At 33.9% G+C, this 59,091-nt stretch overlaps 1 protein-coding gene across 3 annotated transcripts; it reads right to left on the bottom strand.

Moving 5' to 3' along the window:
- Positions 1 to 17,790: 17,790 nt before the first annotated feature.
- On the bottom strand, positions 17,791 to 58,773 carry LOC123532970 (serine palmitoyltransferase 2-like). 3 transcript variants are annotated; one of them, XM_045314617.2, is made up of 13 exons: positions 58,634 to 58,773; positions 43,713 to 43,889; positions 38,692 to 38,846; positions 37,530 to 37,675; positions 34,925 to 35,049; positions 33,560 to 33,653; positions 30,216 to 30,321; positions 28,699 to 28,918; positions 27,681 to 27,807; positions 23,921 to 24,056; positions 19,676 to 19,805; positions 18,899 to 19,012; positions 17,791 to 18,451 (listed from the first exon to the last, which is right to left on the bottom strand). In XM_045314617.2, the coding sequence occupies exons 1-12, from the start codon at positions 58,739 to 58,741 to the stop codon at positions 18,899 to 18,901; spliced, it is 1,638 nt and encodes a 545-aa protein (XP_045170552.2). In that variant the 5' UTR covers positions 58,742 to 58,773; the 3' UTR covers positions 17,791 to 18,451. The 3 variants fall into 3 exon arrangements, 2 of the variants coding, with proteins under 2 accessions (XP_045170552.2, XP_045170543.2); XM_045314608.2 differs by lacking the exon at positions 23,921 to 24,056 and adding an exon at positions 23,682 to 23,817; XR_006682785.2 differs by lacking the exons at positions 17,791 to 18,451; positions 18,899 to 19,012 and adding an exon at positions 23,682 to 23,817.
- Positions 58,774 to 59,091: the final 318 nt, after the last annotated feature.

Below are 59,091 nucleotides of genomic sequence, written 5' to 3'. Positions count from 1 at the left end.
CCAAAATAGTTTTTGGTTGTGTGCAACTAAGACGAATACATGGTTCTCATTTGAGAGTTGTGGGTTTTAGAGGTGGGGGGGGGGGGGGGGGGGGGGGGGGGGGGGGGGGGGGGGGGGAGGGGGGGGGGGGGGGGGGGGGGGGGGGGGGGGGGGGGGGGGGGGGAATTGCACGTCCATAAGCTGGTCCATTAAGGTGCATATATATACAGAATAACCGTGAAAATATTTACAGCACATAGTTTACATTATAAATTTACTTTGCCGATGAGTGTGATTTCTTTCTCCTTTATTAAAAAAATTAAAAATATCGTGTCCATGTGTAAAGTGGTAAAATTCCTGTAACATGCATCATCACCCACTCAGGTAGGTTGGTGATAAATTTTGTATTGACATTACTTATATATTAAAGATAAACAAACCATACTTTAGAATGACAAAAGCGACCTGAATGATATATGTAGCAAAATTTGTTTTGTGTGAAACCCAAACTTTAAGGTGAACATAAAATTCGCAACCTCATACACAGGTATTTATAATACATGGTTTAAAAAATTAAAGAAGAACTTTACCCAAACAGACAGAATAACTATGTACGCATCACGCAATAATTTCAGAAATAAACAATAAGCGGCGTTTGAACATGTTTACAAATTTCTTTTATTACGAATTAGAGTGTTCCTATTTTAAAAACACAATTTAGTGAATTTTTGAGAAGACCATAAAACATTTTAACTTAAAAAACCGGTATTAAGGTAGACATCAAAAACGTTCAGGAGGGCGCTGACAAATTCGTGATTTTCTTTGCTATCAAGTATTTTAAAATTTTCTGCTGGTTATTAAGACAGTTAGGTTTAGCTGAAGACAAACAGCGCAACTATTACCATCCAATGCTCGCTTCATATGGACGAATTTCTGCGAATCAACCATATGTTGCGAAATTTTTATTTTTTATTTATACGACTGTATATAAGTAGAACAGCCACACTGGAGTTATTTTATTCTTATAATTTATAATCCCGTTGAATAACACACAAACACAATTCAATTTACAAAACTTCACTTTTATTTTATTCCTTTTACAATATCACAAAACTTATTATTATTTTATTCCATTTATTTTCCGTATAACGCCTACACAGTCTTCTATTATAACCTTAATTCTTTTATAACCAAAACAACGCTTTTAAATATTACAGCTTCCCCGCCAAACAGACACAAAACGTGTGAAAATAATGATATACTCCGACGGGACTGAAATCCCGACGGACAAGACCAAACCTCCGGCGGATCCAAAACAACAATAATATGAATAACATAATACGCAATACGCGACACTATACGGTAGAATACCAACCCGTACGGCAGATAGGCAATACTGCTGTAATATATTTTTTTCTGCAATGTTTCATTTATATTTTTGCTGTATAGTTAACGAAATTAAGTAATTCTTAAGACAAACAGCGCAAATTTGATCTTAAAATGCATCCTGTAGACGATTAATCGCGTATCAACCCTATACGGAAGATATCAACCTATACGGTAGATGTGCTAAAAATACTGAACTAGTTTATTTATCTGCTATGTGTTTTGAAACGTGTTCCTACATGAATTAAGATATTTCAGTTTAACTGAAGACAAACAGCGCACATTTTTCCACTAAAGTCCCTTCATCTGGACGTGTTATGCTATCAACCAATACGGTAGACAACAACCTTTACTGAAGGCATCACCTATACGGTAATATGCCATAAAGACTCACACTAGTTATTTTTCTGCAATGTTTGCTGCGTTAGTTAAGAAATTAAGTTATTCCTTAAGACAAACACGCAAATACCACATAAAAATGCATCCTCTAGGACGAATAATCGCATATCAACCTATTAGGGGGGGGGGCGGAAGATATCAACCTATACGGTAGATGTGCTATAATACGGAACTAGTTATTTTTCTCTGCTATGTTTTAGAACGTTTTCCTACAATGAATTAAGATAGTTCAGTTAAACTGAAGACAAATAGCGCAAATTTTTTCCACTAAAATTCTTCATCCTGAACGTGTTAAGGTCTTATCACACCTATACGGTAGACATCAACCTTTACGGTAGGCATCAACTATACGTAGATATGCCATAAAGGGACCACATCGTTATTTTCTGCTATGTTTTGCTGCATAATTTAAGAAATTTTAGTTATTCTTAAAGACAAACAGGCAAATTTGAACCATAAAATGCATCCTCTAGACGCAAATAGCAAAATCTCAACCTATCCGGAAGATATAAACCTATACTGAGATGTGGCTATAAATACGGGAACTTAATTTTTTCTGCTATGTTTAAAAACGTTTTCCTACATGAATTAAGATAGATCAGTTAAACTGAAGACAAACAGCGCAAAATTTTCCACTAAAGTCTTCATCTGGACGTGCTATGGCTTATCAAACCTATACGTAGACATCAAACCTTTACGGTAGGCATCAACCTATACGGTATTAAAATCCAAAATGACCACACTAGTTATTTTTCAGCTTTGGTTTTGCTGCAATAAGTTAAGAAATTAAGTTATTCTTAGACAAACAGCGCGATTTTGACCATAAAATGCACTTCTAGACGTATAATCGCATATCAACCTATACGGTAGATGTGCTATAAATACGGTACTAGTTATTTTTCTGCTATGTTTAAAACGTTTTTCCCTACATTATTAAGATAGTTCAGTTAAACAAAAGACAAACAGCGCAATTTTTTCCACTATAGTCTTCATCTGGACGTTTATGGCTGTTATCAACCTAGACGGTAGACACAATCCTTTACGGTAGGCATCCAGACCTAAACGGTAGACAAAACACACTATTATTTTATTTTACATGTTTAACAAAGTTTTGGTGCATAAAGTAAGATATTTCACTTCAACTGGAGACAAACAGCGCAAATTAGTCACTAAAGGTCTTATCTTGACGTGTTATGGCTATCAACCTATACGCAGATATCAAACTTTTACGGAAGGTATCAACCTATACGGTAGATATGCTATAAAGACTAATACACTATTTATTTTCTGCTGAGTACGAATGTTTTGCAACCTAAATTAAGATATTTTTCAGTAAACGAAAGGCAAACAGACGAAAGTTGGTATGTTATTCTCATCTTGAGGGTTTAAGGCTTATCATCCTTACGCAGATTCAATTTTTACGGAAGGTATTCAACCTATACGGTAGATATGCTATAAAGACCATACACTATATATTTTCTCTATGTACGAAATGTTTTGCACATAATTAAGATATTTCAGTTAAACGAAATGCAAACAGCGAAAGTTTGGCTAAGTGTAGTCTTCATCTTGAGGTTTTATGGCGTAACAACCTATAAGGCAAGGTATCAATCTATACTGTAGAAATGCCTGACTAGATACTTTTCTCATGTTCAACCAACGTTTTGGATACAGAAATTATATATTTAAGTTAAACTGAATCAAAGAGCGCCTATTTTGCGTAATAAAAGTCTTCATCTGAACGTTTTTAGGTGTATAACCTTACGGTAGTATCAACCTTTACGGTAAAATGCCACACCAGTATATACTATGATTTTTTCTAAATGTTTAAACGTTTGTCTGCATAAAATATATAATTTTGTTTAAAATTAAGACAAACAGATGCAGAATTTGGCCTAAAAAAGTCATCATCTTGAGATTTATTATGGCGTATCAACCTATACGGTAGGTATCAACCTATACGTAAATTATGCAAAAACAGACAGTTTAACGTTGGCACTTGAACATGCATAATGCTTTTTCTGGCTATGGTTGAAGCGTTTTAACTGAGTATATCAAGATTGTTCTTTTAAAAAATGAATAAGAACGTGACACATTCCTGCTGGGAAACCCGTATTTTAATGCAAAAATGGCGAATGAACATTAAGGGAAATTTTGCGACAAACAATTTTAACGGTAAGTGTAAAATAAGTTTGAAATCATTTTGCTATTTAAATCAAGGTTGTTGAGCAGAACTTACACATTAAAACCGTAATAATATGCAATATGGCGTATCAACCTTCAAGTCCGATTGTTAAAAAGATTTCAGAAGAATTGAAAATTTTCGACATAATTAGACATTATGCTGATAAAAAAAATTCAGATTGTTGAGTAAAACAGAGAAACATTTATCCCCTACTTTCAACATAAAATGGATTTGCATAGTGACGTAACAACCATTAAGGCAATAAGCTGAACTGACTGTACACACGCTTGCATTTGTATTGAAGTCTACTATCTCCTTATCCAGTTATTTTCAGATTTAATGTTTTAATCAAGGCTGATGAGCGAACATGAAGAACGTGATAATTTTACAATTACAGCTATTGTACTTTAGTCAAATCTGCTACCAAGATTCATAACATATGGTGTGACAGTTTAAAAATAATTAACGTCCAAAGTTCTGTTAAAATCGCACATTTAAAGAGGAAATGAAGAAAATTAATTGTCAAGTTTTACCATTTTAGCCGGTAATATGAATGCAATATACAAACCACAGCATTTCAGCAGATACACACAAGACTGTCCAATATTTGATTTTGTCAAAATAGTTACTTTTAGTTAATAATTAGACATTTTACTTTGAAAATATAGATTGTTGAGCAAGACTATATAGGCAAACTAAATTTTACCTTTAAACACTAAACAATGGATGCATTATGGCGCATCAACCTTTAAAGCACTGCGTTACAACAAACTGTATGCAATGTAAGTCTTTAAAGGAATAAAAGCATTTTATTTCCCAACTTTAATATGTCGATTTCCAGTTAAAAAAAGCCATCTGGAACATATCTGTAACAGTACATAATCCCTTGTGTGAAACCAAAGTATTAGGTGGCACATACACACACGCACGCACGCTCCGCACGCACACACACCAACACCCCTTTTTATTTGATATCAACCTCTAGGCAGGTCCTGTCTCGTATTTTTAAACGTTTGGGTCTACTTGTGTCACACATAATTAATGCCTTACCTTTCAAATCAATTGAGTCTTCAAGGCTGTGGAGTGGAATTTGAGGACCAAATTAATATTTGATGTTTCAAATTGGTAAGACAAATGTATTTAAACAAAAAATAATATTCAATCTAATACAGTTGCAAATTTTTGTTTCTTTTATCAGATCCTTATATCAAATCATAACAAAATATGTATTTATAATTGTTTAACAAAGTACCGCAGAATGACATGAGGGCCGAAATATACCTCCGATCCTCATACGGCTAAAAGGCGAGCTTAAATGTACCCGACAATGACGAGCTACCTTATCAATTGATACTGTTATCTTCCTATAAGTTGATACAAAGCGATATCAGATCCTTGATTAAAGTATCTCAAAAAGTATTCGACTTAGAGACATAAAACAATGAGATGGTTATATAACATGTAGCTGTGCAACAGGACAGGATTTGGACTATTCTTCAATATTAGAATTGGACTTTACAGCTAGTTAAGGTAACTTGACAGAGAAAACCAAGATGGCGTCACGAAATTAGGGTTGTCACATTATTTACTCGTAATAGCCGATAAGCAGCTACAGGGTTCTAAAGAATGCATTTTAATCATATAAACACCATAAACACTTGTGAAAATGCACCTTTTAACTTATAAAAATATAAAATCCAATTTTACTGAACCACCATGAAATCTAGTCAATCTTTAGTGCGCCATTTGCAGAAAAGTTAATGTATCCAAACTGAAAAAAATATATATCCTCATATCTTAGAAATTGTCCATCAGTGCCCACCTATGTACAAAAGAACTTATCCACTGAGTTTTTATGCTATTTGAGCTCTGGAATTATAGAAAAATATAAATTTCTATATATTACACCCTAAAAAGTTGAAAACCTGCTTGCAGTATGAGGGTCGATAAAAAAATTCAAGTACTTGTAAGTTTACTTTGGTTCTTTTATTTCTGAGACTTTACATCCTCACATATCAAGAGTTATTGAGTGATGTGTTCATTACTTCGAAATTAACAAGTTTGTATTTACATTTAATAACCCGTTATACAATAATATATCAACCATTGACCTAGAATAGAAATGTGTTTGCAAGGGGGTTGGGCGGTTTTTTTTTGGGTGGTACTGAAAGAATACCCCTCAATGTCAAAACTTTACTGACTTGCCATGAAAACACATGGAAAGTGTGGAATCTTAGGTCATACTAAAATTAATGTATGTTTAATGTAAATGATAAAGTACATTTTTCTTGATTTGCTGTTGCCTCCAAAAAATTACAGGCAGTTATAAGAAATGATTTTTTTTCATATGCACATGAAAGGGTAAATAAAATTAATGTAAAATAACCTAAAACAGCTTATGTTTGGTTAATTATTTCATTCATAGGATGGGTGAATTTACAATAAACATATTTTTATTGGAATTGCATAGCCCCGTCTTGATACGAATATATTTGGCTATCAAAATATTGAAATTTATAATTTATGATGAAATTCAGAGCAAATAGCATAAAACTCAGGGATAAGTTCTTTTGTTCAATAGGTGTAGCACCTGAAGGACACATTCAAAGATATGAGGATATAATTATTTTCAGTTGATTGGATACATAACTTTTCTGCAAAATACGCTACAAAACAATGACATAGTTTTTTCATGGTGAGATTAAAGAACATTGATTCTATAATTTTATAAATAAAATGCATTATTTTAACAATTGTTCATGTGTGTGTAAATGAATAAAATGCATATTTAGACCTCTATAGCAGCATAGTTGTCTATAGGGATAAATAATGTGACCAACCCTAATTTGTGACGCCAATCTTGGTTGATCCTGTCAGATGACCTACATTTCAGTATTTGAGTTTATCGAACTTTTGAAAATAAACGTTGCTAATGTTATCAGTTGCTGTCTTGTTTTTGTTACCTTTAAGTAACCAGCAGTATTTTCCTTCAGACTTAACTATTGCAGTTCAACCATGGTTCATTCACCTGTTAGAACTTCTGCAGCTGTTACCCTGCCCATGGCTTCGTGATCTATGTTACGACAAAAAATAACAAGAGTGCCCTAGGTCGCTCACTTTGAGAAACACACCATGACAGTTTTGTAAACCATGTTTGAGGGATTCATTGAAACAAATATTCTTGGCCATTTTTCATTAGAATTGGACAAAAATGTGGTCTCTTGAGTTTAAAACAAGTTATTTTATTTGATATGAACCTAGTTTTTTGACGCCAGATGACCATATTCAAAATCTGACTTGGATTCATCAAGGCAATCATTCTGACCAAATTTTATTTTAATGAAGATCAATTGAAAAATACAGCTTTATATCGCAAAACACAGGGTTTAGTCCTTTGAGTTGAACCTAGTGACCTACTTTTTGACCAAAGGTGACCCATATACACATTGACCTAGATATCATCAAGGCAATCAATACTGACCACAATTCATGAAGAGCAATTAAAAAATACAGCCTCTATCGCATCCACAAGGTTTTTTTCTGATTTGGGACCAAGTGACTCTAGTTTTTTATTCCCCCAGATGACCGCATCATCTAACTTGACCTACATTTTCAACAAGGTAACCCCTCTGTCCAAAAATTCATGAAGGTTCAATAGAAAAATACAGCCTCTATCGCATACACAAGGTTTTTCTTTATTTGATCCTAGTGCCCTAGTTTTTGACCCCAGATGACCCATAAATAACCTGCCCAAGATTTTATCAAAGTTAATCATTCTGACCAAATTTCATGAAGATCAGATTGAAAAATACAGCCCTTGCATACACAAGGTTTTTCTTTGATTTGACCTAGTGCCCAGTTTTTGACTCCAGATGACCCTCTTTCGAACTCGCCTAGATTTTTAACAAGGTTACATTCTGACCAATTTCATGAAGAACAGTTGAAAAATCAGCCTTCTATCGGCATACACAAGGTTTATCTTTGATATGACCTAGTGACCTAGTATTTGATCCCAGATGACCCATTTATCGAACTTGGCCGAGATTATTAACAAGGTAATTCATTTTGACCAAATTTCATGAAGATCAGTTGAAAAATACAGCCTCTATCGCATACACAAGGTTTTTTCTTTGATTTATGACCTAGTGACCTGTTTTTTGACCCCAGAGACCCCATTTTCGAACTCGGGCTAGATTTCATCAAGGTAACCATACTGAACCATATTCATGAAGATCAATTGAAAAATACAGCCCCAATCGCGAACACAAGGTTTATCCTTGATTTGACTTAGTGACACAAGTTTTTTGACCCAGATGACTCCATTTCGAACTCGGCCTAGATTTCATCAAGGTACTCAACCGACCAAATTTCAGAAGATCATTGGAAAAATACAGTCCTTCTAACGCATACTCAACTAAATGTGACGGACGCAGACAGACGACAGACCCGGACATGAGCGAATCAGTAAAAACTTAAGAGAGCTAAAAAGAAGCTACAGCTGCTTTTGAGAAAAGCGCATGTCCCTTCCACCAACTGCCTAATCATCTGAAAAGTTATGTATCTGAGTCAACCATGCACCAATAGATGGTAACACTGCATGTGTGTACAGAAGTGATTTTCAGTAAATCAATGGCCATAAATTCTGAGTGCCTTGTGCTGATTTGGCTAGTTATCGAACTGGCCCGAGGACTCTATTATCAAACACTTTAGTTCAAGTTTGGTGAAGATCGGATAAGAAATGTTTCCGACTTAGAGTGCGACAAGTGTGTACAGATGCGATTTTCGGTAATTCAATGGCCAAAATTCCTGAAGCGCCCGCCCCTATTTGGCTAGTTGTCAAACTTTGCCGAGGACTTATAGGCAAACACATTTTGTGCAAATCTGGTGAAGATCGGATGAAAATGTTCGACTTAAGAAGCGACAATGTGTACAGAGTTATTTTTTCAGTAATTCAAGGGCCAAAATTTCCAAAGCGCCTGGCCGATTTGCTAGTTATCGAACTGGCTCAGGACTTATTTGGCAAACACATTTTTGATTCAAGTTTGGTGAAGATCGCTGAGAAATTGTACACAAGGCTTATTGCAGACAAGTGTGTACAGTGCAATTTTCGGTAATTCAAGGGCCGTAATTCTGAAGTGCCTGGGCCGCTTTGGCCAGTTTATCGAACTTACAAGAAGGACTTAATGGCAACACCCTAAAATGATCCAGATAGGTGCAGATACGGAAGAAAACATATATATCGTACTTAAGAGAGCCGACACGTGAGAAGCGAACGAGATTAATGTTACTACAAGGGCCATAAATTATAGAAGATGCCTGGCTAAGTTGACTAGTCTCGAACATGGCCAAGGGACTAATTGGCAAACACATTATGATCAAGTATGGATGAAGATCAATGATAAAACATATGACCTTGGAGAGCGGACAGAATAGTGACAGACCCCCACACAGACATGAGTAAATCAATATGTCTCCACACACCCATTGTGGGGAGGGATACATAAAAAGTTCAAGCTGTCACCAAGAGCAAACAAACACGATCATAATTAATATATCCTTTAAATGTATGCAACAGACCACCTATTGCTTGTGCTAATATTCCTAAAAAGAGTGTTAACAAAAATTTTAATAACAATTTAACAGATATGGAGAACAGCGTGTTAGTGCAAATTTTGCTCGGATGTATTGTGAACAAAATACAACACCCTATTTTAGCATGTCATAATTTATTAGAAACAGAGGTACAAACAATGGCAGGCGTGTGATATAACCGGCATATGTATGTGGCACAGTATCTGGACTAAAGTCCTCGCTTACAAACTCCCTACCCCTTCAAGCACAGGGAGACAAATTACAGTTTCTTTCTCAAGAATATATTCTATAAAGTATTAATTTCAAATGATCTTGTAATATTTTATTAAATAAAATGTAAGTTTTGTCCACCTTTGTAAAATCAAGCATGAAAATGGGGATTTTGTGCCAAGGACTTTGTCCAATAATCATGTGACATATACAAGACATAGTTCACAAGCAAAATACAAGATGGTGAAATAACATGTATACTGGGTGATAACAGATTGCAAAAGCTGTTTTAAGAGCATTCAACATAGGGGTGCATATCGATTCTGTTTTTTTTGGTGTTAAATGAGCCCTTAATAAAACATAGGCCAGATATTATGTGATAATATAATAACATACATATAGAATAATTGATGTACAAAAGGGCTAAATGTTGTGTATGATAGGAAGGATTCTAATTTGCTTTTCTCTGTTAAAACACTCTTACGCTAGAATGATGTCACGTTAACATGTGGTGACGTCAATGTTTTTGTTGCGACAAAGAAAGAGCTCAACATAATTTTTAACTACTGGTTTAAGAATAAGGGCATATTAGAATCGAAATAATTTATGCAAAACCGTGTTTTTAAACACTATTTATACACTCGGGCAGTAATACATCGTACAAATATTTTTTTACTTGGGCTGTGCCCTCGTGATATTATAACGCTTGACGTATAACCGCCCATCATGCATAAATAGTGTTAAAACACTCTTTTGCTATAAATTATTTCTTAGTTAATAGATACCCTTTTATTGACACACCTTGACAAATTTTTTTGTACTAACTGCAAAAATATTAACATTTCACCAGCAATATATTTTATTTTCAATAAACAAACAACTTCCTATACATGTTTAAACATGTTTTAATTAGTAAGGCTTCATCATGGTTAATATAACAAAACTTATCAATTCAAACTAATGATCTTTGTGCTTCTTGGGACTCAATTCAAAATCAGAATCTTTTATTTTGTTTAAGAGTCCAAAATTTCTTTTTGAAATAGGATTATAATGGGAAATTCTGGTAATTAAATGCTTGAAAAACAGGATCTGTACTGAAAAATGCTAGACCTGCAAGGATTTTAAGACAAAAATACCAACAAACTTTTATAAGAATTTACTTGAAAAATGTGACTTCCTGATAAACAAAAATTTCCATAACTAAACAGTTTAACTGTGGTATATATTAAGCTTTCCAACATTTAAACCCCATTATGTACCATGCTGGACACGCTTGGTAGCTGCCTTTGCGACCATGGCAGATCAAGATCAGTCCTGAACATCTGTTGGCAAGACTCTCATGATCTTCCACTGTTCGCTATTCAGTCTGTATCTTTATAGGTTATGCACACCCTTTCAAAACAGTACATAATGGCACTGTCCAAATTTGGAAGATGGCAAGTCCATTATAGAAATTTAGCATGGTAAGGGTTAAATACAATTATAATACAATGAGTTCCTGATAAACAAAAACTTCCTAAACTACCAGATTCTTTACTGAGGTATATTTCACTCTTTCTGAATTCTCTATGATATATGAATTACAGAAAAAATTCAAAACATTAAACTAACAAAAATAACAACATCATTAAACATCTTATCAAAAATATCTACCCACATTTAAATAAACTTAACCTTGTATGTATAAAGTTAATATTAGAATGGATTTCAAGTGGTATATCATGCAAAATAAACAATAAGAATTTAAAAAGATGGAAGTACTAACTAGACATAAATATATATGTATGACCTTAAACAGACTTTATAACATTGGTAACTATATATGTGAATGACCTGGAACAAATTTTAAAACAGTGAAAAATAATACAAAATAACCTGAAAATCTGGAATGCAAGGATAATAAATTACAAGTTTTCATCAAACAAAATTCAAAATTGAAAAACATTAATACTCAATTTATCTTAATCAGTTAAAAAATAATTCACGAAGGCCTTATTGATTCAACTGGTAGAATGTGTCTCCAAAATAGGCTTAACCTTCTATCAACGTGAGGGGAGTGGTTGGGTCAGGTGTGTAAAAAGGGAATGCATAGGGGTCTGGAAATTATTATCAGTTTCTGTTTTGGCTTCAAAGAGATTATTTGATATGAAATATGTTAACAACAATTTTATATAGCCGGTGCTCACCACTCGTATTTTGACAAATTCATCATCAAATGTAAAACTTAAATAAAGACCTTTTTCACAACAGTTAGAAAGTAAAATAAACAACAGTCAACAGCAGCTTTCAATATTCACATAACGTTATAAATATTATTTTTTGTGTCAATAAAAGAAAATTGTAGAAAATAAGTTTTGACTATATGAAAATTGGATGTGACCTAATACTGAATGTAAATGGAAAAAGCTAGAGCTTCTAGAGAAAATAAATAACACCAACATGCATATCCTTTCATGGCTTTGATAATCAGAACCAGTAAATCGAAATTGACATTAACATTTCTAATATCTTGTAAAAATGATTTGAAGTTATATACTCAATTTTCAAATAACATGTCCATTAATCAAACTTTGTCAATCAACATTTATAATAAAGCATACTGTATTAACCCCTTACCCTGCAAATTTCCAGCATGAACTTGTCCATCTTTCAATTTAAGACATTACCATAAATTGTAAAAAGGGGAGGCTTATCAAAAGTTACCGACTGAATAGCGAACTGTGCGAGATCTTATCGACTGCATGGATGTTGCAGCTGGATGATTGCAAAGGCAGAATCAATAGTGTCGCAGCATGATAAGGATTACCAGCACAAACAGGGTTTGAATTTGAAGCCAATGCTACCATTAAATAACAAGATATGTTTCACTATTCCCCCCTCAATGTTGTTTAGAAATTTGTTTCTAAACCTAAAAAATGGAAGACAGTATATTTCAATATGGTGTATAATTCAAATGTCTGAAGAAAAATTATTTCACCAACGAATTGGGTGGTTTAAGTCTGAGTACCGGGTAGTGTAAGGTTTGTGAAAATAAAATCCATGGTGCCCTTGGATGTCAAGATCAGTTTTTGCATTAACCTCATGATATTTTTGGAGTAAATTTTGCAAGCCAGAATGTTTTCCAAGATGGTCTAGAATAATAAAATTCCAAGACTGTGTACAATCTAAGAATACAAGATGGTGTACAACTGCAAGATTCCCTGATGGCGTACAATCGTAATAGCTTACAATCTTAATATTCCCAGACGGTGTACACAACTGTAAGATCGAAGATGGCTTACAATATAGAATGTGGAAAGACTGGGAAATATTGTCTTGATAAACATACTGGTGTAATTGTGAAAGCATAATTTTCTTCATTGAAAGAATATTTTGCCCATGTAAAAAAGTGCAAAAAAATGAATAGGATGGGTATGACAAAAGTGATAGTACTGAGTATTGAAGATAAATAACATCCTACTTAAGTTGAAAGACACTGATTATGTTCACAAAACAATCATGACATCATGATGTGTTTATATTCAAAAATCAAATGACTCATTTGATCATTTATCAATGAATCAAGCAATCAATCTGTGATTAAACCACTAACTAATCACATAAAATGCAAAGAAGACACATGAAAAATAGCGGTACAAAGTTATATCATTTAATTTGTAGTTCACCTACAGAATTTTAACCCTTAGCCTGCTGCAGGCAAATTTAACAGCCTTTGAGCAAACAGCTTTGGAACCAATCAGACGCCGATTAAATCGGCGACTGATCAGGTTCCAAGCTGATTGCTACTCTGACAATATTTCTTTTCTTCCAATTTGGAGGCAAAATTGAATGAAACTTTAACACAATTTTTAGGTCAGGACGACCATTTCCAGCAGACGACAATTTATCTAGCATGCTAAAGGTTAAAAATAAACTAATCCATTCCACCCATTTACATGTCCTATTGAAACCCTACAGAATTCTAACCTTTATTAATACAATATGCCTTTCACAGTAAATTTGATCAGCACATGATAGCATAACTCTGCAATGGATAGTGCAGTGGTATAACTGATATAAGTTACTGAAAAATATGTTCATTATGTAAATGGCGGTAAATAAATAAATAAAAATATGGTTACACAATGTATATATAAATTATCAAACTATACAACAGGAAAATAAAGGTAAAAATCTATAAAAATTAGATAGTTTGTCTCTATGTATCATTCATGCTATTATGCTGTATGTACATAATGTGATAAAATAAATATGATGTCAGTGAAAAAGCACTGTCGTAACTCCTCTGAAATACAAAGAATTTTCATTTTTAACACGCAAAAAGTCACCTAAAGTATCGTGTAGACAAACAGAAAAGCTGAGCAAAAGTAAGAACTGTGGACCTACTAAGATTGTCATGTACATGAAGAAATTCACTATAATCAGATGTAGGCTTAATATTAGCTGTTTAATGTGTTGACAAAAGTTGATCATTGGTCAGTCATTAAATGTTTTGTCGAAGTATACCTGTAAAGTTCAAGTTCATGACCCCGAAATAGCTAGACTGAAGTATCAGGCTAGTAAGCTAGCAATCTGGCAGAGAATCAATGATATATTATGTATAAAGATATGTATCTAGAATGAAAATAAACATTTAACTGTTCTAGATAGGTAGGTCAGTCCTAAGACTCTCTGAGGCTACAGGCAATTCCTGTATTACCCATTTTTCATTGCTTATGATTATTTGGAGAAAAAAATCTTACTTAAAAATAATTGTGAAGTGATATAACTTATGAGTTATTGATATACGTAAATGCAACAAAAATAGACTCCAGAAATTTTGACCTCCATGCCAAGTGATTCGGAATACTTCTTATGATTAATATGAAAACTTCAAACTACACTCTGTCAATCAACTCTACATTTAGCACTAAATCATCTGTACTATGAATTGAGCTTCAATTATGAAATGAATTTTCACTAAAAGTAAGCTTATGGCAAAAAGAACAAAACTGAAAATGATTTCAACCTACAGTTACCATTTAAGCAATATCAAACTACTAACAAATATCACACATAACACTACAGTCATAACAATAGTCTATATCTGGTGAACAAAATGTTGATTAGAATATGCAACTCCCAAACAAACATTTAATAAACTCAAGCAAAAACAACCCACTTATTTATCAAAGGCTACATTTAAGCATTGTTTCAAAGCATTATAATATACAGTGCACAAACTCAAAAAATAAAAGGTAAGGTTTATTCTCTCTTTTAACAGTCTGTCTAAGCACATATCATCAAATAACTTGAAATGCTTTTATATACAAGCCTCTAACTCTTCTATTAAAGTCCAACAGATAAAATTTTGGGCATATGGTGACTTCCCATCCTTTAATGATGTTGACAAAGAACCCAAAAGCTGAGAGAATTCTGAACATTTTTCATGAATAGGCAGGCACCTGGATAGAACCATCAATTTCCTGTATGTTACATGGCAAGCTTCTACTGCCCCTGATGGGTTTTGAACCCAAAGTTGTGAGTGGCAAGTGATCTGAAGCTGATGACTTTTACCACTCAGCCAGGAAAGTCCCAACATAAACTCTTTAAAGTCTGAACCTATTAGATAAATCAACTCCAACTTTCTTAAACAAAGCGTACATAATATACATTTTGGAAAAAGAGGTTAATGTTGTGAAATTTAGATAAATGGTTGCAAGTTGTATTAGGTATACTGACCTATAAGGGAGGGGCATTCAAATCCTGATAAAGTCGGGGTAGACTTTATAACCTGTTAACGAAATAAACTAAGAGTTAACAGGTTGCGGACTGTCATGCTAAACCATTTGTGTATGCATGAAAAAAAGAGCTATAACGTATGAATGGAATCCTATGTTATTTTAAACATTTTTAGAACACTGAATTAAAAAAAAATTAATGTCCGACTTTACACAAAGTGGTTCAAATTTTTATTATTATAGAAAATCACATGCCACAACATTAAAACAGGTACCGTGTCATATTGTCAAAATCAATAATGCCTCTCTTTTTCACAAAGTGAATTCCAAATTTTATTCCATCGGTAAAATAGACTAAGCAAACACAAATGGTGCACCCCTCAAAGTCAATATAATGACAATAATATAGGCAGTAACACAAGAACTCAAAATTGCAATCGATAAAATAGAAAAAAACAAAGTAGTTATTCATAACACTAACTTTTGTCTGTTGCATCAATCAGCCTCTTACATCCATATTTGCATTAAAACATGTCATGCACTTTCTTGCATTGATTTGCATTGACAAATGATGAAACAAGAGGGCCAAGATGGCCCTAGGTCGCTCACCTAAGAAACACTCCATAACAGTGTAAAACATGTACGACCTAGTGATTTCAAGGAAACAAATATTCCTGACCAATTTTCAATAAGAATGGACTCAAAAAAATGGTCTCATTCTTGCGATAAAACAAGCATTTTCTAAGAAAATGACCTATTTTTGACCCTAGATGACCCATGTTCAAACTCGACCTAGATTTATTATCAAGGCAATCATTCTGACCAAAATTCATCGAAGAACAACTGAAAAATACAGCATCTATCAACATACAGATATTCTTTTCTTTGATTGTGACCAAGTGACCTATTTTGACGCTCAGATGAACCCATATTCAAATTCGATCTAGATTTTCATTAAGCAATCAACCTGACCAAATTCATAAAAATCAATGGAAAAAAAAAGTCTCTATCGCCATACACCCAAAATTTTTCTATAATTTACCTAGTGACCTAGTTTTTGACCCTCAGATAACCCAATTCAAAATCGACCCTAAGATTTCATCAAGACAATCATCTGACCCAAAAAAAAAAATTATTGTCCATACGACAATTGAAAAAATACATCCTCTATTCATACACAAAGTTTTTTCTTCGATTTGACTAGTGACCTAGTTTTGCCCAAGGAAACCAATTTTCGAACTTGGTCTAAATTTCATTCAAGGTAATCAATCCTGACCAAAAATTCATGAAGATCAAATTGAAAAATACACCTCTATGGCATACACAAGGTTTTAGGTGATATGACCTATGACCTAGTTTTGAACCCAGATTGACCCCCTATTCGGAACTCCGCTCTAGATTTCATCAGGATATCATCTGACAAAATTCATGAAGATCAATTGAAAAATACCGCCACAAACACAAACACAAGGATTTATTCTTGATTTGAACCTAGTGACCTAGTTTTTATAGACTCCCGAAAGATGACCCATTGTTCGAACTCGGCCTAGATTTCATCAAGGCTATCATTCTGACCAAAATTCATGAAGAATCATTTGAAAATACAGCCTCTATCGCAAACACAAGGTTTTTCTTTGATTGTGACCTAGTGACCCTAGTTTTAGACCCAAGATGACCTATTTTTCAAACTTGGTCAAAATTTCATCAAGGTAATCATTCTGACCAAAATTCATGAAAGATCAATTGAAAATACAGCCTCTAGGCATACACAAGGTTTTTTAGGGATATACCAGATACCTAATTTTTTGATCCGAGAATGACCTCCATTTTTCGAACTCGGCTTATGATTTCACAAGGTTATCAATCAGACCAATATTCATGAAAATTAATTGAAAAATAAACCGCCCTTCTATCTGCAATACACAAGGTTTTTCTTTGATTTGACCTAGTGACCCTATTTTTGACCCGAGATACCCATTTTCGCTTCGCCAAATAGATATTCATCAAAGTTCTCATTCTGACCAATATTCAAAGAAGATTAAAAATGAAAAAAAAAGGACAGCCTCAATCGCATACACAAGGTTTTTCCTTTGATTTGACCTAGTGACCTGTATTTTGACCCGAGATGACCCATTTCAAACATTGGCCTAAGATTTCATTCCAAGGTTTTCTTTCTGACCAATATTCATGAAGATAATTAAAAATACGCTCATCGCATACACAGCTAAAATGTAGACAAGACGACGAACAGACAGACGACAACGCGGACGCCGGAAGCCGGACATCCGACGGGGCGATCAGAAAAACTCCACACTGAGCATTGCTCAGGTGAGCTAAAAAAAGAAAACATCATTTACTAAGTACCGTAACTGAATAATATAACTGCCAAAATTGTAAGTACATTAATATCACCTGTAAATCCCTAAAAAAAGTGACTCCAATTCATAAATAGACCTGATTATCCAAAATGGAATGTAAATGAAATCTGCAATAGTTTAACACTTTATCAAAAATGTTATACCCTGTAATTTTCTAATTTTGTTAAAGAAACTCATCAAATTGTATCAAAAGTTGAGAGAAATATTTACATCTTCATTTCAATAACAACTTATTTCTCAAGGAAACCATTAATTTGACATGTTCCTCAATAGAAGTTCAACCTTCTTCCTTTCCTGAAATATGATAAATTCAAATCACACAATTTTGTATACAAGTTTACAGGGTACGTTTTGGATGTAATTGTATTGAACAAAATTTTGTAGTCCAAATTCTGTATCCGAGCAACTTGTTTTGCAGGTTTTAGTTTAAAAAAGCCTAGTGAGCTGTCCTACTTCCATTTTCGAGCGAACTGATGAAATTTTGTTGAATACTGGAAACGTGTAATTTCAACAGTAACCTGAACTGTACACCACTTGGAATGTAATGCAGCACAACCTTGTTTGTTGATAAACATAATGTCTATTTAATTCTGTCTATCACTCTGAAAAAAAAAACACAACAAAAACGCAATTATGATTTTGCAGCAAAATTCAGGGTTTATAATTTAAGTTTAGAGATTTTCTGTACTCAAAACACTTGAAATATCCATTATATTATCAATATTATATTCTAAAATTCTAAGCATAAAGCTAACACTAATATGTAAGTCATACTGACATAGTTTCAGGCCATATTTGTGGGTTGTCCCTCATATTGTTATTTCAAATGTGGGCCTTCCCCAAGCTTACTTTAACAACTTTTAAGATTTTTTTTCCCCTCACATGACAACCTTAGCAGGGTTCAAACTCACACAGGTATGAGGCAAATGATTCAAAGGTGGCAACCTTAACCACTCAGCCATCGAGGCCCTCGCTCCTTCTCAAGCCAGCAGGGAAGACTTCCTTATAACTTAAAGAACTGTTTTGCAGTTTTAGTATAAACAGCATACCTAATGTTGTATGATGTTATTAGCATTTTTGTCATCCTCGCACCACTGTGGTAATTCTAGTCGAGAATACTTCAATTTCAGAAGGTCCCCAACCTCATCTATAATTGCCAAAGCCTGAAATTGTAAAGATAAAGCTAAGATAGCATGTCTAAGAAATCTGGATATAAGGTTATGAAACAGAGACTGGAGGTCAGTCTGAGAATGGCCGTTGGTCAATTAAAAAAAAAAAAGTGCCCAAAAAACAGCCAATCAAATGCTAGAATTCTGAAAAGGCTCCATATTCTCAGACCCCGGTATGACTTTAAAAATAAAAAGATAATGTAGGTTTCAGAATATAAACGCACAAATTATCCTAAATTTTGTAATGGGATATGTAACTCATTATCCCTGACCCTGCTAAATTTCTATAATGAACTTGACCATCTTTCAATTTGGATAGTACCATTAACTGTTAAAAAGGGTGCATACCAAAAACATACTGACTGAATGGCAAACAGTGCAGATCATGACCAGACTGCACAGATGTGCAGGCTGATCATGATCTGCACTGGTCGCAAAGGCAGAATCAAACGTATCCAGCATAACAAAGGTTAAGCACATTTGATCAGATACCACATAATAATTTGCTGTTATGATACAGAGTAACATGCAGACACCAATGAAAACTGCACATTCCTGACAATGCTGGCCTAGTAATATTACACCCTACCAAGATAAATATGTTTATGTCATGATTTTTAATTTGTACATGAAATATCCAGTTTATATGAAACAAACCTTATCTACAGTTTCCCGTGTGTGAGCTGCTGAAAGACAGAATCTTGCACGAGATTCTATAATGGGTGTTGCCGGAAATCCAACCACTACTGTGCCAAGGCCACGCTTCAAACACTCTCGGCTAAATGCACTAAAATGAACAGAAATATAAATTCTTAAAATGGCACCTTTCATAAAAGCACACTGTTTGAAGTCAACAATATACAAAATTATCAGCTAATTATGTCTGTGAAATGAAAAGCATCTGCTGATCATGATGAATAAAATAAGGCTACAAAAACAGTGGTCATTAATATCCATTGGGGACAAATTTTCATGGATTTCATGGTTAGATAAATACCAACAAAGGAAGTACTAACTCCATTTATTGTATCTTATGCACTTAAAACCCAGCAATTCATGTTCCCACAATATATATATATTTTTGCCAGAACCATGAAATCTCATGCACACCAAATGAGATGACTTCACAATAACCTTTCTTCTGTAAGCTAAATGCAAATCTTATTTAGGGCTATAAGTAGCAGACAAGGGGGTTCAGCCTTCAAAGTTAAAACAAGTTTCAGACATAATTAGCTGCAGTATCATAATAAATCTAGAAAATTTATAAATGTAATAGGATTTATAAAATATTATATTTAAAGCAAATTAAATAAATTAGGTTAAAATTATATTTTTAAACTTTAATGAATGATAAGATAAAAGAAAACATTATCTAAACATGCTGATAAAAATTACTTCATGCAATTAATTTGTAGCAACAACAGTGTACTAAATGCATATCATATCAGTACGATAATAAAATTTATCTTTTTTTTTTAATATTCCACTTTTTTATAACTTTTAACACAAAATTCATCACATTTGCAATAAAGTACATGTTTACATTTGTTCTGTAGTATACATTTATTGAATGGATTACCATTCAATAGTTGAAACTACTGCCTGAGGTCCAAAGGACTGAGGGCAATAGTACTGACTACTGACCGGAAAGCCATTCAGTAAGTGTTTCATTACATGATATCAGAAATAAATTTGTTAATGTTTTTCTTTAAGTTTGACTTTAGCCAAGCAAAATTTTTGTTGAACTATACACCAGTTAATAGCAAAAACTATGGACTAGCGATTTATATTAACTCATATAGTTATATATATCTCTAGCTGATCTAGAACTGTGCACTACATTTTTTGCCAAAAAAATGAAAACAATATACCTTCAAATTTCAGAGATTTGTTGAACTTACATTTAATTTTTGCAAAATTAATAAAGACCATTTAAAAAGCATGACCTGGGATATTTTCTGTTGATGTGATTTTGCTGCACTGTTAAAAAATGTTAGTGCATGACTATCACCTGGCATTAAGCGTACATGCAGGGTTTATATCTGGCATTATTACATACTCTGTCAAGTTGCAATGGAACCACAATACTCCATTTTTTTTTTTCATTTCGACATCAAAATTTCATACTGGGTATGTGACATCATTTATTACATCACTATATTACATCACTTATATAATGTTGTCATGTTGAAATGTTCATTTACATTGATATTTTTTTTTAATCTTCTCAAGTTTTTAGGACAAAATGTATTTTGTTTATATGTGCAAATGAGTATGTAATCCCAAAGTCATTAGCTATGTATTGAGAAATATGTACCAGTTCTGTGTTAATACAACCTCGACGTTATGTAGTATCTTCACTGCAGAACTTGTGCCTATTTCCTAATACAAAACTAACAGCTTATAATACTTCTCGCTAGCATTGGTTTCACATGCTGTACAAAGCAGTTATTTAAGGTTCTATGCATAATGCTATAACTAGCGTATAAAAAACATTACATGCAACAGTTATTTTCATATATACCAAACCATTAACAGACACACAGTATTAGCATAACAAGCATTATAGTCAATCTTTAATATGTTAATATTGGTACTGTTTTTCATTAATTTGGTACACATTTGAATTCTATCCTCTGTACTAAAACAAAGGCTAAAATCATTGACTCCATTCTGAACATTATCATCATCAACATTGGCCGGCACCTGTGCAGAACCACCAAATTTTCGTAATCCAGTTGGCTGGCTTCCTCACATGAAGAATTCTACATCAGTGAGGGGCTCATTTAAAAGGGTATCTTGTTTCGTTCTGTTGAATTTAATGCAATTATCTACAATATTTCATATATATATATAAGTGCTCTACCTAAATTAACCAATGAACAACAAAATAAACAGTAGTGACAACTTTCAAACATGAAATGGCTAAGAAGAATGAATGTCTCTAGATGTACTGTCTTCAGTGACTCATTATAGAGTACACCTTTGCTCAGGATTTGGACCTAAAACCTCTTGATCAGAGCACAAAAACGACACAGCTCACCCGGCAGGCTATACCAATCGTGATAAAATTGATCAGATATAGACATTTTGCATCAAAAAAATTATTTGACTACTTAAATCAATTAAGTCAAAATATAATTATGTAATTATGGTGTTAAAGTCTGACTATAATGTCTGCAGCAAAATGTTTGAAGGTTAATAACACAATAAAAATGTACGCTTGGTAACTAGTCTATATCAAGTTTGTGGTTTACTTTTTTCAGTAAACCATGTTACTTGCATGGAGGGTGTCTTCTTGGTGCTCACTTATTGCAGACATTAAAAAAAGATATAAATCAATGTAAAAAGATAGTTAAATGTTGACAACTTTATTTCAATCAGGACATTTACTGATGTTTTAAAAGACTATGTGTGAAACCAAAGGAATATTGACATAAGTTGAATTTCTTACATTAAACAACGGATACGAGTAAGACTTTCTTCATAACCAAAGGTATTTTTTTTTCGAGGAAACATCAGTACATGAACATAATATATATGACACTGACAAGACTTGCAAGACAAGATTACTAATTCCTGGCCTTATATACTTCACGGACAACTGCTTAAGTATCACGTTAACGTCGCCATTGAAACACATGTCATGCCATAAGGGTAATATGAAGAAATCTCAAGTATTCAAAATGCTGGACTTTACAAAAAAAAATGTAGCAAGCCACAATCAGACCATCTGTAAGTCTAAGGGGATACCTTACTTAGACACGAAATAATTTAAAATGGCAGGACTAAACCAAATTTTTACAACTTACGATATAAACAAAATAAATGTTCAAAAGCAATAGAATTTAGCTGTCAATGCATACAGAATCCTTTCTTTTTTTTTTTTCTTTTTAATGTTACAGATTTTAATTATAAAATTTCATTCTTGTATGATTGCAGATTAATACATCTTAACAAAAATGCAACATTTTTTGCTTATAACTTCATAGGTTGTTTTTATCCTCAGTGCTAAAGAGTCACTTCTAACTAAAAAAATTAAGCTGATAAACAAAAATGTACAAAAAGGTAAGTCTGTGGTCTGACAAACAGACAGAACAACTGCTTAGCTAACAAAAGAAAAAGAAGCTGCCTGTTAACTTTTTTATTGCTAAATTACAAAAAAAAATATGTCAGAATCTAATTTATTTTCATCGTAATATCTTTTTAATTGTGAAACATTTTGCCTAACAATGTGCAAGAAATAAGAAATGATGACAATGGGTTCAAGGTTATTAAATTAAGTTAGAAACCAGTCTAAAATCTAAAGCATCTGACTGGTTGATTCTAAGCCCAGTCTTGAATTTGACCAATGAAAAATTTGCATTCTGAGACTGGTCTCCAAACTCAGCTTTATAACCTTGAAGCCAGATGAAGAAGTTCACCATGAAACAAAGAGATGTATAAACAGTATCATCATTTACAAAAATCAAGGGTCAATCGCAAAACCATCATATGTGTACATAACTTTCTTAAGAAATGAAATAATTTTTGCGATCCACCCTTACAATGTGCAAGATTAAGAACTGTTTAAAAGAAAGCCCTCAAGTCCAAAGCAGTTGGGGCAGGGGTTGTCTGCTCTCAGCCTTGTGCGGCCAAACTAAACTATACCATAGTGACTTACGCTATCTTAGCCGGCATAAAAAGTAGAAGGGGCACCACAGGGGAATCTTTATTCCCGTAAATTATGAAACCCATCTCGTGCAGACGTCTTCTAAAGTATCGGCAATTCTGTTTCAACTGCTCAATCCGCCGACTGCCTGTAATATTAATTCTAACACATTTACTCTCCGTGAAACTACAAAATCTGTGGAAAGATTCTACTTGTATATTTACAGCATGCTTCTGTAAATGAAAACCTACCCAACTTTCGACGGGTAATAGATGAGTAGAGGCACCACGGGGGAGTCTTTATTTCCGTAGATTATAAAACCTTTTTCATGGAGTCTACGTCGAAAATAGCGGACATTGTCTTTTAACTGTTGAATACGTCTAAAGCCTGAAGAGATTACAGTAGTTAATTCTTAAAACAAAAGTTCAAAATTCACCCATGCCCTATGTTAGCAGTGAATACGTCAAAAAACAACCTTAGCCAAGATTTACTTAAAACAGTTTTATCTGCATTTACTTGAAGTCACAATGAACATTTACTTAAAAGCACTATGGGCATTTAATTTACTATTTATCTTTAAAGAAGGTAGGAGTCATGCTTCAAAAAATTTAGTTTATAAAACATTTTGAAAACTGCAAGAAGTAATAAATTTTATCCCATTATTCAAACACATTATTCAGCAGATATTCAAAGCTGATAAAAGCTCTTAGAAGCAAACTAAACATGCAATTTATTACATTCCAATGAACAAAAATATGGAAAAACAAGAGCTGTCTCCATAGGATGACACATGCCCCCCGATGGCACTTTGAATGAATAGTTATGGCCGATGTTAGAGTTTAGGACCTTTGACCTACGGAGCTGGGTCTTGCGCGCAACACGTCATCTTACTGTGTCACACATTCATGCGTAGTTATTTTAAAATCCATGCATGAATGACAAAGATATGAACCGGACACGCCCATCAATGCGCTATCATGAAAAATGACCTTTAACGTCCAAGTGTGACCTTGACCTTTGAGCTACGGACCTGCGTCTTGCGCATGACACGTCGTCTTACTGTGGTACACATTCATGCCAAGTTATTTGAAAATCCATCCATCGATGACAAAGATATGGACCGGACACGCCCATCAATGCACTATCCTTTAACGTCTAAGTGTGACCCTGACCTTTGAGCTACGGACCTGGGTCTTGTGTGCGACAGGTCGTCTTACTGTGCCACACATTCATGCCAAGTTATTTGAAAATCTATCCATCGATGACAAAGATATGGACCGGACACGCCCATCAATGCACTATCCTTTAAAGTCTAAGTGTGACCTTGACCTTTGAGCTACGGACCTGGGTCTTGCGCGCGACACGTCGTCTTACTGTGGTACACATTCATGCCAAGTTATTTGAAAATCCATCCATCGATGACAAAGATATGGACCGAACACGCCCATCAATGCACTATCCTTTAACGTCTAAGTGTGACCTTAACCTTTGAGCTACGGACCTGGGTCTTGCGCGCTACACGTCGTCTTACTGTGGTACACATTCATGCCAAGTTATTTGAAAATCCATCCATCGATGACAAAGATATGGACCGGACACGAAAATTGCGGACAGACAGACAGACTGACGGACCGACAGACGGTTCAAAAACTATATGCCTCCCTTTGGGGGCATAAAAATCAGCAAAAGAAATATATAAAATTGCAATAAAATTTTATTATGTCATATACATTGATGAACATATTTATATCTAGAAGCTCAAAATACTTAAAACATTAGTATGATCACTGCAAATCTCACTCTAGATACAGTCAAATGGGAAGAATAAAATGAGCCACGCCATGAGAAAATCAACATAGTGCGTTTGCGACCAGCATGGATCCAGACCAGCCTGCGCATCCATAAGTCTGGTCAGGATCCATGCTGTTTGCTTTCAAAGCCTATTGCAATTAGAGAAACCATTAGCGAACAGCATGGATTCTGACCAGACTGCGCGGATGGTCTGGATCCATGCTGCTTGCAAATGCACTATGTTGATTTTCTCATGGCGCGGCTCAAATGGCGTGATGTTGGTAATATTTTTCTAAAGCTAATTTGAGAAAGCACCCATTCACTTTATGTAAGCCCTATCCTCCAGCTGTAAAACTGCTCTAACTCTGAAGATGAGTATAGTTAGGCATTTTCTGTCAATATGTCTTTATAAATGTAAAAATGCCAACATAATACAACAGAACATAATGATGCGTCATTAAAACAATTCTTTTGGAGTAGGAGCGTGAGGAGAATACTTTAATGACTTTAATCTTTAATTATGTTGTATTTAAGGGGCCTCTGAACATGTTTGTCGTGATAAGGGCACTACATAAACCTAGTATAATATATGTCAGATTTTGTCAAGCAGAGCTTTCACTCTTCATGTACTTCTATTACAGAAGACACATTAGTTTAGCAGTTACATTTAAGCAAGTGAAATCTTGATAAAGACGAGAGAGAAGAGACTACAGTCCTGTATTTAAAGAGTGCGTATATAAGCTGGATTCAGTGATGCTAGCAAAGTGTACTATAGAACACTATCATTGAGCAAAGACAGTACTGAGACTGGTAAAAACCTGTCAAGCTATACAATTTAAGAAAATCAAAGTTTCATTGTTTAAATGCTTTCATTTTTCTTTTGTCTACTAATTAACTGCAAGATTCAGTACAAAACTGTATCAATGTAAATTGGCATTGCCTACTTGAGTTCCCATTTTGTAGGATTCCCCCCCCCCCCACCACCCTCATCTACTGGTATTCATAATCAAACTTTGGTTTCCATTTTTAAATTTACTGCAAACTGGCATTAACACACAATTCACCATTTCTGTTCATTCTTTCTCAACAGATGTCCAATTTTAAAAGTCTTTTTTCAGTGCTATTGAAGGTTAGTTAAGGCTTTTTATACATTTCTTCCAAGAAGGTAAACATTCTTTTTTCTTAAATGTTTGTCTCATTTTATTAGGTTAAATCTCAATTTTTACATTAGCAAATTCTGTTACATATACAGGAATTCTCATTTAGATTTAAGGTACTTTTTTTAGGTCAAATAATTTTCATGTATGATCCAAAACAAAGTACTCATCTATTACATTTAAAAATTTGTAATCCATGAATATCTATCGCTACAAAACAGCAAATTAGGCAAAAACCATAAAATGTTAAGCTACCAAAGTTTGAAAGATTTCAGAGTATTTGGATTGCCCCTATTCATCTACTTAGATGTTATTTTCATCTAAAATCATGTGTATTAACAGTGAAAGCATTTTCTTGCATACCATTTTTCTTCCCATAGCAGAACAGTGCTACCAAACTGACTACCAATCTTCATCATGTCCTATATTTACGATATATTGCACAAATTTATAGGCTTATGTAACACAAAAATCTTACAAAGGCGGTTATTGGTTTTATTATATTTCTTCAATTATTTGAAGAATAAGGTATGCAAGAAAAACTTATCACTGGCTGTAGGTGCAGAGGAGAATATCCGACTTTTAGAGAACAAGATTTTGTGTTAACTCGACAGAGACTGATCACAGCCTACACATTACCCCTCCAGCCGGAATAATCCCATCAGCACCAACAACCAGTGAATGATTGTTATGCTCTATCCCAAGATGGAAATAAGACATTGTTTTTTTTTAATTAATAAACAAAAATACAAAATATATTTATGAGAAAATTATTAAAGCAGGAAAAATACCAAACAAAATTAATGCATAAATCAGATTTATATGGTTTAAATACGAGAACAATATCAAAGCAGAGAAAAAAAATTACAGATTCGAAAATTTTTATCAGTAAAGTACATGTCATAAAGGAAATAAACTGATAGAGATTTTAGAAACATACTTGAGCCGTGCCATGAGAAAACTAACATAGTGGCTTTGTGACCAGCATGGATCCAGACCAGCCTGTGCATTCAGCTGGTCGCAAAGCCACTATGTTGGTTTTCTCATGGCACGGCTCACTTACCTTCGTTAGTGCCGTCAAGGCCCATGATAATTCTCATTGATGTAATAATTTGTTGAGCAACCGGTGGCTGCATTGTTGGACTGTATATAGCCGCATGTGAGTGACATCGTAAGTGGTTTATTAATTTCTGTCGGGGGTAAAAATGACATTAAAAACTTTATGTTTAGTCTACTACTTAGAAATTTTGGAAATCATTCAGTTAATCACTTAGACTGTTGCTTTTTAATGCACTTGTGACCTCTTACGAGTATTAAGACATTATGATAACTTAAAATGAATTGGAAATCTTGGAAAATAAGGAGTGTTGCAAAACAGTAGAATCTTTACAAAAATCCTCCTCAAACTATTTTCTTGTAAATCATAATTTTAGAGTATTAGCTTACTTTAAACCTAAATACTTTACATCAATTGCTTCCTGGACAAACATTGACAAGTTTGTTTATTCTTTTTAAGTATTTCAGTAACGATGGATAGTTAACCTTACCAGTGTTCCTGGATCCAGTACCAGTACTAACCTGTTCTCCACAAGTAACTGCCAACTTTTATCGTCAACCAGAGATGAAGGACGAATGATTTCTGATATGAGCTGCACCATGAGAAAACAAACATAGTGCATTTGTGTTCAGCATAGATCCAGACCAGCCTGCGCATCCATGCAGTCCGGTCAGAATCCATACTGTTCGCTTTCAAACCCATTTGCAATCAGAGAAACCATTAGCAAACAGTGTGCATCCTGACCAGACAGCGCAGATGCGCAGGCTGGTCTGGACCCATGCTGGTCACAAATGCATTATGTTGGTTTTCTTATGGTGCAGCTCATATAATGTCTTCTATCAAACAGTCACACAGAGGATATGCCTTAATTAGGAAATAAGCTTGTGATCCTATGATCTGTAAAACTATGGGCTTTTTTCTACAGAGCTAATTAGGGAGGATAGCATGGTAAGTCACTGTGGTCAAATTCTGCTATCATCAGGATTTAAACCCAAAGCTGAAAACTGAAAAACTATATCCTTACCTTTGTACCCCCAATATAACCCCCAGCAGAACCGAAACTTTTAGTAAATGTTCCCATCATAATATCTATTTCTTTGGGGTCAATTCCAAAATAATCCACTACTCCACGGCCCCTCGGGCCCATAGCTCCCACACTATGTGCCTCGTCTAAATATATGTAAGTCTTGTATTTCTTTTTTAATCTTAAAACTTCTGGTAAACACACAACTGATCCTTCCATACTGAAATGAAAAAAAGAATAGAAACAATTTTACTGCACCTGACACCACTTTCAAACAGAAATTCAAGCATTTGTTTTTTTTAAGACGAAATAGAATTTACTAGGGTAACTTGAAGTAACAGTATGAAAACAAAGATCAACCTTGTGCAAACTTATTTTCCTCAGCAAAAATTCTTTATGCAAATTTATATATAATTACAGATTATAAACTGCCAACCAGCCATGGAGGACAATTTTTTTAGACAGACAGTCCTATATTCTCCTTACTTTGCTGTCAGGGAAGGCTCCCTCTATATGCATAAATACGCTTACATATAAAAACTTACTTCAACTATCAGCTTATTATCAACACCTTGCATTGTATTAAACATGATCATTTTTACGCAGTGCCTGTATAATTTTATAATATTCGAGGATTCAATCCTTGTTTTATGTGAAATCTTGTGAGCTCTTTCCATTTACTTTTATGCAGAGACAGGCCAAGAAAGGCCCTGAACGTTATGCTTTTTGTACTATATGCACATTTATTTTGCAAAAAAATCTTCCCCTTATGGCCATTCAAGTCTCTACGATCTGCTCTTATAATAAGAGCTGTCGGAGTACAGCAATGCTCGGCTATTCAAAGCCTTGTAAATGGAAAGCATATAAAACTCAGAAAAAAAGGGGCATAGTTTTGTAAAAATACAAGAGTCATGGAACCTGTACAATGCATGTCAGCTCATCACAGTGGACAAGTGTATAAAGTTTCAATCCATTCTCATTAATAAGTACTGAGACACCAGTTTATATGCAAAAACTTAACTAAAAGTTCCTAAGTCGAAAAAAAGGGCATAATTATGTTTAAAAGCAAAACAAAGTTATGGAACCTGTGCAATGCAAGTCAGTTTATCAGTGAATAAACGTATGAATTTTCAATCCATTCTCACCGAGACAATAGCTTATAAACAAAAACTAAACCAAATCAGTACACCGACGCTGACGCACAGGCAGGTCCATTAGCTTCACCTATTCTTCAAATAGTTGAGTCAAAAATGTTAATCGCCTATGATATTGTGAAATCAATAAAATTCATAATGGACTAATTTTCAAGGACTTCACACTTTCTGTCAATAAAAAAACAAACAAGCTTATGTCCCATTCATTTCAGCTTCAGAAGTAGAAATCCACAAATTTTTATCCCCACTAAATAGCCATTTCGACCAAAAACCACTCAATTTCCTGCCCATGATATTAAATGATTTTCACAGTAATTACCTTTAAGAAGCATTACCATTATGAAATGAGTTCAGTGTATATACCTGTAAACACCTTCAACAACTATGAGAATTTTTTTCCATGGTCTGTGATTTCTTGGCTGACCGTGCACAACAGCTGCTCGTAATTTTTTTTCTAAATCTACCATATCTGCAACAGAAATAAACAATTACAGTAATGTCTTGTCCAAATCTATTATAAACAAGAGCACGGCCTATGGGTGCCATCGCTAGTCTGCAAGTGCTGGACAATATGTAAGAAAAGAGTTATAGTGAAGATACAAAAAGGGCCATAATTCTGACAAAATGCAGGTTAGAGCAGGGCTTATGGTTCTTGGTCTACACAGTTCCCTAATGATGATAAACAAGTGTGCAAAGTTTCAAAGCAGTAGCTCTTACAGTTTTTGAGAAAAGGTGGACATAAACAAACAATTTAACCAAGAAACTCAAATTTTCAAACAATTTAACCAAGAAACTCAAATTTTCTAAGTACAAAACGGGCCAAAAATTTTACACATTGCATATCAGAGTTATGGTTCTTGGCCTACATAGTCCCCTAATGATAATAAACAAGTGTGCAAAGTTTCAAAGCTGTAGCTCTTACAGTTTTTGAGAAAAGATGGACCTAAACAAAAAGGGCCAAAAGTTTTACAAATTGCATATCAGAGTTATGGTTTTTGGCCTACATATTCCCCTAATGATAATAAACAAGTGTTTCAAAGTTTCAAAGCTGTAGCTCTTACAGTTTTTGATAAAAGGTGGACCTAAACAAAGATTTTAACTAACGCCGACGAAAATACCTTTTTCAAAAATCAGACGAGATAAAAACACTATTTAAAGAGTTTAACAACAATATCCATCCATATAAAATATATTTTATTTAATGGTAATTGTTTGTTGGTGTCTTTTAAAGCTTTATTTTCAAAAACAAATGATGCAGCATGTGCTGTATATCTCTTAATGTTATCTTTGACATGCCCTTCCTACTGTGTCAACAACAGTCCAATTCATCGCAAAACAGAAATCATCAACTTTCCAATTGGCACAAATCTGGATGAAAATTTTCTAAGTCTGTAAAAAGATCTGTAGAGAGTAATATTTACTGGAAATATATAGACCCAAACCTCTCCCCAAACTTCCTGAAATAGTTTGCTTTTCCCCTCCTCAGGAAGGAAATTTCACCTTTTTGTGTGGACCAGATGTTAGTGATCAATTTCTTAACAAAACAAAAGCCCGGGACACACTTCATTACTGCAAATTCTTGATATTTATAAACTGGTAATGAATCAATGATGATTGAAATCTGATCGATTTATTTTTTTTTTTACTTTGAAAAACTGCACCTTCTAACAGATACTGAAGTTCTGCACCACTCCCCACACAACTCTCCCCACCCATCACCACACACACTCTTTCAAATGATACTGATCTTCATGGTCAAAAGGTTGTTTGTGCTATGTAACAGTTCCACACGTTCAGCAACAATCATCAATATCGAACAATCTTTTCCCAGATATTCATGAATTGATAAGACTAATTGCTTTAACAATATTACTGTGCACAATACTTATGAATATTTTATCACTCCCTTCCTTTATCAAGTGCCAGTTTCAATGAAAGTCAATAGTGAAATGTTTAGCTCTGAGCAGAGTCAATTTGCATTCAGGTTCCATGACTATGTAAATGTGAAACACAGTGAAAAATTCATGATATATTGATGGCAAAACATACTTGCAGCAAAAGGATATCACGATAAATATGACCTGTGTCAACCCTCACCTCCAACATTCTGTGTGTGACCTTCACCTTTAAGCTAGCAGCATTACTGTCAGTTACAACTGACCATCTCCTTGTAGCACTGATGAGCCATATATTTTTTTTAAATCATATTATGCAGAACAAAGAAAGGGAAATGTCAGTAAAAAAAAAGATGAGAAATCTGACCTCTTATCCTGACCATGACCTTCAAAATGAACTCAAAGTCATGGTGTGATTAGAGAAAAATATGTATTTCCTATGGAAGCCCTGTAGAGACAATTGACTTCCGTACTTCCTACTTTTAATTTCTGACTTCTGCACTTCTTACTTGCAAGTTCTCAACTTCTTACTTCACACTTCTTACATCTAACTTCCTCACTTCTGACTTTCACCTTTCCAACCTCTTACTTTAAACTTCCTCACTTCTAAGTAACTTAAAGTTCTAACTACCTCGCTTCCGACTACTAACTTCCAATTTCTTCACTTCTAACTTATAATTTCCAAACTTCTCATTTCTTACTTACAGTTTCCATACTTCTTACTTCTAATTTATTGACTTCTGATTTACAACTTCCACACTTCTTACATCTAGCTTCCCCACTTTTGACCTCTAACTTCCACCCAGTCATCTTTGTACCAAAGCAAAAAAATCTATCTTTAGGAAATTTTACAATATTTTTATCAATAGGCTGTTATTAACCCAGAAAAATATTCTTACGGTAAGATTCTTACATTCTTACATCAAATGTAATCAAAACAATCATTTTCGAAATTTTGTGACCCAAAATTTCTGGGTTTTACTAATAAGAATCTTTTTATGGATAAATAATCATTAGTAAAGCCATAGGAAATCTAAGTTGTCACATATCAATTTTAATAAATACTATTACATATCCTAGATAATGAACTTGTTTACGTAGTTGATAAGGAAGTCCTTGGTTAAATAAAACAAATACTCAGGTACATAATAGACAGTTTGCACTGGTTCAATCAATTTTAACATGGCAGAAAGAAATAAGCTTTTTCTTTGATCAATACAAAACACTGAATAATAAATAAATCAAATATGTATGCAGGTTATTATCTCAACTGGCTGCCAATCAATGCATTTGAATAGCTTATATTAAAGACAAAGCCGCAAGTGTGAAAATTCCTTCAGGTTCAATTTGCAGGGGCAGTGCAAATATTTGCAAATATTTAACGATTCTTTATCAGTACTTGGGCCTTTTTTTCTTTGTTTGTTTTAGTGTTGTTTTTTTATTTTCTTATTTATTATTATTATTTTTTTTTATTTTGCTTTTTGGAAAAGGGTTGGAGGGGTCGACTTATGCATTTACTAAAGTCTATACTTTTCTAATCTTTGTATTTCTACTTTTACCTATAGTTGTTTTATTGGGGGTGGGGGTAGGGGTAGGGATGGGGGGTTATATTAGTTTGTTTTATTACATAATCATGAAAGGAAGCTTGTACTATAAATAAGATTTTTACAGAATAGTCCTGGTTCTAAACAAGGACTGTACAGTATATGTACACCAGTCTTAACATTTTACAAAGCCACTTCCTAGTCTTGTTCATTTTCAGAAATCAGGAAATCTTTATAAAATTAATGAATTTTAGAAATTTAATCTTACCGTTATGTTTGTATGTACGTATTGTTGCACCTGTCAAACGACTACCGAGAACTAAAGACGCATGATTTAATTCGTCACTGAATATCAAACTTCCCTGTAAAGTAAAGTCATTATCAAGCTACATATTCCTACGGACAAATTAATGAAAAACATTTTCCTCCTTAAAAGTTTCTTAGCAACTAATTCTTACTAATGACACACAATACAAGATATCAATATAAACTACATCCTCTAAAATAATTACCACTTTAATTCTTATCTTTAAATGCCAGGCTCTACTGAATATTTTTAAATGACCTGATAAATCCATTTTTATAGCATTTTCTGGGCATTTTCCAGGCATTTTCAATTAGTTCTAACTGACCAGGATTAATCTAGAATAAGATGAGATTCTGGAAGAATAATTACAGGGCATAAAAAAGGAGATGAAAGTAAATTCAGTAAAATGAGCCGCACCGTGAGAAAACCAACATAGTGCATCCGCGCAGTCTGGTCAGGATCCATGCTGTTCGCTTTCAAACCCTATTGCAATTAGAGAAACCGTTAGCGAACAACATGGATCCTGACCAGACTGCGCGGATGCACAGGCTGGTCTGGATCCATGCTGGTCACAAATGCACAATGTTGGTTTTCTCATGGTGTGGCTCAAATAGCATTTTGTAGGCCTTATATTCAATAATCTCCACTTCAGCTTTTTCATTTAAAGTATAAATCAAAACATAAAATTTTGTTTTCAATTATTTTGTCTACATGATATATTTTTGTCAAGATTCAAATGAATTTTAGGACATAATATTTTTTCTAAAATTTATCTCGGCAGTAAAATATTTCTCTTTTCAATTTTCAATATACATTGTACAAGTGTCATGAATATTTTTTTCAAATCATCTTTCTTTAAGTCAGTAAGGCCTGAACATTTTTAAACTTGCATTAAAAATTAGCTATTGCTGTAACCTTTAAAGGTCCAATACTAAGGAAAGTGAACATTTTAATTTCTTTTAAAAAGCACAGAAACTATTTCATTTTATTGGAAAATGAAAGTTGGTATGTAGAAATTCGAAATAAATCGCAGTATATGTACAATTATTTTTCTATGAAGTATGAAGAAAGTTAAAAAGACCTAGGGGGTCATTCTGTCGATTCATTGAAATTTCAACATAATACACATACATTTCTTTGAGTTCCAAAGACCTTCTGTAAATTTTGACCTGCCAATCTTCATTATTTAGTGTCTTGCAGAAGTCTATGCACTGGCTATGAAAAAAATTGCCAACTCACTTTCCCTTAGTAATGGACCTTTAAAAAATCAATTCATATCCATAGAAATACATTACATCACTTCTATATAACAAGAAGTACTCTTACTTTTGAAACAAGACAAGGCATATTCATGGAGTTGGTAGCAAAGCCCATGGGTACTGTCATGGCGGCTTCCACACCCAAATATTGAGCAACAAGTTCATCTAATTCTCTGTGAATATCCAGGTATCCTGGGAATTAGAACAAAGAATATATAATGTAAATCTACAGAAACCACAGTCTGAAGAAGAAAAACTAAATGTAAAACACAAAACTGAGATATAAGCTGTGACTACCTGTGGTTATAATTGGACAGTTATTTCCCTAACTGGCTGTATGTCCCTAAATAACCTATTTATATCATAAACTGGTAATCACACTGACCTCTAAAAGGCCTTATTCTGTATCTGTAAAGGTCAACAACCTCTAATTTACCTCAAATAAATGTCACTGACAAATCTATCATGAAACTACTTTAAACTTAACATTTTCAACCCCTATCATGCTGGACATGATTGATTCTGCCTTTGCGACCAGTGCAGATCATGATCAGCCTGCACATTTGTGCAGTCTGATCATGATCTGCACTGTTCGCCATTATGTCAGTATCTTTTTGGTAAGCACCCCTTTTAAAAGTTAATGGTACTGTCCAAATAGAAAGATGGACAAGTTCATTATAGAAATTCAGCAGAATAAGGGTTAACAAATATTAAATACATTACTCTGAAACAAAATTAATATTTTTAAGTACGAATAAGTAAATAGAACAGTATCACTTTATTGCAAGATATTTCAGTAACTCTATATCTTTCGACAGGGATAAAGTTATAAATTAAATATTATGTTCCCACATGACATTTTAAGAAGATCAGCCCTCACAAAGCAAACAAGAGCTTCCCCATGAATTTTGAGTAACCCGAGACCTCACTAAATCATATTACAGGAAAATAATGTGAAACAAACTCTTCTTTATATTACCTGGCTTTTAAACTCCATTCAGCAATACAATGAAATCTTATATGATAGTATTTTTCCGACTAGTGTGTAAAATTAAAGTTTATAGTGGTTTTTGTGATGTTATTTGTGATATCATTGTATAAAATTAATGTATGTTGTTGTGATTAAACACTGACATTTTCAACTCTACTAATGCTAAAGAATAACATATATTAATTCAGTGGGGTTTTGGGGACTGAAATTCACATTTTCTTGTTTTAAACAGTATGGTTTACCGATCTACTTCGAGTATCTGTTGAAATATGTAAATAATTTTGGGGGTGGGTGGGTTGAGGGTGGGGGGGGGGGGTATTTTCTCAAAAAAATGGGGGGAAAAACATGGAGCTGACTGTAAGTCCCCAAAATGGCCCAAAAAACCCACTGAATTAATGTATGTTATTCTTTAGCCTTAGTAAAGTTGAAAATGTCAGTGTTAATCACAACTACATACATTTATACAATGATATCACAAATAGTATATGAAAAATATAGTTTATGTTGTGTCGCAATTTCTTTCCCCTATTTTAGTCATTATGGCACAATTTTCCTGTGTGCTGCCATCATTTCCCTAAGACTGAAAAAACCTGTAATCGTATAATTATCACTTATAACTTAAAAACATTTAGTGTAATGTATATTTAAACTACGTGATAAAGTTTCAAACAGCTTTTGAAATAAACCTGTTTCTATAAACATCAGTGTCATCTTGAATCAATTTCACACTTCATACTACCTATTCCCTTACTTCTTTAATTTTGTAGTATGAAATAAATTATTCCACAAGTAATGTTTTTTAATTACAAGGAAGTACGATGTACATATTATAAATTTTCATCTAAAAAACAGATTTTCTAAATATGAGGGGTTACTTCACATTCTGATCTGTTAAAACAGGTTATTTTTCACTGTCAGGGTAATATTTAAAATGTAACACCACCTCTTAAAATTCTTCATATTATATTATGCTTATAATTACCTGCAGAAAAATATCTTGATGTAACAAGGGTATTTAACACAGATTTACTTGAATGTTATCAAAAATTAATCTCTACATGGGTGGCCGATTCAATAAAATAATCAATAAATCTTGGATACATTATAAAATGACATTAATTTGAAGTTTTATATAATAAATTTACACTCAACATTTGATTTAAATACCTGCCCTGAAAGCAAACATCATTGACTTGTAAACCAGATGTAAACAAGATGTAAACATTACATTACTCACTTACAACAAGAAAATCAAATTACTATCAAGCATAATGATGTGTAAGGTTACATAGTTTAAGTGATCTAGGATGATATAAGTTGTAGATAGTAATGCTCCAGTGATGAAATATTATTACTGATGCACCATTGTGTTTCTATTTTTAAACTTTACTGTCACAGTCAGCTTTTAAGTATCTATTTATAATACCTTTGATGTTGAGGAGTAACATTTTAAATATAAGAGCAAACAGTTTATTCGATGATAGGGTGTAAGGCGATTGCCATGGACATTTTTTTAGAAGCATTTACAAACATGCAACAGGGTTATGGTCTACACAAAAAAAGTGGAAAAGTTTTTATTCTACAAAATATATATGAAGACTAACTGCTAAAGCTGAATATTTTAGAAGTACATTTTACTCTAGATTCAACTGATTTTTTTTTTCTATTAAAAGTATCATACCTAATTCTTGTCTGCTACCACAGGCTGCAGTGCCGTACTTGTGTGTCACAGCTTCTACGGCATCTTTACATGGACCTTTATTTTCCGCAAACCCGAGATAATTATATGAACCAAAATTCATCACATGGTGTGTTTTGTCTGTTAACCTGAAAACATAAATTGTAAATATATGTTCATCAAGATAACCAAAAAGATTCAATTTTGTGATATTTGTTACTAAAAATGCTTTTCAAAAACCCTGTGCACAAAATACAAAATTGCAAACTAGTTGACTGGGTAATGGTTAAAGGCAACGGGTAAGTATCCAAGTAAATGAAATCTAGAAATGATTTTGTCTTTGCATAAAAGCCTTGCTGGGGACCTCAATGGTAGAGGTTGCTAAATAACTTTGAACTAGTTGGTCTATACCACTGTAGGGGTCAAACCTTACTTTGGGTATTGCATTTTGTCAACGGCAGAAACTATTTAACAGGCTAGGGGAATTTCACTATTTTTTTGAGGTTCTACAGGAATGGATCTGTGCCTGGAGTAATACAAGGAAGAACAGACCGAGTCTTCCGTCACCATTAAGCTGTGAAATCACTTTAGGATCGAAACTGTATTAATATGACTCTAAAGCAAACAGACCAACCAAGCAGTCACTCTGGTCTTGCAGCCATTATTTCACCCACTAACATGCCATTAACATTAACATTCAAACTCAAATGCACCTAAACAGACAGGATGGCCAAACAAATAAAAGTTAGGACCAAATCTTGCAATAGTTATATAGGAATTATAAATAAACTTAATTAAAAGACAGAAATAAATTTGCACTTTTCAATATGGCTTTAAAATGGGCCAAAGATGCAAATATAATGGGTAGGCAAGCAAATGGTTATGTGATGTCCTTGAATAAACTGATACACTCCTTTCATAACTGCGTAATGCTTTAAGTGACAAATATTCTTATATCTAAAAATGTGTTTACTGTCAAATGCACCAAACTTTTGTTAAGATTGGTATATTGCATAACTTATGAATGTCACTATATCCAGTCCTAAATATGATAAAATTTCACAGTCACAAAATTTTTACTGAATAGACACAGATAGTGACCTAAAAAAAACATTATTAATAGTATTAAAGTTGGGAGTAGTAGTGTGATGATTTATAGACTTACTCAAAGTTCCAGCCATTATCTGAAGTCTTTCGATCCATTATGTCCATGTACGCACCCGCAACACTGCATATTGGCCGATTCCAACAGTCTCGAATACGACGGTAGAGGTTTCGAGTGTAGAAACTCTCCCAACTTTGATATAGTGGTACAAAGCCCTGCAATAAGATGGAACGCTGCAGATTTCATATGGTACAAACCCCAGCAACTGAAGGGTGAAAATATTGCAATGTGTTACTTTTCGTGCTACATTTGGAAACAAAACGCTGAAATAAAGACATGAGGTACTGCAGACTTGGTATTTTTATGAAATAAAAAAATAAGTATAACAGAATTGCTTATGCAATGTAAACAAACCATATTATCACTTCAATGCGACTATATTAAAATCAAGGCATTAATTTCCAATATTTTCGCATTTTTATTATTTTGCCAAAAGTAGTCCACATGAAAACTTAGATCTAGTGTCATTTCTTTATCATAAAAGTCAAAATTTATAATACCAGTAATAATAATACATGTATAAAGTGAAGATTTAGATTGCATTATGGTTCTTTAACATTTCAAAAAAAATAATCATGTGCAAATACCTAATATCACAACTGACAGCATTTTTATGCAAGCAATGGTGAAATAGCAATTTTATAATAACTAACATGACAATTTATGGCAGCCTAATGGATCTCAATGATTTATCTACCAAACAATTTATCTAAGTTTGATTAAATGGTTTATGACATCCTAATGTAGACAATAATTTTCAGCTCTGAATTGACAAAATTTACTTATTAAATATCATCACTACCAAACATTACAATACTCATTAGCATGGACCGACTTCTTTGTGGAAAAAGAATCAATTACAAACAAATAAAGGTCAATTTATTATTACCTGGCACTTATTCCAGTTTTCATCCATGCTTCCATAACAACTTTTATTTGAATAATTCATTTTACTTTTGCTGTCATTATAGATTAGCAAAATAGTTTTTGATTGTTTTTCTTTGAATTATCTGGAATAATTATAAGTATTAAATACTAATCTTAAGACTGGCAAGTGACTTTTTTTCCTGAAAGGAAGTAAGGGGGAGTGAATTTGTGTAGAAGGGGACCTTTATTCACGTTATGTATGTATATCGGATCCCTCTCTTTGGTTAATGAGAAAACGGATCTCTTTCTGTTCGCGCACAGGACACTCTTTGCAGTAAACAACGTCAGGGAGCTCGGGAAATCTAAATTTTCGTGCCGAGCACAGGTTTGCGCATAAAAACATATGAATCATGGGAAGACATAGTTATATACCACTGCTTTTTTATCATTTGTATCAAATCAAATTATATAAATTCTAGTTTGAAAGTGATTTAAGTATCACTAAGGTATAGGTAAATTTGAATAGGGGTCCGATATGCATACACACCGTGTTATTTGAAGTATACAGTTCTTCTATAGTGTAGAGACCGTACCATAGCTCTTCGCATACTTTGATTTTTCAAACTAAAGTGATTTTTACAAGTGCACCGGTTACGATAAAAATGTAAACAACGGACTCTGTCTATGAAACTTTGAAATGAATGAATGACAGTCGATCTTAGTCATAATACTGATTGACAGTGAATGCTAATGACTCCATGTGTTGCAGAAAGGTATTTAGTTTGTAACTGTAATTTCCCATTAATTGAAATTCTCTCAAAACTGGTAAAATAATTACTTATATTTGGACAAATCTTATCGTCTTTGCCGTTCGGCAGCTGCAAAAAGGGCAAATATAAAATATTCAGTGTAAGTAATATTTCACTGGTACTGCCAGTTAGTAAGTTCATACTCTGAACAACACGTCAGAGAAATTCGGGCAGATTTGACCAATTATGACGTTGGCAGCATTAGATTATATTTTTTCTTTACACAAAAAATGCCGTTAGGTAACAAAGCGAATACACCGATAATCCGGAGTTCACCGATTATTGTTCCAGTTCACGCAATGTAATCCAGCAATTAAACTGCATAGCTATTAGCTACTGCTGTTATAGGGAAGTGGTAGAGTGTCTGCCTTAGGTGTGAGAGGTCCTGGGTTCGAGTCCCAGTTAGAGCTTAACTATTTAGATTCTGCTAAAGCATAGTTTTTCTGTTAATAGACTGTTCCAGATGTTCTAAATTTTTAGCATCACACAGTATCATGGATCAGTATTTAGCAATCAAGATCAAAGTTGAATGTTAAATCAAATGCACCCAATTAGAAAATATTGACTATATTATGTCCCTTTGATGTTTATGCTTTCCATGTTCAAGAAGAGTTACATGTCCTTGATCACAAAATTTTCGTTATCATGAAAATATTAAATGCTCATAACTCCGCACTTCTGGTTAAAATATTGTCTATATTTCTGTTTTTGAGAAATATATGGACATTTGTCTTCATTTCAAAGCTTTTTAACTTCAAACCTATGATTTGAAAAACTTAGGTACTATCTCTATATAGTGATTTGATAATTGAGAAGACACAGAATAGAACTCAAGAACTCAATCATGGTGATTTTACAGAATGGATATTAAAAGAAAAGAAATCAACCGCTTATTTTGAGAACAATTTTTTTTTTAACTTTTAACTTCTACAAATTAAGATTTTTCTCAACAGTTTATGATGGTATACTGCTCAATTAACTATGATGGTGACAGTGAGTTGTTTAATTAACTATGACAGATTCTGATTTTTCTCTCCATTTTTCTCTACTGTACCTCTAATTCCTGACATATCTTTGTTGACAAGATAATGTAGTAAGTACAATCCTGTCCTAATCACTGTCAATAATACAGGATTTATGCATTTTCACAGCTTCTATTGCTTTCTAGTACAAGGTCTTGCACACAGGGAAATCGTTTTTTCATAATTTCCTTTTATCTCTCTACATTTTCTGCTTCATAAACTATTTCTAACTGACTGATTACTAAATATTCTATTGCATAAAATCTTTGAAGTGTAAAAGTCAATTTAATGTAAAAAATTTATATGGGTCAACCTACCAGTAAGCTAAACTTCTAGTTCTTAAATCTTTTTATTGCTGGTCATACCATATGCTTAAAGTTACTACAGTATAATTATGCTAGTAATAATTCTTTTACCGGCAGCCTTCTTTTGGATATTTGAAATTTACAGCTAAAATATACTTTTAGCAACTTCCAAAATTTTGGTCATGTTAAATTTAAGTAATACGAAAGTGCCTTGTATATACATCAATAAAAATCAGAATATAACATAAAAAACTTAAACAAAAATTGCTTAGTCGAAAAAGGGGCATAATTTTGTAAAAAGCAAAACAGAGTTACGGAACTTGTGCAATATAAGTCAGTTCTTCTAAGTGTATAAAATTGTGAAATTTCAATCCAAGGGGTTATTAAGATACCAGCTTACATACAAAAACTTAACCAATTGGGATGCCAATTATTGGGTGAGTCCAATAGCTCTACCTATTGTTTGAATAGTCGAGCTAAAAACTTGACCAAATCGGGACGGATCACGGAAGCCAACCCACACCAGTGCACAGGTGAGTCCAATAGCTGTACTTTTTCATTAAATATTCGAGCTATAAAATAACTGCTTCTAGAAGTCTCATTGTTCATTCAACAGATTTGTTTTTCTCAAACACACACACACACACACACACACCTCTCTTTCACCTATATAAGGGCCAATCTGTCATCATAAAATATATCAGTTCTTATACAGCCCCTTATCACTACAAATTACATTCTTCAGATAAAATTACGACACACGGTCTTTTAAAGATCCAAATACAAACATTACAAACGTTCTGCATATCTGCCATTATCGCAATAAAAGAAAAGCAACACTTCAATACAATACAAACCCTTGAGGAAAATTAGCTGAAAAAAGCTGCATTTTTTCTAAATACTTGCAACTGCAGCCTTAAATGAAATTTCAATCACAGAATATCAATATTTATCCATTTCTATGGGGATAGGTGACCTTGATCAATATATCTGGTTTGCGGTTGCTTGATCCAATTTTGTTCAGGTTACGACTATATTATAACCAATACTAGTGAACCATGGCATAAAACTAGTGCAACAAACTATTTATTGAACTCCTTGCGCGGTATAGCGTAATGAATTTAGTGTAAACGTGACCAGTTTGCATGCAGACTTGTTTATTATGTGCAGTCTTACCTGCTGCAGTTTTTTGACTGTCACAAATTACTTATATCACTATTAAGGATATCCAGGGTCAAGAACTGTTCGATTTTTGTCTTGTAATATAAAGTGACATTTAGTCTATAACATAACCTGTTTGGTTTCTGGACTGCCATGAATGATTTATTTTAGATATAGGTTACTTCAGGGCAAGATAAAACTTGACCACTTTTCTCCCTTAAATGACATTGGTTTTTTGAATGTCAAAAATCCGAGTTATGTTACTATCATGGTGTCTTTGGGTAACCTCAAAGTCTATGTTTTTTGAAATTCTGCTTGCGTAAGGACTAACCGTAGGCTGAGATCTTGGAAAAAGGGAATAAAAATTGATTTAAAAGAATTAGAAGCCTATAAACGGCCCCAACGATAGAAGAATATACACATGTACTTTAAAGAACCAGTTCAGGTATTGAGATATGCAAGATATCATGCTTTATCATAACCTGTAAACATAACGTTAAGCACTCTTATCAAAGTTACTTCTTGATATTTTACACACCGACACTCCCAAAGTACTTTTAGTTTGTAATACAAACAAAATTTGCTGTTAAAATGGTAACTTTACAGTCTGGACTGCACCACCGCCATCCCTGGGGTCATTATTTCAGGCCACCTGAATAGAACCATCATTCTTTCACAAATCAACTACAAGACTCCCCAAGCAGGGCTCTACCTCACAGAGGTGATGGGCAAGTGTTTTGAGGTCAGTTACTTTAACCACTCAGCCAAAGAAGCACTTACTAAGTCTTTAACACAAAAATCACCTATATCCTCTTCTACTCCCTCTTTTATTTGGCTGCATAAAAAAATAAGCATACCGGAAGCTTTGGTTCTGTACATGATTTTTGTCTCTCTAGACCAATGTTTCGGAAGAAATCTCTGATGTGACCGACTAAAACTAGTAAACCGTAGCCAAGGTATGTCCATATTGCTGCGTACAATGGGGTCTCCTCAAACGATTCCCACCATGTTCTTTTCCAGTCACTTGCGGATGGCTGAAAAAAGAAAAAAAATGTAACTTTTTATTTACCTTGTGTTCCTAATAAGGGGAATAATCTAACCACAGACATTACCTGAAGAGACTTTAGTTTTTTGCTTATAAAATACAATGCATTTCACTTTTGGTAGCGGATATATATATCCCTCCAGTCATATATTGTTGTTATAATACAGGCATTCTTTGGCCCTTAGAACAGCTCATAACAGTAAATGCATATAGTTTTCTGTGCAAACAGGAAATGCCAAAAAAGGCATGGAGAAAACATAACTGATTGAAAATTGTCTACTGTTACAGAGAGTTCTACCTTCTGGAAAAACATGGAAGGAAGACTACAACTGTCTTTTTTCACTGATTGTTAAGAAAATTAAAAGAGATTGAAAAAGAAACATGTACCCCTGACTAATTTCTTACTTTTGCAAACTGCATTTTCTTTAAATTTATAAGCAGAAAAGATTTTCTTCTAAATACAAATCTGCTATCAACTGTGACAACATTTATTCAATACAAGAGAAGCAAACAATCTTTTTAATATCAGTTATATTTCAGTAACATAAGACAGTGAAAATTATTTCCTGAAGAAAAACAAGAGAAAAGAAATGAAAATTAATGATTTTCTAAGAAGTCAGGAAATGATAAATTAACAAAAGTCATGCTGAATCATTGTCATAGGATATTTGTGATAAAAGTCCTTCAACCATATATTTCGGTATTGTTTTCAGAACAGTCATGTGTTTATACAAATTCATTTTAGCATAATCATGATGGAAAAGCTTTCTGTCCACTTCCTGAGAAAATCACAGTAAAAATGATTGTCATATGAGCAGGTACACAGTTGTGACTCCAGCTGGATTTGAACTGATGACTTTAGATCTTCCAACTTAGCTGTCAACAGTTGGAAAAAGCATAAGGTCTTGTGTTTTTGGTAAAGTTATTTATTTTGTGAGGGGACTTTTTGTCAAAATTGGGGCAAAAGCACACTTTATTGAGGGAAATTGGGCCGACATTCTTTTCCTAAAACGACCTAAAAGTTACTGATTATATTTGCCCATGCATTATTACATCATTATGACAGAATCTTAAACAACATTTGCACGACTTCTGTGACAGACACTAGGGCTCTTTTATATGCCAATCCAATACAGACCCACACTAAGTTCAGATCACTGAACAATACGTAATCTGTATTAGAAATGTACATTTCTATAAACTTTATTGAAAAAACATAACACCCATGAAAACTAAAACTGAATTTGAACTGAGTTCAATTTCAAAATTGAGCCACACCATGAGAAAACCAACACAGTGTATTTGCGACCAGCATGGATCCAGACCAGCCTGCGCATCAGCGCAGTCTGGTCAGAATCCATACTGTTTGCTAACGGTTTCTCCAATTGCAATAGGGTTTGAAAGTGAACAGAATGGATCCTGACCAGACTGCGTGGAGGTGCAGGCTGGTCTGGATCCAGACTGTTTGCAAATGCACTATGTTGGTTTTCTCATGGCGCGGCTCAAATAATCCCATTATGAATTACACCAATCCTCAGTTCTTTTATTTGTAAGAATTAAACATACCTAACATGATCGATTCATATTGTAAACAATATAATTTATGATTTTATCATTAGCATGTGACAATAGGAAGGTATTACCGCTGCTAGTACGTAATCATCACATCATGTTTACCATGCAGTCAAAATATTTTCGACTACACTATTTAAGTATTTATTTACTGTATAAAGTTTATTCATATTACTCCTAGTTGGATGAGAAATTAAGAATGGTGTCTTTTTGTTAAATTTAAATAATTCAGAAATGAAAATTGTACAGAGACAGTTGTAAATGAGTATCATTTACTTCCCAGCAATACTGTCAAATCGTTTTTCATGAGTAAGAAATTTCACGAGCTATTTCAAGAGAATATGAATTCAAAGACTTCAAATTCTGAATATAAAATGAATGAGAACATTACTTGTTTGTTAGGGTTTAATTTCTAAAATTATCTCAACCACAAAATCCATGAAAATTAGTCCTGTTTTCACAGTATAAACTTTAAAGTGCAAAGATCTCGGCCAAAATATAAATAACATTCCTTTAAGTAAGTGATATCAAAAAATACAGCATAACTGACTTTGCTTTAGAGTAATCTGATCTTGTTTGAGTAAACTGAGCCTGTTCTTGTTTTATGGCCTTCATGCTTCTTTATTCCATTATAATGTTTGTAACAGAAGCCAATGAATTTGAAAAAAGAAAACAAAACTATTTCAGGACTAATAAAACACGGAATAAAGCACTTTCACAAATACTTTGACTCTCTACGAAAGGATGGTTTTAAGTAACATTTTTTCCCTATAAAAAATGACCTGTTAAAATTTATCCCATCACACAACCTCCTGCCCTTAATTTTAAAGGTATTGCAATATAAAATATTTTCGATAAAGAACTATTGCATCATCTCAGTTATTTGATACAGTTAAATCTCATCCAGGAAAGATAATCTACCCACATAATACAAACTTGTGAAATCCAATAAAAAAAACTCAGGGTTAAATACTAGTAGGAGAAATAAAATCTATACACTGGGAGAGGCCATTTTTAGAAACAAATAATCTAAACGGATCATTACAAAATATCTCTTTGACTGACAGAGGTTAAATTTAAGCACACAGTGTTTTCTTTCTGACCATTTTATATAATATTTTAAGAAATAATCAATAGCCTGACAAAAAACTTGCACTTTAACAACGTTCAACAAATAGAACACACCTCTTGACCAGTTCAAATGATTTTCTGATTATTTTCATCAATAACATAAATGTTAAGCCCTTAACTGGAGTTGTTAAAGCATAATTTTGTTTAAGGACTGTGGTCAAGCTTGTTAGCTTTAAACAAAACTGACCCAACAAATTTGACCATTCACTGACAGGTTTTTAATACATTTTGTAAGAGAATTCTAATAACTGAGCATGCCAAAAGTAATTGAGGAAAATTTTGGACTTGAAAAATTTATAAGTTTAATGAAAATGGTGAAAAAGTCTAATTAATAACATGAGTTACTGTAACTTTGGTGCCAATTAGCAAACAAAGTACATTGTACAAGATTCAAACCCTAAATAACAACACGTAAATGGATTGATAGCGTTCTTTTCAACTACAGGAAAGGCAAGTTTTACTCACTAAGATAAGGTGATTTACATACCTTTTTATTTTTTCGTTTGTCACTCAGCTCAGATTACAATGCAACTTCTGTAGGACACTGCCAGGGTGACTCGCTGACAATAGCGAACAGTTTTGAAAGGCAAAATCAAAAGGGGACAAAATTTCATCAAAATGACAGTAAGAGTTATGGAACCTAGGTCATTCACTTGATACTAGTATTAAAGTTTCATTCACTTGTGATGAATATTAACTGAGATTAGCCTGGCTTCCTGGTTATTTTTTTAAAATGCTGCAATCCTTTTATAATTAAATTTTAAGCCTCTAAAATAGCACATTTTATCTGATGGCTAAATATACATACCTACGTTTGGAGCCAGGGCCAATAAAAAAATGTCAATACAGAAACAACCTGCTGGAAAATTTATATATGAGAAATATGACAGAACAAACATAGGGATGGGAGCCAGTCTAAACTGAGATATGAGCTTGATGAGAAAAGTTTAGCAAGTCTAGAATATGCCAGGGGTACAATTACAGGTCCCTAGACATTTGTCACTTTTTTAAACAAGAGCTCCACCTTGACCTTTGACCTACCACCCTGTTCCATATTCTCTGCACATCTTCTCATCACTACCTACCTACATGCCAAGTTTGAAGTCAATACCCTGAATGGTTAATAAGTTATGCTCTGGACATGAAATACGATGGACAATTTTGACCTTTGAGCTCAATTTGTGACCTTGACCTTTGACCCAGCGCTCTGCACATGTCTAATTGCCATCTACCTATATGCCAAGTAAAAAGTCAATACCTTTTACGGTTATAAAGTTATGCTCCGGACAGGATTATATTGGACGTACAGACGGATGCATGTGCCATCACATAATTGTCCTTTTTTTCCAAAATGGGCGTACAAAAACTACATAACCAAATGTTATGAACTTCTTTCTCAGCAGCTAGCTCTGGAGGATATGACTAAGTACAAAATGTACAAGCATCTCCACAAGGAAAACTGATTAGGCACTATAATCTATCAATAATAATGGCATGTGTTCACAAACTAATGAATTATTGGTAATTAGCATGTGAACTTTACATGTCTAAAGCTACTAAACAAATATTTACAAAGTCAAATTCTAAATAGCTCTACAAACATAGGAAGATCATTAATACCATAGAAAGGCAATCTACACAGAGACAAAAAAATGACCTTTTATCTCTCTATGCACTCAAGCTGAAGATTTATTGCCATTTTCTCAGTCAAGTACTAGATAATGTATAGACAAAACACTATTATTCAGCTGAAAAGCTGGCATCTGCCAAAATTGACAACAAAACAAATGTTGCTGTTTACACTTAATTGGATATCAAAATAGATGAGTGAGCACTGTCTCCTCTCCTCAGGAACTGCAGGCTACTTTCTTTGTTATGTTTGTTTCCACGGGATTAACATCCCACCGACACAATCATAGGTCATACCACAACTTTCCAGCTTACGATGGTGGAGGAAGACGCCAATTGCCCTATGTGCATTATTTCGTCACGGGCGGACACCTGGGTACAACCATTGACTTCCTCACAGGAAGAATTCAATGCCTCAAGTGAGGCTCGAACCCACATCGGTGAGGATCAAGTGATTTGAAGTCGGCGACCATAACCACTCGGTCAAGGCTTTCTGGAAAGATGCTTAACATGACCATGCAAGTGCTTCTGCCTGAAAATGATCTCTAGTGGTTATGCTCAACAATTGCAAATTACATTATAATTGAGGTCTCTAGATAAGACTCAAAATTCAGTCCTGTGCCCGACTCTGAGCAAGGTATTGGGACTTGAACATATCTACACAGTAGTGTTTTTCTTTGACCAGTAAACCACAAAGTCCTTTAATTATTGAGCTGTAAATGACAACAGTGAAACTTGGATAAGCCAATTTCAAAGAATTCTGCACTTCTCGACAGAAGCAAAATCAATGTACTTCGTTCTTTATTATACTTATTTAGAGCCAATTAAATGAAGCTCTGACACTGGTTTGGATGAGAAATTGTCCCAAGTCAATTACTGCAAATAATCGACTTAGACAAGTAATCCACCCTGACATAAGAGAATTAATTAGAATTCTTTCCCCAGCTTTATGATATCAAATATCTCTTCAAACTATTGACAATTTCTCAGATGTTTCTGCAGTTCTAAGTCACATCAACAGCAACTTTCTTGATGGTGGATGAAAACCCAGTAGCCCATCAATACATTATAATTTCATTGCCGGTACAGGAAGAACCATGGGCTTTCCGCAAGCCAGCTGGATTACTAGGTTGCTTGGCACAATACGGGCCTAGAGGTGAGAGGCAAGTGCCTTTAACCATTCAGCCAAGAAGGCCCCTCTGTCTCAACAGAAGCACTCATACATGTATTTCGAACAGGAATGTAACCAAAATGCAAGCTCCTGATGATTTATAGGGACTGACATGTCAGTCATATAATTTTCAAAACATCTGTCGATTATTTAAATTCATTAATCAATGTTATGATTTAAATCAAAACTGCATAGAATTATTAAAACAGGTACAATTACCATTAACTTTACATATATATTTTTTGTACGTGTGTGGGGTGGTGGGGTGTTAGGCCATTTTTGAACAGTATTTTAGTTATGTAACGACGGGCAGTTAACCTAACCAGTGTTCCTGGATCCTGTACCAGTACAAACCTGTTCTCCGCAAGTAAATGCCAACTTCCCCACATGAAAATTTTATATTCAAAATTTGAAATCGATTAATTTGTATTCCCACAAAATAGCCATTTTTGGCCAAAACATGAAATTTCAAGCCCATGAAACTAAACAGTTCCACAGTAATTACTTTTTATTCATATTTACTGTAAACCAATTTTTGGCAAAACTGATTTACTTTAATCCTGGAGGTATGTCCCTTCAACTTGTAATTAATATCTACTAATTTTTCTGTCACAAAATCTTCTCTGTTACCAATCTTTGGCACTGAAAGATATATAAAGAATACCTAGAACTGCAAGATCAATTCATGTCATCTGCAGAGAGTAAAATTTAAAACTTCGGGAGTAACAAAATTCTCAAGAGCAAAAGATTTGTGGTATGCTTTTAAGACATCTTAATTCGCATATTGAGGCATCGTTTTACCAATCCAAATACTGGTATTGAAAAAGTTGTATTTTCTCTCATACTTTGCAACATCTGGAAAATCGCAGGTCATTCTAAAGGCCCGTCTATATCTGTTCAATAACTGAATCAAACTATTGCATTGGATTTGACCGTGTGGACAGAAATATTGAACAGTACTGTATCATAACTAATGTCACATCTAAGGAGATAATCTTTGGATGGAGAAAAAGAGAATAGAACTGATCTTTCTTTTTTTCTAATTATGCAGCTGTCGAAGCATTTGATGGAAAAAATGTGTCTTAAGACATATTTTTCAGACAACAGGCTGTTTTATATACATGACATGAGTTAAAACTGTCAAAGTCAAAAGCTAAGTTGAACCTTGCAATGCCTTAAACAAAAATTGTAACTCTGCCTTACCTTGAGGTGATACTAAAGAACATTGGACAGATGTAGTACCATGTAAACACTGAATATTAGGCAGCATTACCTTCAGTATTACTAAACTCTAAATTTCTCAATCTTTAGAAAACAAGAGCTGTTGGAGGACAGCAACGCTCGACTATTTAACAGCCTTGTCGCTTGAATGAATAAGAAAGTCGAAAAAGGGGCATAATTTAGTAAAAAAGTAAAATAGAGTTATGGAACCTGCATAGTGCTTATCAGCTCATGACAGTGGACAAGTGTATGAAGTTTCAATCCATTCCCATTAGTGGGTACTGAGATACCAGCTTACATATAAGAATTTAACCCAAAAACTCCTAAGTTCAAAAAGGGGCATAATTTTGTAAAATGCAAAGTTGAGTTATTGACCCTTTGCACTGCATGTCATATCATGACAGTGAACTAGTGTGTGAAGTTTCAATCCTTTCCCATTAGTGGATACTGAGATACCAGCTTACATACAAAAACTTAACCAAAAATTTCTATGCTGAAAAAGGGGCATAATTTTGTAAAAAAGCAAAATAAAGTTATGGGACCTGCTTTGTGCATGTCAGATCATGAGAGTGAACAAGTGTGTGAAGTTTCAATCCATTCCCATTAGTGAGTACTGAGATACCAGCTTACATACAAAACCTTAACCAAAAAATTCTAAGTCGAAAAAGGGGCATAATTTTGTAAAAAAGCAAAACAGAGCTATGGAACCTGTGCAATGTAAGTCAGTTTATCACAGTAAATAAGTGTGTGAAGTTTCAATCCATTCCCACAAGTGGTTACTGAGATACCAGCTTACATACAAAACCTTAACCAAAAATTTTTAAGTCAATAAAGGGGCATAATTTTGTAAAAAAGCAAAACAGAGTTATGGAACCTGTGCAATGTAAGTCAGTTTATCACAGTGAATAAGTGTGTGAAGTTTCAATCCATTCCCACAAGTGGTTGCTGAGATACCAGCTTACATACAAAAACTTAACCAAATCGGGACGCGGACGCCGACGCGGACGCCGACGCATGGGCGAGTCCAATAGCTCTACTATTCTATGAATAGTCGAGCTAAAAAGCTTTTTCTGACTAAATTCTTGGTACGCCATACACATGCAGGAAATGCCATATACATATATACTTAACGGTGAACATGTGAATGACATTTCATTTGAATTCCTTCAGTCATGTGGATTTTTTTCCTTTTTTTTTTTTTTTGATCTGGAGTTGGTTGGTTGGTTGGGCAAAACAATTATAGTTCATATGAGAACTTTCCAGATGTTGATGGAGGAGGAAGACCAAGGGTGCCCCTCCATGCATCACTGCAAGCACTGGTTAGCGTCTGGGTAAACTACCCAGCTTCCATGGCTTCCTCGCATGAAGTAATTCCACACTCCAAGCGAAGTTTCAAACCAATTACATGTAGCAGTGAGGGGCAAGTGATTCAGACAGCCAAATTAACAACTTGCCAGCTGAAAACCCCTCGAACGTTTGACAGATTTTAGTTTGCACCAGAACTGTTTTTAGTAGACTAAAACAGACACATGGACTTGAGTAACTAACCACAACCCCACTGTAAACTTTGTGCATGAGGAATAAAATAATTTAATTAGCCCTATTACCAGGAATCATAAGGTATGAAACTTCAACATCAATGAATGTTCATGAAAATAAAAATGTTGGCTATGACTGAAAACTGACTCTCCTGTACTACATTTGATCACCTAACATCAATATGTAATTTTATCATGGTAAAATTTTTTATAGTTTATAACTTATATTGTAACTCTACCCTCTAAAAAATAGGGCATAAACATGACATTGTCAATACTGCAAGAATCGGTATTAACCATTTTTTGAGAAAATTCCTTCATGTACTGCAGTAGTGCACAATTCATTAATTTTTAATGCTGAATGCCATGAGATGTAATGCTGCCAACAGTTTTAAGCTGACAGTGTTCAGATAACCTAGTAAGTGCCTGTTCCAATTCTGAGCTGTTCTCCAGAAGTAAATGATGACTGCTTCAAAAGACTAAGAGGTGGAGGACGGAGGACTTCAAACACACCAACTTCTGTCAAACTGTCACAAAACCTACCCTAGTAATCAAACTTAAGACCTTTGGATTCACACACTATTGTGCCCTGTCTATTAAGCTGAAAGGGTGGGCTTTATAAGTTTGAAGAGGAAACATTGTAATGCTTTTTATTTAACACAAGAACATCATGCGATATTAGGAAAGCAGTCCTCAACAATGTCTGCAAAATCAAGCTACAAAGCTGTACCGCTTTACTGATAATTTAGTTTTCTCCATTAGGAACTAATTGACGAGATTTTCCAAACAAGCCTTTTTTCTAAACAGCAAGTTAAATCAACTTGATTTGACAATTAAGGTCATTAAAGGCAACTTCCCAGCTTTGCTCTTGGATTGTTTTTGGCATGGATGTCATGCGATAGTACATGCTGCAGAAATACTGACTGAATAGCAAACAGTGCAGATCATGATCAGACTGCACGGATGTGCAGGCTGATCGTTACCTACACTGGTCACATAGGCAGGATCAATTGTGTTGTTTTAATAATTCCATTTCCTGAAATTTTAGCAACAGGGCGGGAGAAAAATGTTTAGCATAACAAAGGGAGATCCTTACCTGTCATATCAAAAAATCTACTTTTTTTGTCAATTACAATGCAGTCTAAGGAATCTTGGTCAGATACAGAAAATATCTGTGGTTTGCTGCCCAGCATGTTGTCTCATTATCACTGACAAGCTCACTGACCACAGTGAATTATGACCCAACACTGGAGGCTGATATAATGTTGAACATCTTGGTAAATTGTAATCTAAAAATCTGTAACACATTAACTTTTTATGTTTTTTTCTTGATCAAAACTTGAAACCCTTAGTCTGAAGAAAAAATAAAATGGTGATGTGTACGACTTCAGTCCCAGTCCAGATGCACATTTTACAATATCGGTGAGCTTCCAAGCATGTCTAAAAAGCACAAAAACACAGCATTCATGAGAGCACCACACAAAAAGGTCTCAGACTGAAGCAACCTGAATTAACCACTAAGTCTATCAGATATTACGTAAATTGATTATGGAAGTGCATGTTACACTGACACTACAGTTTATGTGCAAATATAATAAATGTATCATTTATTGGACATACTAGACAGAGGGAAGGGGAGAAGGGCATCAGACCGGGGCTTGGGGGAGTGTGTAGTTTGCCCCACCTCCAGCAAGTTTAGTGTTGATATGATGTAAGCTCAGGATCTAAACTGCTTATACTAATTTCATCTGTGGATATATTTAATTTTAAGTTTGAACCCATATTCCAGACTCATATTTGTGTCCTCCATGATCCCCATGATAATATGACCCCCGCACTCCTTGTTGAAATGGCTTCTACGTGGGTATGTATGTATGTAATTAATATATTACATACATGTATTTATACATGTACAAATTGTATGCATGTAATTGTTAGGTTTTATTAATGTATTTTAGCTCGATTGTGAAGAAAGCTTGTAACTAAATTATTGTTCAAGTAAGGTCAAAAGTTCAAAACTATGTACTTTAAATAATTTTAAGTCTAAATATTATGCTAGCGGCAATTGCAGTGGCAACTGTATTTGCCTCTGCGACCATTGCAGATCAAGATCATGATCTACACTGTTTGCAATTCAGTTAGTAAGTTTTCAATTAATATCCCTATAAACTATAAATGGTACTGTCAAAATTGAAACATGGGCCAGTTTATATTGTAGAAACTTAACAAGGTACATAGTAAGAGTTAAAGCTTCAAAAGGTTGAATGAAAAATCAAGAAATCATGATCATTAATATTCTACAGTTGAATATAGAAAAAAATGTATTCTGTGTTGGCTAAATTTAAAACATACTTGTAATTATTATTGCTTTTTATTTTTACTTTTTTGTTCTAAAAACATGAAAAGTCGTTTTTTTATTGTAAAAGCATAAAAATGTTTGAGGTCAGGATGTTTAAATTAATGTCGACTAGGAGACTCAAGAACATCAAATCCATTTCTTTCCCGTCTGACGTTATACATGTAATAAGACATTATGAGAACATGTACATCCTTCTTATTATGCCTATTCAAATGTCAGGCTGGTCTGGATCCATGATGGTCGCAAAGCCACTATGTTGGTTTTTTCATGGCGCTGCTCATATTTTGTTTCCTTTTCATTAAAAGTTACTAATTGTTATCAATATATATTTTGTTACAGAGACTACATATTATAATTAAAAACTATAACTATTTAGGGCTTTTGATTGTTAGCAATGTTTTACCTATATTTGACATTGAAAAAAAACTGAAATTAAAATATAACAGAATTTAGAACGATAATTTATTTATACTTTAATTTTGACACTCTACTTTTAAGCAGCAAAATCATTTATTAGCAATAACTGTATGTACAAAAGCGATTCTCAAAATAAATCATGAGATAATTGTTGCTAAACTGATGTATAATTTATGCCTATAGGTCTTCTTTAATATTGTTTAGCTTCTGCTGTGTGCTTGTAATTCTTATCAGCTCCACTCTATCCCTCAGATTGCTGACCACCAGCTGACTGTCACGGTATATTAGATCAAAGGGTCTGTAGAGTATTATAACTCTATTCCTGCTGAGGTGTTACTGCTCAGGGCCGAGCAGTTTCTTGTCAAGATTCCTTAGACTGAATGACAAGTTTAGAACAAAAAAAAACAATATCTCCCAAAACAATTCACAATCATGAAGTGGTTCATCACATGAGTAGTATGGCAGTGCATTATCTTTCAACAGAAAAGTAAAAAGGAGCTACTTATAAAACATAATGCAACAAGATGCATCCTTTACAGCAATTGACTCTACTTGATTTCAAAGAACATTACAATTAACCACTGGTAACTACATGAACTATGTAGCCAATATCTTATGTCTAGGTTCAGACAGATGAGACCATAATTTATTGTATCAATTTAAAAGCTTTCTCCAACACTTTACAGATTATATAGGGAGATCAATAATTGCTCGTCTGTATTTCACAGGTTTCTTGTAAAACCTAGTGACCAGTAAAACACACTACTCAGGATTTTGACTTAAGGTCATATCCAAGACTATTGTTAATTTGATGAACTGTCAGAATTGATGCATCATTGTTTGAAAATAAATATTTTGTTTTCAATTTTAATCATGATCTGACTTGTTCAAAGTTTTTCATACCTATGTTTGACAAAAGATTTTTAACAATCCTTTTCTGCAAGTCTTGACCAAAGTGTCAAATGTACCAGTACAGCAATCGTATTGCGCATTGGTTTATTTTAAATTTAATATTTTTGGCTTATTTTTTACTGTACTATGCACAATTTAAACACCATTTAGTGAGGATTTGGCATGTGGCACTGAAACTTTAACATTTAATGTTTTCATGCTGACTCACCTCATATTATCAGTCAGAATTATTTGAATTTAGAAATATGTGCATAATTTCTTATGAAATATCAATGTCTTCATTCCAGATTGACAACTGTTTAAGGAAGATACTTGTAGGATTAAAAATCTTGAAAGCAATCATTAAGGCTTATATCATCATTGTAAAATATTAGGACACATATACAAAATTCAGTTCTTCAGGGCTAAGAAAGTAATATAAATTCAATGATTTTTCAGTCTAGAAATTTCAAGATTAAGTGAATGAAAACTACGCACGACTACAGCTTTAAATTACTCATTTACCTATGGTATGCATACATAAGGGTAGCTAAAAAAATTCAGCTCAGAGACGTTTATACGCTGTCATGTATCTCCAAGCTGAAACGAATCTTGTACTGAAACACAACCAGAAATCATGCCAAAGTCTGTCACACTATAATTTCCTCAAATAATTTAAATGCCATGGACTTGCCTTTTACTTCGAAATATTTCTTATCCATTTTTCTTTTGACCTGACATAAAATAAACCATGCAACAAATTCTGAACATAACTTATACACACAAGTTTCAAATGGGTACTGCTGTCTGCAATATTTTTCCCGCCATTGCAGTTGTGCTCTGATCAAGATATTCTTTATTTTGAAAACAAATAGGCCATATGGAACCGTAATTTACTGATCTTTTCTGCACATTAAAACCTTCAAAGGTATGTTTTTCATGACCCTTGTTCAAAATGGTTATATTTTTAATTCAATAAAATTCAAAAATATACAAAATGTTGATACCGATTTCAAAAATAACCATGCACTATTAACTTTGCATGACGTCATCGGTTTCTCGAAGGAATCAGTGTGCAGGTGTTGTGGTTCGACACTGATTAGGTAACCAAATGGGGTTACACCACAACTTAATGGACGCGACTATCAGAAAATAAGGTCAAGTTCTGGTAGCCAGAACTAATATAAGGGTAATTTGTGAGTTATTGTAATTTCCCATGACATTGATTTTTATAAAAAAAGTCAAAAATTAATGTCAACCAAAAGGCAAATAAGCTAGAGTGGTGGAACCTATGCTCGCGGTATTCCTATGCTCGCGGTATTTCGATGAATACGCTCTCTGCAGAAGCACAGATAAAAATATTTCATCATGCTATGTTCAACACCGACCAGTGTTGAAATGCCTTTACAACAAACGTAGCGATAGCCGCGCGTGCCGCTCACGTGACGTATACAGCAGCCGATACATTTTACGCAATCTGTATCCGTCGCACAAATCTCAGACAAATATGTCAAAATAACCCAACTAAATTTAGTTTTTTAGAAATCATGCATTACAGTCAGATGTAAGATACATTTAAGAGCAAGATGTGATGAATGTGACGCCTGGCTACACTACGAGTGCCTGTCGAACCATGAAAAGATCGATTTGAGCTTAGTATTTTGACAAAGTCCAAATGGCTTTTCTGAGATGTAGGGAGGAGTAATTTTCCTACACACAAAAGAATGTCGGAAACATTAGTGAGTTATTCACGGTCGTTGTTGAATCATTAATACTTGAACATTCTGTTTTTATATAACATTATTATACGTTTATAAGCTTTTTCCTAATAGTGACTCCATTCTGTAAGGGAAATATACACATAGAGGCACATACTAAAATTTTATCCTCATTCTTTTTGTTTTTCACATAATAAATGAGTAATGTTCTAAATATTATTTTCGCATATGCTTGTTTGTTCATTTTTAGCCTCTGAATGTTTTTTTCGCCCTTAGTTTAATAGATAAAACATACCGCCAGCATAGGTTCCCTTCAGGGCGAATTTTCACTTTTTCACTTATGCCGTGTCGATAGCTCACGAGACGACTAAGTCACGTGATGACGCACATCAACAATATGTTTCGATAATAGGAGGATAACTTTATGTTTTTGTATAGGCAAATCGAAATAATAATTTTTTCTTGTTTCTTAAAAAGATAATATATGTACAAAATACCGCGAGCATAGGTTCCACCACTCTATATGCATACTATCTGTAAAAGAATAATTCAACCTACGATTTTCGACCTATGATTTTGAGGAAAAAATTCTTTTTCATTTTAGCACTTTTCAATTTAAAATGTTTGGAAAAAAAACGATTATCAATATATCTGTAAATATTTCACTAACTTAAAACCCTTGTTGTCTTGTAATTAATCATTTAAATTTAAATAACCCTTAATATGACAATCAATTTACATAACATAAACTGTTATGATTTGTTTTGGTTACCTTACAATTTTAATGTGCAATCTAACCAAGGGAGGCAAACTGAATGTCAAGGACGCTTTTAAAATGGGGCGTGTCGAAACCCATTCATGTATGTTTTACAAATAATTAGTTAAAGCATGTGGGAAATAATTTAGATCTAAATGCCATTAAACATATAATTTCATGTAATCTGCCATTTTTAACAAACTAAATTTGTTTTCCTTGACACCGGTGCGTTGCATCGGAATCAACTTTACTCTTATAGATTATCCGCCCATCAGCGTCTCTTTCGCAAGCAGCGATCCAAAAAAATAGCAAATTGAAAAGCAATATACCTTATGATGTGTTCCATTTGTTTTATGTCCGTTTCGCGGACATACTTTTCCATTTACATTCCCATTTATATGAATTGAACCATTTGTGACTGTCGCTCCCGGGGCCATGTTGATAACTGTTTACACCACGTTCCTAACCATCTTAATCATTGGCCAAATTTTGACCAATCAGATCAAAGCTTCAAAAAAAACATCCACCAAGGGAAATAATCCTAAACATGTAAAACATGGTATCGTCACTTACTGCCCTTGGCTATATTAATTAGTTAAGACAACATACCAGTTTAAAATTGCAAACTTTATTACCGATAATATAATGGGTAATATAAACAACTGAAAAATGAAATAAAGCCACCATCTTGTACATCTATAAATACAAAAGTTAAGATAAATTCAACAATACACAAACACAAACAGTTTTCTTCAACCAGTGAGTTTGATAATACATGTCCTCAATA

The sequence above is a fragment of the Mercenaria mercenaria genome, chromosome 1, assembly GCF_021730395.1.
Source record: "Mercenaria mercenaria strain notata chromosome 1, MADL_Memer_1, whole genome shotgun sequence".
In the NCBI taxonomy this organism is placed as follows: Eukaryota; Metazoa; Mollusca; class Bivalvia; order Venerida; family Veneridae; genus Mercenaria; species Mercenaria mercenaria.
This window is presented reverse-complemented; position numbering and strand designations above follow the sequence as displayed.

Bases quoted from the DNA above. Each gene is read 5' to 3' on its own strand.
- LOC123532970 (XM_045314617.2), bottom strand. From the start codon at position 58,741: ATGGCCCCGGGAGCGACAGTCACAAATGGTTCAATTCATATAAATGGG. The intron at 38,847-43,712 runs GTATGCTTATTT...ATCTTATTGCAG, and splicing joins GTACAGAACCAAAGCTTCCG to GGCTTTGTACCACTATATCA. The intron at 35,050-37,529 runs GTATGATACTTT...TCTAATTCCCAG, and splicing joins TGGTAGCAGACAAGAATTAG to GATACCTGGATATTCACAGA.